The sequence below is a fragment of the Rissa tridactyla genome, chromosome 7, assembly GCF_028500815.1.
Source record: "Rissa tridactyla isolate bRisTri1 chromosome 7, bRisTri1.patW.cur.20221130, whole genome shotgun sequence".
NCBI classification, from domain to species: domain Eukaryota; kingdom Metazoa; phylum Chordata; class Aves; order Charadriiformes; family Laridae; genus Rissa; species Rissa tridactyla.
This window is the reverse complement of record NC_071472.1, coordinates 16,032,259-16,104,347: the sequence shown is the minus strand read 5'-3', so window position 1 is coordinate 16,104,347 and position 72,089 is coordinate 16,032,259. Positions and strand designations below refer to the sequence as shown.

The following is a 72,089-nucleotide window of genomic DNA, read 5'->3' as shown; positions in this document are numbered from 1 at the left end:
TGTTGAGTTTCAAAAACTAGTCTTCAGGAAATTCAGCCTTGGGAAGATGAGATCGAAAAAGTGTTGCCAAGGTTTATTTTCTCCAGTGACGAGCAGCTTGTGTATTCAGGTTTACTTCAGAAGATGAATTAATGACTTGAAGCCTGGAGATACAGATGATATCTGGTATAAATGGGGTCCCCTTTATAACCAGCATTAATTAGGGTATGACATTATGGGAATTATGTCATTTTGTCCTAGATGGATTTAGAACTGTATAGTCCTCTCACTGAGAAGGGGTATGATTCCTGCACAAAAAGAGAAAAAAAGAGATCTGCCAGGGACTGAGCAGCCATATGTTAGTGACTGCTGTATTTTACCTTCACGCCACTTGAAGGTGCCTGGGGAGGTCTGTCCCAGCCCAGAAGGGAGGAGCACAGAAGAGATCTGCGTCACCAACAGCGCCGTGCCATGGAGGAAGCAATGTGGCCACAGGTGCAGAGTAGACCTTCAAAGTCTTCGTTACACCTTTCATCAACATAATTGCAACTAGTAGTGGCTGCTGCCTTGATTAAATCAGAGGAGCCTTTGGGGTCCTTTGACTTGGGGATCAGTGCTGCATAGCATCAAGGCACAGAGCTGCATATCACCCACAGGCACCTGCTCTTTGTGGTGCCACCATAAGCTGTGCCTTTGTATTTCACAATGCTCTCATGAAACAAGAAAAAAAACCCACAAAAATACCCCAAACGAAGCCACCCATCAAGGCAGATGTAAGGTAAAAATGAAAACCTAACAAATTGGTTAAGCGGTGCAATGTGACACAAGTTAAGACTTCTGAATTTTTCTGAAAGAACAGACCTTTTAACATGAACTCTAGAATACAGGAGGACGGGGAAAAAAAACCAACACCCCAAAACATTTATGTGATGTAGAAACTAATAACGTGATGTGACTAAATGAACACTCAGTCACCAGGACTTCAAGGTCAAGAGCATTTTATGGATCTGAACTTTTGTCCTGAGTGAAGACTTGGCCTGGTTAACTTATAAATATGCAGATAGATTGACCGGGTTACTCCCTCTGGAAATAATAAGTGGTGGATATAGTTCTCAGTTTTACTCATTTGGGGTACTCATTTTACTCATTTACTCATTAGTGACCTCTAAACTGTAGAATGTTGCTAAGCACCAGCGAAGACAGTAAACAGAAAATTTAAATAAACTATTGTTTTTGGTGTTTACTCTGGGGTAAATTCGGAAAATTCCCGTACAGGGAATGAATCTGGGAAAAAAAAGGTCTAAAATTGAAGTGTCAGTGGATGAGAAAGTTATGTATACCACAGCTCACTGAAAAAGTCAAGGCATGTGTTGAAAAGGAGGCCTCAGGCCAGGCTGATAAAATATGCTTGGGTTTTCCAGGATGTTCTGGGAAGTTAAAGCAAAGTTACTGGGGTAAAAAAAAAATTAAAAAAAAAAATCAGGGGAAATAATCATATTTGGGTAAAGCATAAAGTCATTGTGAGATAAGGTAGAAAATCTTATAAGTTAATACTTGGTTACTAAAAGTCATCACTTTGCAATGACCACTGTTAAAAATGGTCACAACACATAGTAGAGAGTGAAAGATACCATGGAACTGGAGCTGATCAAGATATTCATGAATGATCTGGAAAAAAGCAGGGAGTAGTGAAGTGACAGGGTTTTCATTAACATGAACTTATTTAGATTTGACAGTCCTGAAGTTGATGGTGCAGATAAATAGTTGCGAATGGATGAAAAGGAGAGACTGAGTAATAAAACGGTAAATGAAATTCAGTGTTGCTACGTGCAAAGTAATGCACAACAGGAAAAATAACTTAATCTATCCTCTTACGCAGTATAGGCTTTAAATTGGTCATTGCAGATTTCCCTGAAAACACTATCCCTATGCTTCTCAGGGGGCAAAAATATCAGTCAAATCAAAGTACAGAAATTCAGTCAAATCAGAGAAACAAAATCATCTCGGAAATTATGAGGAAAGTAATAAGACAAGGGCAGAAAACACCATTAATGCCATCTCAATCTGGGCTGTGCCCATGTCTTTAATACAACGTGAACACAGGGATGAGATGGTTTGGATAGATGGACAAGAATAGGATTAGCCTGTTCAAGTGTTGTGCTGGCATCACGGAGTTCTTAAAGGTCCCTTCCAACCTCAGCGATTCTATGATTCTATGATTCTATGACACAGCTGAAAGATGACCTCAGGAAGGACAGGAAAACGGCATCAGCAAGGGCTGTCCTCTCACGAGACCTGTTTGAGATAGTAGAGGATTGTGAATGTCATGGGATGCTGTTGGCTCTCACCACTTACTGCTGACCCCTAATAGAGGCAGAAGGCTGGGGCACAGACACCTTTGCTCCAATATGGTGGGGAGGTTTGTTTCTTCCCATATTTCTAGCTTTACTTGCGTAGCAGATTTCTGTTATTTAGCTTTGGTAAATTCTTGGCTTTGTGATATTCAGATTATCCAGCCAGCTGCATTATAGACTATTAGGCCAAAGCTACTTCTCACTTGCTGTAGTTCTGCTATAATAAATATTCATAGCTTCATTACAGGCTACGGTTTCCCGACCTGCGTACTAAGGGATTATTTGGGGGTTTTGCTTTAATGATGCACAAAAACTGTAATAGTCCTTTCAGAGCCTTATGCAACAATATGTTTTGCTTCTTCTAAAAGCTAAATAACTCTTGTTTTGAATGATTTAGTAGCAAACTCACTTAGTCGCTGTGCTGTGGTTCAATGGTCTGCAAAATTTTCTTTTTAGAAATACAAACCCATTATGTAAATACTAAAGAGCATCTTCAGGAAAACTAACTTCAATTTGTTTTTGTCCTCTTTTTTTTTTTGGTTTCAAACTTTGCAAGCTTGAGATCACTCACACGGCATTTTTTTCTTCAAAGTATGCAAAATAAAATTGCTTTCTGACTAAAAGCATTGATATAAGTTTTAGCCCAAAAGCAATGTTCCAACCGAGTTTTATACCTCCTGAAAATTGAGTATAGATGAAGAGGGATTTAGAGGGCATATCCCTGAAAAAAGGTGTTTATATGGTTAGGAACTCTGGTTTCAAAACCTCTATTATTTGGTCCCTCCATCTTCTTGCTGCTGAGTTTCCCACTTCTGAATGGCTCCTTTCCAGAACGGACTGGTAGAACTACACCCAAATGCTACCATCCACAGAAGATAGGGGTCTAAACTTCGTATTTGTTCAAAACTGTGGGAATGCATTTCGCTATATGTCCAGTTTCTTCCACTTAGGGATCCTGATTCTCTCTAGGGGGCTTACCTATTTGTGGAATACAGTTCTAGGTACAAAATTTTTAATGCCAGAAAAAAATTACCTCGTCCAGGATCCTCACAGTTTAAATGCTATAAAAGCTGACATTGAATTAATTCTGAGGCTTAACAATTCTTCATTAGGAGGACGCTGCTTGGAGGAAGGTTTTGACCATATAGACATGAACAAGGTAGGTATCTTCTAGCATGTACTAAGTCCAGGACTCCTATTTACAGAAAAGAGAGCCCTAAATGCCAACAAAACATTTTATAAACAGTTGGGGTGAAATTGAGAAACTAACTGAACCTATTAGTCACACAGTGGTGTTTATTGAGCCATTAAGTCTATGTTATGAAAAGGCAGGCCATTAGCAGAGCGGGTGCCATGCTGATAAAAAGAAAATGTGTGAGAGGTGGCAGTGGCTAGGGAGGAAAGTCACATTTTGGTTTATGTTTCCTGTTCTAAACAGCACAAAAATAAAAGTGTTTAATTAATTGTTTGCTCTGCATTTAACAACTTTCCATTAGTTCATTTGCTTAAGCGCAGCAGCAATCAAGAACACATTAGCTAATGTCTCAGCTCAGCAAGGGAGGAGGCTGGAGGCAGGTGCTAGGGTCAGTGTATGCCGAACCAAGGGACCATCAGTCTGCTCCTGCTTTAATTTGTCTGCAGGAGCTTCCCACGGTCACAGGGGCACAGTTGGAGTCAGCAGGCATTTCCAGCTGGAGCTTTGAGGGTTTGTATGAGTAGATACAGCTGGAAAAGGTCTGTAGTCAAAGAAGTGGATACTGATGACTGACACATTGCTCTGCCCTTCTGCAAATCTCTATTAATTCTGTTCTGTGCTTCATTCCCTGCCAAGAAGGACGTTAAAGAAATGATGGCACTGAGCAGGAGCCACAGAGACTTGAATTCAATTACATCTCCTTCCCAAACTCCCTTGAACAAACCACTCATAGCAAGATTTGAAAAGGAACATGGAGTTATGGTTTCAAATTTTCAAAGGAAGGCTTAAAAGAAGTATTTGAATTATTCTAGTTTGGCTTCCGTTGGACCAAGATTCACAGTCTCACACAGTTTTCAGATTAATAATTTGAATCACCAAAACTCAACTCAGGTCTACGAGATACACTGCAAACTAAGCTTACAACAACTCTATGGGAAGGAACCTTGAATAGGGGACCGGGAAACCTTATTTGTCAAGGCATTTTTCTCTGACATTTTCCTTTGATTTATTTTGCTTTTATCAGAATAATGAGGAGCATTTTGGATTTCTTGGACAACACCTATTCCAGACATATCTACCCCAGAGAGGTACCCCAAATCATGATCTATGGTGAAAATCTATCCTGCTGTTTAGGGAAAATAGGACGTAACTGAGTAACAGGGAATTAATATGTTACCACCCACCAGATGAACAGCAGCAACCAGCCACGTATATACTCTTGGTTCCCTGTGAACATAAGGTAAAGTGTCTTGGCTTGAGCCATCTCAGTAGGGTTGTACATCACATTTGCTGTGCGCTGGAAGAAGGCAACTAGTCAGTGTAATAACACTAGGATGAAGTTACCACTCTGTATTTTCATCCAGCTCTCTCTATTGTGGAGCTTTGTCCCAAATACCAATTCATTCTGACATTTATAGCTTTCCATTTCCTGATTAATTTGTCCTTTTGGGGGAAATAAAAGTAACCCAAAGCAGTACCCCTTAAGTCTGAGACAGGGAATCAGAGGGAAGAGACCCAGGAAAAGGGTCCTGGACTAAACTATTGAGACACAGTAGTTGAATGATACAGCTTACTGTGTTTCAATACATAACACAGACCTCGTAGGCAGAAACTTCTTTTTTTTTTTTTTCTCTCCTTCTTCCTCCTGGGGAGTCGTTATATTTCTGTAAAAGCATCTTTAAGCTTGACCAATTAAACTTAACAGATCTTTTCTTCTTCTTCTTCTTCTTTTTTTTTTTTTAAAGAAAAGTGTTTGTTGATGATAACAGCCTTTGCAGCCAAATAAGCTCTTTCTGAATTAAAGCAGGCGTTGGAAGGAATCACTAAGAATGAGTATGAGTTTGATTTTTGATTTTCAGATATTTTAACTGACTTTCTTTTATTCCTTGGTGTCTTTTAAATACATTTGCTAAAGGTATCTGCTTTTTTCACCTGATCAAGCACGAGCAACTCTGCATGAAAAACCAACATGAAACATAGCTGTCTGGTGATGCGGGAGAGAAAAAAGAAAAAGGTTATATGTTATCTTCAAAATATCCCTCTATAAAAGCACAGTGAAAGTCCAGGAACAGTTACTGAGCGCAAACCATGACAAAATCACCTCTTGCTCCTACAGGCTTAGCAGAGCTGGTGGGACATGCTGTGTTTGCAATTATCATCTAGTCCGTTCCCTTACCCCACCTCAGGATTACTGTTCTTGAAAATTTAAAGGCGCTTGCCAGTTTTTGCAAGAGTGCTGTTGGGTTACACTTGTTTATTGCAGGTTGCTGTATACCCAGGAGCTGTAACACCAGCGCTTAGAGGGGTCAAAGCTTTGGAGCACCAGGCTGCTGTCGTCCTCTCTGAGGAAGAGGAAGGAGCACCTGGAGACACATTGGTGGCCAATTCATCACCTCACCAGATGCCACCCTTTGCACCTTCTGACCCCACTCTTTGTCCCCTCATCCCCTTTCCCTTTCTGCAGCAGGAATGGTCTGGCTCTACTCATCTCCTGGGTGACAATACTCAGCTTTGCCTACATTTCGGAGAAGTGGCCTTGCCCGGGCACCACGGCCTAGCAGAAACATGGGCTTCCACCACAGCTCCCTGCTCTTAGCAAACAGACGGATGGAAAAGTCTCATAGTAATAACAACCCCTCTGGGGTGCCTGATTGCCCCAAAGCCTGGTCCAGCTCTCTCACAGCAAAGCAGGCAGGGCATCTGGGCCGCTACCCAGCCGCATACAAATCTACCATTTGAAGAATCTATTTTGTGAGTCAGAACTCAAAATATGAGGCTTCTGACCCATCATTTATTTTTAAAAGGCCTAGTGAAATCTTTTAAAGCATACAAACACCTGCCATTCTCAAATCGGGAGATAAAAAAAAGCACAATCATTTATTAACTATACAACTGCAGAGGTGAGCTTTGCAAAAGCGTGTAGACAGGGCAGTTGTGAAATCCTTTTTTATTTCAAAAGAAGAAAAAGCTATACAGAGCTTCACTGCTTAGCTGTATTGTTGATATGCTCCTGTCTCTGGAAGCTTTCACATTTTTTCTAGTTTGTCACAAAAACCCCTGCATCTGGCTATCATAAATGACTGAGAGAAGCGGGCCAGGGGTGCGATCCTGTCCACAATGGAGACTCAAGACAGCTGCTGCTGCTGGCAAGAAACCACAGCTTTCCTCAAAACGACATTGGTAAAACAGGGTCAATAAATGCCCTGCTCACCAGCCTGGAGGGAATCTCCTGCTCACTGGCCTATAATGCACATTAAAAGCTTTAACAGGTTTTATGTAAAGCTTAGTCCTCAGGTAAAAGGTGTGACTTGGGCTCTGTCTGGTTTATCCGTTCACGTATGAGTTGTTGGCATACAGTGGGTAAATAGCCAAGGAAGAGCTATATCTCTGAAAGGGCTGTACATCCCCATTCCTGATTCAATCCGGTGTTTAAATCACTGTGATCCCAGCTCAGGCATCCTACTGCTGCCTGGGAGCAACCAGGGGTTCATCAGGTCGTCAGAAATTACCTTACTTGTCTCCCGGCTGGCAAGAACCTGTGTTTATGGCAACGCTCAGGATAGCAAACTAACAACAAGGACAGCATTTTTACAGTGAAGTTTAGAGCCTCAGTCAAAAATAATGGACCATAATATGCCGAACTGCCCATTGGTTCAAACAGAGGGTTGGCAGTAAAAATGCTTTCCAGTGTCCTGTGTACATCAGAGCTATACACTAATAACACTGTAAAAAAGAAACATTTAATACTGAACATTCATAATGTAGCTGAATAAAGGCCTTATCCGGCAGCCATGGAAGTCAATGGAAAAACTCCCCTCGACACCAGCAAGCTCTGAATCTTTAGATGTGTGCCGTAATACCACGAGGACAGCACACAGTGCTCGATCCCAGAGACAGATGCAGTTTTCAGTAAGGGTAACAATCATTTTTCTATTGCCTCAAAGGTGCCGGGCCATAAAAATAAACAACTTGCACCAAAGCTGTAACACGGTTTAAAGCAAAAGGATTTCCCTGTTTCAATTATGGTACATGGGTGGGTTACCTACTGCTGGAAGAGGAGGGTGTGAAAAATGAGGACTCCCAGCTTCCTTCCCTAACTGTGCCTCAGTATCTTTTCACAGCTCAGAGGATATCAGTTTTTCTTTTTGCTCGAGGTCACGCAAGGTTTAACGTTATGAGCCAGGCCTGGGACAAATGAAATCAACAAATACCCTGTTTTAATGGTGTCTCAGAAGGGATTCCTCCTGAGAAATCCTGTATCTGATCCCCATGGGCAATTCCTTACCTAGATTTTATTCTGCCAAAGCCCATGATGAAGAACGAAACTCTTTGGCAGTGCTTCCTGCTTGATCTACTTGCTTTGTGTTACAAACTAAATACTGACGGCGAACCTTCCAAAGCTTCAGCATTTGTTCTCATTTTGCGGGGAACTCGGATAACTCTGAGTAACTGCTGTGTCATGACAACAAGCAGCTTTATTCTTAATAAACACATAAATGTCAGTGGCTTTGGCCAAGCACACGCACAGCATAATGCCTGAGATCGGTAGCTCCGATACAGCATATTGCTGCTTTTAGTAGTGAATGAGCTGCTTGATGTAGCACTTTGCAGCAGGTCCCGAGAAGTGCATCAGAAAATCTTTCCAGTGGAGTTGTTGAAGACAGCATTGTGCACCTACAGTTTCTGTCTTCAGCAAGAGCTGAATCTTTCATTTCATCCATCAGCAGAAGAGAGGAGCAAGTCATTTCACAGCACTGCAACTTACTGCTCTCTAATACAAACCTTTGGAAAATTGTGGGGGCAGGGATTGCCTTTACTGCATGTGAGCGGAGTTAGCCTTGACCATCCAGACTTTCCAGTTGAAGGGGGGAAAAAAATACACAGTGGAGACAATTCTTTTCATAATGAAGTTTACAGAAGATGGCAGACAGTCCAGCCCATAATGAGGGGTTATTGTGATGTCCATGAGTATGGCAGCTGGCTCCTGAATGGGCATTCTTATTTCAGAATCACAGAATGTCAGGGGTTGTAAGGTATCTCTAGAGATCATCTAATCCAACCCCTGCTAAAGCAAGTGCACCCAGAGCAGGTTGCACAGGATAATGTCCAGGAGGGTTTTGAATATCTCCAGAGAAGGAGATTCCACAACTTCTCTGGGCAGCCTGTTCCAGTGCTCTGTCACCCTTGAAGTAAAGGAGGTTTTCCTCATGTTCAGATGGACATTGGCTTTCCTCCAGTCCTCAGGCATTTCTCCTGTTCTCCATGAACTTTCAAAGATGATGAAGAGTGGCTTCACAATAACATCTGCCAGCTCCCTTGGCACTCATTGGTGCATTCCACCAGGGCCGATGGATTTTTGGATGTCAAGTTTGCCTAAATGATCCCTAACCCGATCCTCCTCAACCAAGGGAAAGTTTTCCTTTCTCCAGAATTTTTCTCTTACTCCTAGGGTTTGGGATTCCTGGTCCAGTGAAAATGAAAGGACAAGAATTACAGCCACCAAAATTGTTCATCATTAGTTATTGAGTGATGGCCATGAATGTTATCCAGTGTTTGCTGTCATTTTTTTGCACAAGTCAAATCCTCCTCTATGCCTTTCTGGTCTGGAGGGTGTAAACCTCACATGTAGTACAGGCTTCATAATATTTGTGGTGTAATCTGAGGATGAATTGTACAGGCTAAGTGAAACAATATTTTTATTGTTGTAGTGAGAACATTGCTTGGATGACATAATGCTGGTAAAGATGGTTAAATCTGACTCCCTCAATCCTGCAAAAGCTATTTTCTTTTTTCTTCTTCTTTTTTTTTTTTAATTTGGCTTTGAAACACCCATATGAATTTTATTCAGTGTTTCATAGAGAACAGGAGTTCTCTAGGGAGGAAAACCCTAGCACGCTTGGTGTATATTTCAGACACAGATGGCAGCTTTATGGCAGAGAGTTTGTGTGTAAAAATATTGAAGAGACAATCCAAACATCCCATGAACTCAAACACCCTTAAACAAAACCAGATGAAAATCAAAGCAACAACTTCTTGGGAATGTGCAGGATACTAATGAATATTATAGATCAAAGAGCTGAGGGTACAGTTTCCCTGTGTTTGACAGAGTTTGCCTGCCAGACTTACAGGTCCTATTCATGGCAGCTGAGGGAGTGCTCCAAAGAAATTACATCACAATTTTCACAGTTCCCAATACTGACTTGTGGCCATATATTGTAGTTATTGGGGTCTAAGTAATGCCAAATTACTAAACTTTTCAGTTTCAGCCAGATTTATCCAATTCTAACGCAGAGAAAATGATGAAGGCTAAAAGTATCCTGCAAAATTCCTGTGCCTGCAGAGATGTATATCATAGGGGTGACATGCGGTACTACAGTACTGCAGTGTTGGAGATGAAATCAAGCTATGACACCCTGCACTAGATGAGAAGATGGAGCGCGACACAGAAGAACTGTCATACTCCACAAGTACCACAATTTTTTCTGGAAACCATTTTCTAAGGAAAAGGACAACGTTGGCATTTGGGATATTTAGTTTTGTTTAAGTTAAAAAGTCAATTTTATATTTAAGTGAAACCATTATTTTACTTCTGAAAGATTTTTGAATTGAATGCTTTCCCTGAATGAGTCATCCCACATGAAAGAATCAAAATTACTCTCCCCTTTTCTAAGCCTGCACTCTTTGACTTTTACTGAAGCTAAAAGTCTGAAAGCCATAGGGCGATGACCAGCTCAGTGCATGCTCATCCTGGGCCCACCTACAAACAGCTTAGGAAGCTACTTACTTAGAGAACACCAAGAGTTAAGAAATAGTAATTCACATGATAGGCTAGGGTAAGATAGGATAGCAGCATTTCTCTTCTCTGACAGAATAGGAGGGTCTCTTTAGATATGTGGTTTTGGACAGGATGGGGAAAGGCCCTGTCATATGTCTCTGCTAGGTTTCACTTTGTTAGAACTTCACCCTCTCCCAGCATCTCTGTTTTTGTCTCTTTTTCTGGGAAGGATAATTAGCCTTCAAACCCTAACAACCCCATTACAGAAACAGCAAGCCTTCTTAGGGGAGGAAAGAACAGCTCAAGCCCTGCCAGGCAGGGAAGAGCAAATCTCAAGGTTTCTTTCCAGATTTCCCCTCCCACCCTGTGGCATCCTGCTGCTACCTCCAGCTTTATCCTCTCTGCCTTCCCCTCAAGAGGTTCAATTGCTTTCATCTTTGCGTTTACGGATCTTGCAATGACCTGTCACAACATGAGCTCCCAGCAGCAATAGGAAAGATGTTGATTTAGGCTGAGGGCGGCTGAAAGCTCACTCCCTTTATTTTTCATTCCAAATCCTATCGAAAAGAAGGAATAAGATTTTTCAGGGAGAGAGGTAGGACATCCTGGTCCTTCCCAAAATTCAGCTGTTTGTAGGTGCCTACTGCAGAGCAGTTCATGTGTATTTTACCAAGCATCCCATGATCGTAAGTGCTTTATGCATAGTAAATGGAAGCAATGCTCCTGTCCTCAACCAAACTTTATGACCAGGTATCAGAAAATTGTATTTAATTCTCTTGCAATTATGTATGGCTTCAAATGCAGCCATCCCTGAGGCCAGCAAGTCTAAAATCTGATTATGTTGCTATACGTGGCCTATGCTTTTCCTATCACCCTTCAGTCATTTACACTCTGAGTCCAATATTCTTGGTCCAATAAGTACAAAACTTATTTACACTGGGTGGGGAGACTGGCTGCAAAAATCACCCCAGAGTCCGTGTCCTTCTGTTTGCATTCACACTGAACAGAAGCCCCTGCACAGCTACACAGAAGCTACAGAAGAAATCCCTTCTTCTTCACTTATCTATACTGTGGTGTTACCTTGCAAAGAAAATGTGCCTGAGCTTTTGACGTCTACTGCCCATCGGGCTGGGCTTACAGGCTAGCGAACACTAAAAATTCTTGGAGGTCTTTGTGTCCAAGGCATGGTGGATATTTAGAACAGAGTTACCAGTGCTGCAGTGAGCATTTCAGTCAAGAAAAGGGCAGGGATAGATTGCAAAATTCTTCTAAGCATCATTGATCTAGGATGTATAAGAAAGCTTCTTAGCTAAAGCAGTTAAAAATGCAGTAGCCTGCATGGACGCAAGTGAAATAACAGAAGGTGTCAGTGATGAGCTGCTAACACAAAGGGTGAAAACCCAGTTCTCCGAACCCCAGGAAGCTGGGCAGGAGGTGGGGAAGAAGAGATAACCTTGTCATATTTTCAGTGCACAAATCAGGTGAGAGGCGCAAAATCTGGAAATGTATTAATAGAAACAATTAAGGTAATGAATTGGTGTGAGAAAAAAAGCCACTGTGATCATTTGAAAGCATTAGTAGTGAGCTCAGTTTTATTTATTTTACTAAAAAATAATCTGCAAATAGAACTTTGATGGAATGGAAAATATAACTTTTTGTCAGGCACATCAAAATAGATCATTTCAACTTTTTTTTTTTAACTGAAAATGCTTTTCATATAGGAGATTCAATGCTTTTCGTATAGGAGATTCATCTAGATGGACTCATTCCTGCTGAAAGTTTTGTTTCCAAAGAAAGCAGCATTTCTTTTGAAAGGGAAAAACGTTTGGTTAATAGAATTTCCAGCTATCTTTAAAATGCCAAAAAGCTTAAGGAGATGAGCATCACAGCAGTGTTGCTAGAGGTGAGATGCAAGAGTGGAGGTAATGTGCATAAAAGGGTTATCCTCTCTGGTCTGTCGCAACTACTTATGCCGAGTCCTCTGAGAAGTGCTGTGAATTAATCTTTGGAAAAATGTTGAAATGTCAGTAAAACTGCACAGAACATGTTATGTTCTGTGCCCAGAGTTCCTGGGCTTACGCTCCAGCTCTCTAGACTTTGCAGGACACCTTCATTTCCATCAAACCACTCCTGAATTCTTCACATTTGTAACTTGGTGTGAAGAAAAGCCTCTAAAGAACAACACATGCAATATGCCTATTTATTTCCTGCCTACTCCGAAGGCTGCTGAAACTAATGAGAGGTTTTCTGTTGCCTTCTGGAGCTGGCCCACAGAGGGGTGGCATAGTTACAAATGGTGCCGTTATAAAGACTGGCAGAAGACAACCAAATTTGCTAGAGGTATGCAAGATGGGAGGTAACTTCAGTGCGTAACTGAGTTATGAGGCAGCAACAGAGAGGTCTTGCTGATTTATAAATTGTAAAGCTATGTACTTTGCTGTAGGGACCCAGTCTTTTGCTGCCTCTTAACTTACACCGTTCGATTTGCAAATAAGCAGGCAGACATGTAAGTTATTTTGGGCATGCTGCTATCCAATTTGCATAGCAAATAGAGCCTGAGATGCGCATGACAAATTCCCTGGACAACTGTATGCAAGTTTTTTAAAACTTTGTCTCTACCTTGAGACATGCAGGTGGCTGAGTGTCATCTCAAGGAGCAGATGAGATTTACAACATTCATTTTAGAGGTTTTTGCTCAGAAAATAATATCCTAAGGTTGTTTGGAGCTTGCAAATCACTTCCTCACCTTAAAGAATTTATGACATGAAATGTCTGTGAGTTCAGTGCAAATTTGGGGAAGTACTTCATGTCCGACGCTGTAGAAATTTTATTCCTCTCTCCACGGAGGCTGCACAGCCCTCTGCTTGCAAAGATTCACTTACTTAGTGTCCCAGACCACATTCTTCTGGCTCTACAGTTTTTAGATGACCTGCTATGTGAATAAGCACAATCTGGAGGGAAGGACTTCCATGGAGGTGCTGTAGTTTCCATGAGGAAATTTGGAGAGGTTCCCCTTAATTCACTTAATTAGTGACTCCCCACCTCCTTGCCAAGACCCCCATATTACATTCTGTCTAATTCCTTTGCCGTGGTTGCAGTTTGGCAGAAGGTCTCAGATTTCCAGAGTGTGTCCCACATCCTGAGGAAGAGGAACCACCCTTTGATGCACTCTGAGATGGACTATCTTCTCTCCTGCTGTCAATCAACTACTGCCCCTGTGGCAACCTATATGGCTACTCACCTGGAAAAGAAACGCTGGGAAAATATTTATTCATTAGATGTCTTAAAGCAAAATTACCCACCTGAAAACAATCAGAACAAGCCAGTCTTTCACAGTGAAGTATCCTTGGAAGATCATAGACCTTGGTTTGGTAACCTGTGCTAAATATGCTAATGTATGGCAACCTGCCACTGGAAGAACTTCCAGCCTTCAGCCACAGGGAAGCCAAATGCTGTTCCTGGAGCCAGGCTGGCTATGATAAAAACCTGTGTGGTTCCTAGTAAATGGACCTTGCTTGCATATCAGAGAGACAGCACAAGCAAGATGTACTGCAGATGAAAGGACTACAGTGCCAGCAACGGTTACAGAACTTGGAAAAAGATGAAACAAATTTCAGACCCCTGTGTCACCTTCTTTTCCAAATATCTAACTGGGATTATTCTCTTCATTCTTCAGCTGTGACATGAGGCCCGTACTGCCTCCTTTTAGCGATTCTACTACTTAGCACAATATCTCACCGTCAGCAAATTTTCATTAAGACTGCCTAAATTTTCCTTTGCTCAGCTTGGTTTTAATAACCTTCTCTGTCAATTCCCTTTCCAACAGTTAGGTCTGCAATTCCCAGTTTTTCTAATCTTTTCTTACAGATGCTTAGAATAATAACAATACTCCTTTGAACATTTTTTCCCACTTAGGTATATTTACTGCCTGGAAATCTTATTTAGGCAGAATTTCAGGATGTGGGACATTTTTCCAGAATTCCTAGCTGTTCCAGACATATGCGTGTGCACAAATGGTCCAAAACAGACCGTGTTTCACAATTCCCTCCTGATTTTACCTATTTATGGACTGGAAATCTCAGCTTGAAATTTAGGAGTCCCATTCATCAGGCATTATCTCCCATATATAGTCTGCCATTGCATTGAACCTCCTACTTGAGTAAGCAGTCCAGCTCGGATACAGCAGAATTTCTTGGCTGTGGGATGGACCTCAAGGGTAAGTATGGGAGGTCCTTAAGGCAAGGCTCTAGAAGAAGGCATTCTGTTGGTAACAAGGAAACATGACCCTGTGGAGGGAGGAAAAAGGGATGCAAGTTATGAAACTAATTTGGAGGGGGGAACTGTGAAGTACAGGATCTAGGAGAGACAATATTATTCATATCTCTCCTCTAGGAGAGGCAAATATTATTCATATCTGCCTCTACATCTCTGCTTTTGGTGAATTCTCAGCAATAGGTCTATTTACTAATTCATCTCTTTCATCACCCTGTTTGTCATTCCCATTTTCCTTCTCTACTGACTTGATTCAAGCAAACAGCAGCATCTGAAGCGTGTGGGGAGAAATTACAGCATCCGTCTTTAAAGTGACCTGCTTTTCTTTTTAAGCAACTTCTATGCCCTACCCAGGCTTTGGAAGTTCTCTGCTGGATAATGTAAAATGACACTAACTGGGCTATTTATATCACTGCAAAGTGACTACATGACGGGATAATTAGCAGTGCTATATCTGCTGGAGTGAGCGATAACGCTGTAACACATTTTTGTGTTAAGCAACACAAACAACAATGCCCGCAGGTTAAACAGTACCTGAGCAACTGATAGGCCTCCTGCACTGTTATTTCCAGGAGGCAATATCTACTGGCTTCGTTCATGCGTGAGGCACAGTTGTAATGCTGGTTTTATTACGTCTTGCAGTACTTGCCCTCTATGCAGGTAAATGATTTTTGCAAGCAAGCTTGCTTTGGGCAAGTATGGATATTCAAGACATTTTGCGAATGAGTAAGGTTGTGTAGATTTGTAGATCTGCTAACTAAAACATGACCCTTGGATGAAAAAGTCCAAGTGCTTGGCCAATCAGTCTGACACTGTTACACCTGGATGGAGTCCAATAGCTTGCGTTGTGTTTCAGCTTACATACTACTTCAGAAAACACAGCCAGTCTTGACCTGAAGCCGTAGAAGTGTGAGTGTGATGCCTTTAGTTCACATCTAGGTAGAAAGATTCTAGCTTTTCTGATGAGAGCGTTGGCTTCTTTTAAGTTATTAGCACAGCCACAGCCGCAGAGAACAAGAACCTGTTATGCTCTGATTCAGTGTATTTCAATGGTTAATCACACTCATTAAAAATGTTTAATATGAATTTGCTCAATTTCAATTTCCATAAATTGTCTGTTATGCCTTTCTCTGCAAGATTAAAAGACCGTTTTTTATATGCTATTTTCTCCCCGGAAAGGTTACTAATGCACTAATCATGGCCGTCTCGAGTCTTCTTTGAGATAAGATCAAATTTGTTCCCCGTAAATATTTTTCTTCATCCCTTGAGCTATGTTTGTGTCTCCTCCCTGCACACCCTGTAGTTTTTCAACATCCTCTTTAAAATGTCAACACCAGAACTGGACATGCCATTCCAGTATGCAGGAAATGTGCCAGCATCAGGTGAGCAGTGCCAGATGGGGAACTCAAATCATTGCAGGGCTTGCCTGCTGGTGGATCTAAGGAAGGAGTTTGTTCACCCATTATATCACCCTTGTGAAGTATGTTGAGTTGTTTCTTTGTTAGGAACTATAAGTATGACTCATTGGTTACTAGGGTTCGGTTCCTCACTTCTTATCTTTAGAACAGCAATATTGCATTTCACTTAGCTAAAATGCACTTTGTTTGGATGGACTTTCAAAGCAAAATCTGTAACTGCCCTTGTTGACCTTTGTTCATCACGTCACCTCTGTGATGAGGGGCAATTCTGTATTTACCTCCAGCTCACCTACGGGATACCCCATAGGAAAGTGGATTAGGAAAGGCAAAACTCAGGCTCATAATTCCCTGGTTCTAATGCAGAGCTGTTTCACGTTGCACGAAAAGACAAGGGAAGTCCTGTTTAACCTTGGTAAAGAATAGCATTATGATTGTGAAAAGAACCTGGGGAGCGATGTGTAGGTGAAACATTCTGGTAATGTTCCCGTGCTGTCTGCTAGTGTGAAATATGCCACTTCCACGACCAGAATTTATCCTGTATGCAGTCTGCAGCTGCTTTGTGTTAGCAGAGATTCCTGACACCAATTTATCTGGATGCCATAAGCAAGTCCATCCAAGATAAGACAAACTTTGGGCTTAGGTCTGTTAGGTATCCATCAAGACTTTGCCTTGCATATTATCCTAGTTCAGTCCAATGAGTTCTGACACTATAGTTCATTTTCTGGGGAAGAGAACGACTTTCACAAAGTGGAAGACAAACATCTATTTTTTTAATATCAGGGGTGCACAGGAAGACAGTCGTGAAAACCCTCTAGTGGTATATAATAACATGAAGATTAAAATGCTGTCTGTTGCATAGAAGCCATGGATTGCAGTGTTATCTTCTTGAATAAAGCTGCTGCCACAAAGGCAGTGTCTTGCTGACTGTATTATGCAGAGAACGGGTGTCAAGTTTTAAAAGAGTCATTTAACAGAAGTTGACAACAATAAGAAGAACACCTTTCTAGGTAACTTACTCTTACATTATTTGAAAGTGCTGCTGTAGTTTCCCTCATACAGGACAGGTCGTATTACTGTAGCTGTCTTAAGTAGCCATTGAGAAGGTGAACAGGGATTCCAAGTGGCATGAGGATCACTGAGGAAATAACTGGAAATAACTGTTGGTCATCTGTTCTGATGTAAAGACTATCAGGGCTTTGCTGAGAAACCATCAGGGACAGGTTCAGAACAAAGCAGCAGAAGTACTGCTTTATTAAATATGTTGCTAGGCTTCGTAGCTTCTTGCTTCAGCATGTCTGAAACACAACAATTATGTGAGTTTAAAACATTACCCTATAATCCCAAAGTTAATGGAAGAAAAATCCTTACAGTCTGAGAACACAACGACCTTCCTCTGATGTTTGGAGTACATTCTAGAGAAATTGCACCATAAGCTGCCTTTGTTGGTGTATTCTTCCCTTATGTATCTGCAATTGGTAAAGAATTGGAGATGAGATACTTTTTTCCTGACCCAGTAAAGCTCTTTTATGTTTTGCTTACCTTCTTACAGAGCTACACCCATTCCCTACGATGTCGAGTCAGCCTCTAACTGCTTCTGCAGTTTACTGGGTTATCAGTAAGAGGAAGGTGAGGAGAGATTTGTTGCCCTGAATCGAGACAAAATAAGCTGAAAGGCAGGCTTTTCAGGGAACCAGACTTAGTATTCACTGGTGGGAAGCAGCTGCTCTAGTGGCAAATAAGGGCTAGATGCAGTCAAGAGGTTGCTAGCAGGGTGGCAACGGGAGAGCAGGGTAGAGAGGTGCTGCCCAGCAGTGTACTTACTTGTCCCCACAACAGACCAGAGCGTGCGAGCTGTGCTGGGTGTAGCTCGCGCCTCAATGGGCATTGTGCAATGCTGAGATCTGAGAGGAGCCCACACCACACCTGCTGAAGTGTGCAGGGAGAGAGGAGGAAGGTGGAAGAAATTGCACCCCCTTTAAGTATCCTGCTTTTCCAGCAGATGTGTAGAATAGCCATATAGAATTATACAGAAATATGGACCTGCTCTTCTAATTCGGAGTATCCCGTTCTGCAAGACGAGCTATTTTTAGGTGCCCTACACTAAACATCACTGCATTTTCATGCTGCAGTTTTTCCTCCTTCGAACTTTTCTCCATACTTCATCTTTGGCTACAAATGTATTCTGAAACTCAAACGGAATACACTCTATTTTACACCCCTCTAGTCAGATCAAACGACTGACTGAAAAACTTCCTTATAAAACCTTCTCCCCAGCAGTGGCTATTTACTAAATAGGAGAGGATTAGCTTCTTAGTGGAAGCCGGCATGGAAAGTTAACTACATCTAGTTGCTGTGTTAGATTGCAAACCCTAGGTGACCGGTAGGATTCATGATTTTTGGGTAATAGCAGTATTTTTGGGAATGAAATCCAGGTGTGCAGAGATTGAGTCAGTATCAAGAATCAAGGTATGCTGGGAGTTCCAAGTCATTCATAAAATGCTTCTGGTCATTGAAGCCTAAAATAGCTTTGGAAGAATATGGGTTTAGGCTGAAATGAATTTGAGGCACTTAATGGTAAAGTGCTATTGTCAGTCTTAGTAGCAATGCATAAATAAAGTCTTTGCTATTGACCTCACTGGGCAGTAAATATAGGCTTTCGGAGATACCTCGATGGCATAGGTCTGCCTCTCGAAGGCATCTCTTCAATTTTCTGTTAGGTCTAAAGGATCCAACTGTGTATCTCTATTTCTTATGATGAAGCAGTTACTGACAGGAAGGCTGCTTCTGAAGATAGGGTTCAACTCTGACTTAAAAACACTAATCAAACCAGGGGTCTTCAGGCAGATTCTGTTCTCAGTTATCTCTGTGGAAATTGAGGAGCTCTATCACAACCAGCTGATAATATAAGAGCAGTGTGGTGGGCAGCGTATATGCTAGGTAACTTTGCCTTCTAAATAACCTTCCTTGTACTGTCACTAAATCACAATATTCCTTTTCAAAGAGTATCTGAAGTCACTTCCCTGCAGAACCAAAGGACTTGCAAAATTTTGAGCATTTTTCCGTTTTCTATTTTACTCAGTCCTGCACTTAATTAAAAATAGAGGAAAAATAACCAAAATATCAAAAAATAAATGAAATTAACTAACATTGAACCTTCACTCACAGTTCACAGATTGAGGGGGTGGGAGAAGAAAGTTGTTCTTCCTCTTATTTTATGCTTTAAGGGCGATGCCTTTACTTTGCAAAGTGTTTGGGTTATGGATGATAGTAGAACAAATTCTATTTTCTGTTCCTAATCTTCTTGTCTGTGACTAACTCCAAATTTTACCCTCCTTACCTGCCTGCAATAATTTCTGGCTGCCATATGAATAGGATTACCCATTCTAAGCGTTGTAGATCCACCAGCCAATTCCCAGATCTCTGGGAATTCTGAGTCAGTGAACTATACTGTATGTCTCCTTTTGACATTAATAGGCAATTTAAATTTTGCTGGCTTTCTAATATGTATTTTTTTAAAAAAAATCAATTAGTTTCCATGAATTTTGATCCAAAGTAATTACACTCCTGAAATTCATACTTTTTTTCTTGTCTGTTTTAATTTCTTGCCATTACCTTAAACTCTTGCCGTCCACAGAAAATGTGAGCAAAACTGTGTGCCTTCTTAAGAGAGACTCCACAGCTCACACCCAGTGCAAGGTCTTGTGCAAGAGGTGAAAATAAATTAAAGGTTATTTCTTTAGTCCTCTAAGACATTATATGCTTGTGATGTAGAGCTTTCAAACTTTTCCCCTTGATCTGAATATTCCTGTGAGGTAACTAACTTTGGACAGGCCCATAATAGTAAAACTGTCAGTAAGTCTTCCTTTTCAAATGAGCAGAAAAACTTGTTTAAAGCACCTTCCATCTTCGAAAGCATTTTCCCCTTCATAAACCTTGAAGTGCTACAGCAAGGCTGGAGCTGTCTGCGTACAGAAGCCTGCCTGTCACTTATGGAAAACTCAAATTTCATATATCAAGGGCTTGTGTGAAAATTGCTTTGAGTGTTAATTGCCCAAATGATTCAGCTTCATAAGAGCCTCTCTTATGTACTCAAGTATGTCTCATAGCACGCTGAGTGCCAGGCTCCAATAGAGAGACAGCTGTGCTCCACTCCCAGATGTTTGAAGAAGATAATTCTTGCCCATCATTTCAGTCCCCCTCCTAAAATCCTGAGAAATTTGTTTAATGTAGTCATTAATGCACAATAGCGTATTTCTTCTTTTTTCTGTTAAAAAAATACTCTCCCGGGAGTGTATGCAAGTTTGCCTTGGCTTATAATTACAGTAGCACATTGTCAGATTAACTGTGTTGAGGAGATAAAACAAAAGCCATCAGTTCTGCAAAATTAAGACTCTGCCAATATAATTTAGAAAGGATCAGATCCCTCTGCTTTCAAAGATGCTGTTTGTTTGCTGTGTTTGAGGTAATTTTAATTCTCCAATTTACCTATTGCAACATGAATTGCTGTTGGAAACCTCACAAAAAAATATACTCAGTCTTAAGTCTTGGATTGAAGCCTTTTTATAACTATCCTTCATCCAGATCTCAATTTTCAACATGTTCATGTATCAGATCCCTGACCAATTTATATTGCTTAGATTTTTTTTAAGTCAAAGTAGCTACACTGAAGCCAGGGGATCTGCTAATTTATACCAGCTGCCCGTGGGCTGAGCTGAAGCCCTGGATCCAAACAACATGAAAACAGCCTTTCACAAGGAGATCTTTGCCTATCAGCCTGCAGGTGCAGAGAATTTCAAGACGAGGCTTTCTGTGCTATATGGCGATAAAATATTTGTGAGATCCACGGCTTGATCTTCCTAGTGAGTGACTACCATCAATTCCTACTCCTATCTGAGCCAGCTGTCAGAAGAGATTTCTCTCAGACTATGTTGTAACTGAGTCTGAACAACCGCAGATAGGTGCTGGGTTAATTCAGCCTGTCTTTGTGGCCAGGCTGCTCTTGAATCACAAGTATATAGCTGTATTTACAAAGCGCAGGTGTTAGGCAATATAAGTTCACTTTCCACAGTTCCCAAGGTAACATGGTAGAGTGCATCTGCCTTTCACGTTCCATGTGTTTGTGTGTTCACCCCTCAACACAGAATTTTGAACTCACGGGTTGCTCTGGTTTTTCAACATCTGCTCCAGCTGCTGCTGCGAGTTATGGACTCTGCCCAGCATCTGTAGCCTCTTTCAGCCGTTGTTAAAGTTATTGCAAAGTCCGTTTTTCGCTGGTTCAATCAGAGGCGATAGCTGATGGCCCCCCACAAGCTGGCGGCAGATGTTGATGTGGAGGTTATTGAGGCTGCATGCAGACCTGAGAGACGTTGCCAGTTTGAAAAAGCGCTATTTACCATCACCCTCTGGGTGCAACCTGTCAGCCAGTTCCCCACCCACCGCACAGAGCACTTGTCTAGATCATAACGCATCAGTTTCTCTAGGAGGAGGCTGTGGGGAACCGTATGGAAAGCCTTGGAGAAAAACCGGTAGACAATGTCCACTGCTCACCCCATACCAAGCAGATTACTTTGTTGTCAAAAGATTTCTTTACAGACTTCCTCCATTCCAGTGTCCTTAACTGGAAGGACATGGGAAATCACAACAATCCCAATGTGCTTGAAAGTCAGTTGATCTTATGGACCCAAGTGTTTACCAGCTGATACCTTTAGAGAGTTGTTCACCTTGGCAAGGGGCCTTATCTCTTGAGCTCTGCAGTACTGACAATGCATGTCACCTGCTTTTAACTAATAGTGGATTTTTCATATGGGAAATACTTTTAATAGTAGTGCTGTCTCCTTGTTACTCCAGAAAGAGCTAGAAAAATAAGACAACACTTAACTATATCATCGTTAATTTGCTGCAAATGGATATTTAAAATACTCATTCCTTTCTTTATAATTCTCAGGAAATGCATCATTTTTATTCTGATGGGCTTTGCTAAGGAAATAAAATGTAATGGGCAAACATAACTGCTCTTTTGGGGAAGTCGTTTTTCTGCTCCTTAACTCATAGAAGGCTTGTTGTGCCCCTATATGGCCTATGAGATATTGTACAGCTGAAGGGAGCCTCCTAAAAATTATTTCCTAGCTGCAGTGGGACAAAAAAGTCATGGCAATAAGTTGTTGGGGAGAGAGAACTAAAATTTGTGTTTTACTGAAAAGGGATACTCGTTGAGTATGTATCATGATGATTGTGACAGAGACCTGTAGCAAGTCATTTGTATTTTTTATAAGCTATCCCACTGCATGCTTATACCAATACACCTCTTGTGTATTAAGTGTTACTGAAAAACTAAGGATGTGAGAGAGGCATCAGTCTCAGCTGGAAGCTTTGAGTTGCTTACCAAGATCTGAAGAAGCTTCTACTTTTAGCTGTGACGGTCATGGTTTCAGTTCTTTTTATGACCAATGGCTTTTCAGGTACCAGCATACATACTGCAGAAGAAGTCTTCACCTTTGTGGAAGACAACAGAGCACCAAACTTGTTATTGTTAGGAATCATTGAGCTTTACCTGAGATACGGGAGATTTACGCTTTACTTGCAGAATCCAAAGGGCTTTCTGGTTTTCTTCAGAACCGACTTTATTTACGAAAGCCAAAGTCAGCTTTGACGATGCCAACTAAAATGAAATGCACATCCCACAAACTGACTACTATCAACAGAATGTACCGTGACCCAACTGCATCCTTATGCAGCCTTGCACTGGTAGGTGACACTGTATTTTTCCCAGGCTTTCTGGAAGAATATTGGCTGAGAGTTTAAGGAATATTAAGGCTGAGAGTTAAGACTGAAGAAATACAGTCTTAAACTTGGACTCACAACAACAAGGTGGAGAAGATAATGTTGGAAAATGTTGGAAGATTGTTACCAAATAAAATTCAAGGATATGTTCTTGCAGTTAGTCTGGATAGTGACTACAGAGATACATGTTAAATACACAATTTTAAGAAACTGTATAGCATTTTCTCAGGGGTTTAATTTTCCATAATAATACCAATAAAACAAAACAGAGCCCTTGGAAGGTGTGAACTCCTGCCTGGACTCAAAGCTAGGCAATGAATGATTATATATATTTTCCCAGCTCCACCTCAACCCAATACATACATAGAGAGAGGGCAAGACCTGGGAAGACACTGCACAAGAAAAATGATTATTAGATAAAATGACACAAACACATTCCATGAATGTTACTGCAGAGGGAAGATGAAAGAAAAATATTACTTTGCTTTTGTGCAATGTTAACAATTTTTACTATACAGCACAGAACTTCTGGAAAATAAATCGTTTTGGTGAATAATGACCTCTTGTTCATCTGTTTGATTAAAAATGCTTTTTTCTCAGACTGATTATTTATTCTTTATTGCAGAGAGGAGACAATTATGAGGAGCTGAGGTGAATTTTTTTCAATAACAATTCAACTTTGGCCAAGAAATTGGTTTATAGAAAAGGCGTTGTTTGGTCCATGTCAGAACAATATTCTGGTAACGCTTTCTTTTAAACTTCTGATGTCCCCCTGCTTTGGGTAGGGAGGCTGCATTACCTTCCTTACCGAAATGCCTTACCGAATGGGGGTTGACAAAACTGTTTTGTCAAGTTGTAAGTTTTTTGTATCTCCCCCCGCCCCGCTCCCGCCACCCGCAACCGAACCGACGACAATCCTCTCCCTACCCTGAAGACTGGGTCTATGAAAAGGTCAGCCAGAACCTAATATGAAACTTCCTGTGCTACAGCAGGAGAGAACAAAATCTGGACTGGAGGGCTGCTGCAAAATGAAAAAATTGGGACAGGCTTTCAAGGTCTAGGTAACTTATACCTCCAAGTGGAACAGCGAGTAAGCTGACTTGGTAGGTCAGATAAGGTTTAAAGTAATCTGATCCTGAACTATTTGCTCTTCTCCTTGGGCCTGTAATTCATTTTTCATTGCAGTCAGTGAAGCTGCAGAGGTAAGAGATCTGGTTAAACTTAAACACAGATGCCAGATGTTTCTTTGGGGGGAAGAAGGGGAGAGAGGTATTGAATGCAAAGACTAAAAAAATAATTCTTTGGGGGCTGGGCACAAGTTTCTATGACTAATTCCTGTGGCTCAACTACTGGCAAGTGTTCAGCACATTGCTGTTCAGAGGAATAAGCTTGTTCCTGATTCTGCACTGTGCCTTTCATTTTTCATTCTGCTTTCTTACGTCCCGGTGTCAGAAGCATCACTCATGTCATACAAGAAGAAAGGCTGAGAGAGTCCAGAGCTCCCTTCATGGAACGATGGTCTTTATCCCTTTACCAGAAAACTGAGAGATGTAATAATGTCTCTGATTTTTCAACTTCTGTTCTGGTAGGTAAGTTGTGCTGCTGCTGAACAGAAGGGAATGGAGATATTTCAGCTCTGCAGTCAGATTTCTGAGCACAAGGCTGTATTTATGCATAACATTGCAGGAATATTAGAAAAGATATGGAGAGCCCTGAGGGTCACACATGCATTTGTGAAACAAAAATTTATGAATGGAGAGGCAAGCAGAAATTGACAGTAAAGAATGGCAGAAAGTGTAATTTAATCGAAATACAATATAAAATCTTATTTGAGTTAAATATGACTTACAGCGGGCTTTATTAAAATACTATTGATCACTCCATTAGGTGTTAGAATGAATAAGGATGATTGTTCCCAGTAACCAAGAACGTGGTGTTGAGTTGCATTTTATCAGCGTATGAGAAGGGCTTTCAAGTGAATCTGCTAGCAATCCCTCAGGGAGATTAAATACTTTTTTTCCAAGATACTGGAAACTGAGTGACCACTCAGGTCTTCCTGGTCATTAACCAAACATCAGAAATGAGGAAAACTCTCTACGTGTAGCCCTAGCAAGACTGGCTGCAAAAGGTGTAAGTCTTACACATTTCTTTTTTTTTAAGCCGAAATAGAAATGTTAATTAAAATCTTTGCTGGGAAGCAGGTTCATTACTGGAAGGTCTGGATGCTTTTGTTTCTCAGCGTAGTCAAAATATCCTGTACTGAGGCTTTAGGTTCAGCATCAATGATAGAAGTGTGAAGCAAATCACATGTATGTGTAAGATGTTTCTATGTGATGGCACATACTTCTGAAAACTCTTATTTTCATGTACTTCCCTTTATTTGGTATTTTTTTTGCTTTACTCAGATCTTTGTTTCTGCTATAAGCTTGCCAACTACTGGTCATCCATAAAGGATGAATTTGGTCCCAACTTTTCATGCAGTGCCACTGGTAACAGCAAAAGCCATCACATATTTGAGCTGCTGAAGCACCTCCAATAACACTGAATCCCATTGTCAGATGGTCAAATTTCCATAATGTGCTGGCCAATAATGGAGGATCCAGTACGTAGCCTTCAGCAGTCTCACGTCTCTGCTTGTCATCCCAGCAAGAACATTGCTAATGAACCATTTGGCTATTGCTGGCCTCCAAACAGTCCTATGGCACATGAATGGCCCATTGGAAGAGCTGTTCTTACCACAACTTCTCCACTTAGCGACATTAAAACTGAGATAATCTACTGTCCCCCTGGTACCCTCCAGGTTTTCACCATTTTGAGGCATCATTTTTACCCAATAACATATCACTTAAAGACCTACGGTTTTATGGTTTGGTTTTGTTTTGTTTGGTGGGTTTTTTTCCCACTTACAGCAATGATGTTTGAAAAAGGGGTGGCAGTGGCAAGATTACAATACATATTATACCAGGCATAGCCTCTGAATATTCCTTAACTAGGAACATATTAAGATAAAAGAGAAATTGTATGCAAAGCGAGAAGAAAAAAGAAGACATTTGGTAGCAGTTGGGTGGAAGGCAGGCCATCCCTCAGTAAATACCCACTAGATGTTTATAAGCCTGCCTAGAATTTTTAAGAATAGCGTGCCTTAGATAATAAACCAGTGTACGGGTCCACACTGGCATCCACAGGGTAATGTTCCTTCAGAAAGAATTATTGTTTGATTTCTTATTTGAAGTTTGACTCCTCCTTAGATCTATCAAAAGCTTCTCTTGCTTTTTTAATGCAAACACCAGCAGTATATCTTTTAGAGTTTCATGTTCTACTAAAAAAAAATTCTAGCTTACTATTTCTTTTTGATCAACATTCTTAGGAAAACATCATAATTGGCAATTCTAAAAGTTCATGGTATTTTAAAGGAGAACAAAAATGAGATCAGTCTTTTAAATGCTGAAAATTACAACTTTAATTATAAAGTTATTTGTTTCGTCATATTTTAGTTGTTTGTTGTTTTGATTCCCCACCCCCCCCCCAGTTCAAAATATAGTAGATTTACACCAGAAGTGCATTAATAGCTTTGGTAAATACAAACATTATAGTCAGCTTTAACATACAATCGGCAGTAAGCTTTGAATGCTCTGTATTCTCTATTCTTGTCATAGCAATGCTGCAATTAAAATAGACTTCAATACAATGTATCAGATACTTTCCATCATATATACAGTTTGAAACAACAGAAAAACGGTGTGAAGGCAAAAGGTTATGCTGAAAGATCAGCACTTACAAAGGCTTCTACTTTAATTGAGTGTGTTTCTTTCTGACATGGGTGGGAATACAATTTTTTTGCAGGAAGGATAAATATTGTCAGTGAAAGTCTTGTCCCACTGAATTCAGTGGGATTTTATCCCAACCATAAAGGCAACAGTAATGTAGAGTAAGGATTCCTTATTTCTAGTCACTGATAATATTACCATCTTGAACTAGAGAAGGACCTCTACTGCTACAAACATTTCATTTCTTTGTAATATGGTTGGAATTTTTACTCACCATGTATGTTTATCTTTTATATCTTTAGCTTCCTTTACTAACTACCTGAATTTCCAGACATCCGATGTGTGTTCACTGCTTCTTCTTTAGTTTTCTGTCTTATATGAACTGCTGCTGTGAAGCTCCTGCATTTTCTAAACACACAGAGCTTTCTTATGTGAAGAACTGAGAGATTTTAGAAAACGCAATAAACAGCCCTTAATATATTTAACGTGAGTACTCTTTTGATATGTATTTACCAGCATTTTTTGATTGGACTGGCACATGCAAGGAATTCAAACACCTCATATAATTCAAAGAAATTTGTTGTCAGCAGTTACCTTCAGCAAATACACTTTGATTTCTTCAAACAGCAATATCTATTTTGTTTGATGAAAAACTGCTCTCCATCTCTATTGGCATCTAATTACCTTCTCCCCCTCTGTATCTTTTTACTGATTTACATTTTGACTCAGGGTTTCCTGTACTCTGTGAGGAATCCTCGCAGGCTGTACTAGTGGTGCTATCCTACTTATTCCGCAGGTGTAAACGTTTCAGCACCTTGTCTGCATTCCTTGCTGAAAGGGATTTATATTTTTTTTGTTGTCCTGGTGTTCCCCCAATGATCCCTAGATTTTGCTTAAGAGAAAAATCGATGTTCTAAGGGATCCTACGGTACTATTTTTAATAGTCCCCCAAAGTTATTTGGTCCAGTTGTTCTAAACAGAAAAAAAAGGAAAAGTAGTTATCTGGACTAGTGGCTGATTAAATACTCCTTGGGACTGCATTAATCCCATTGTACCTCAGGAAAACCTGGAATGATAGAGGCCAAGCCCCAGAAAAAAAGGTCTACCAGGTCCAGTAATAGGTAGCCAGATACGCATTTGGGACTGACTGCTTTTGGGCAGAATTACTCTGCTGAGCTGTAATGCTGCTACAGGGGCTGACCCTGGCAAGCCGACATTTTTGTGCAGGGGAGGACTATACAGGTATCCTCCAAAAATTAGAAGAAACTGCATTCCAGATGTTAAGGCAGAATGGTAGAATATTGAATCTGCAAAGCCTGTTTTCAAAGCCTGACAAGAAGAGATGGTTTAAAGGGAGATTCGTTTCCTTTTGCAAAAATGATATTATTTTTTTCAGGGAGAGAATTTGAAAGCTCCATCGACCCACTCTTAAAGCTCATCAATGTAATCAGAAATATTATGTTTAACTCTTGTCATTTCCATATATCCTTAAAAAAAGTCTTGTGTTCCTACAAGATCATGCTTATTGTCTCTCTTCCAACTCCAGAAAATATCGGTCATTTTAAGGTACAGCTTTCCTGTACATCATTGAAAGTGACTTATGCTTCTAAGCATGGGCCAGTGGCTTTCTGTGCAAAGTGGGATTCAACAAGCTTTCACAGGGCTTTAAGGTATCAAGACAAAACTGAGTTGCTTGAGGGATAGTCATTCTGCTCCCTTGTTCAGTGAGCAGTAGAGATTTATAGCAATAAATTTAACTAACTAGAGAGCTTGCATTACTACTTTTAGACTTGTTTTCTGTGAAAACGTGACATATGTGATCACTCTGTGAATCAGTCTCAGGTCAGCTTGGTCAGGTTTGATCAAATTTGACGCAGGACTGGAAGTCCAAAGCTAAAACCTTTGTGAAAATTGGTCCTTGGCTGGCAGAGAGTATCTTCACTGATAGAAATAAATGAATAAGTGCATAAATAAATAGCCAATCCTTTGCCATAGGGCAGTGGGGATCCAGCTGGGAGCCTGGGGGACTGCAGACGAGAATGGCAGTCACAGCTGGGGAGATGTGGCACCACAGAGCTGCAGAACAACAGGTCACAGCAGTGGAGGGACCTGGGATAAAAATATGGGGGGGCGGGAAATAAACTGTTTCCTTAATTCTCTATTCAGGAAGCAAATTGTAAAAATAATTTCATCATTGGTGATGAAAAGCTATGGCTGTCAACCAAGACATCTCGGCATCGTGCATATTGTTTGCTTTAGCACAGCATGTTGCTTGCAGAAGGATGTTTTGCTAATTAGGCCTAAAAGTTATAGGAAGTTTGTAATGCACTCTTTTTGCAACTAAATTGAATGACTCAAGACAGTAGAGTTATTGTGTAAGTGAAAAATAGCAGGATCAGGCCATTAGAGTCTGCCAGTCATCATATGTCATGAGCTTTCTTCACTACAAAGCAAAATTTGTCCTGAAAAAACCAAATAAACAGAAACTCTCCACAAACCATCTCTCCTCTCTGTTCAGTGTGCTTGAGTCATTTCTAAATACACAAAGCCCTGGAACCCAAAAGGACACTGTAAAAAAATAAACTAACTGAAACCATAGCTCTTGCCAGAGTCACTGCTCTGCAGATATTCAAAGTGGCTCATTACCAATAGGGAAGCTGTTGCTGTACGCTTGGACTGTTTGTCAGCCTAGATGAATAAGGAGAATGGGATAAAGAGATTTAATTAAGCTATTAAGAAGGAATATAGTCAAAGACCAGTAGTTGCATGAAGTTCAGAGTTAGGGGAAGCAATGACGCGAAGTCTGGTGTTGACTGAACTGGTAAGAATTGGCTGAGCTCCATCGAACTCATGTTGTACCACCAGAAGATCTGAATCTGGCCTCTGTAGTTCCAATGTGGACAGTTAGTCTGTCTCAGTCCACCTCATACTTAAAAGACTCACACACACCCCAAAAGAGATACTAATTCAGATTCTCTTGTGTATCAGGTATGAGACAGTTGTCTAATTGTAATCAGCAGGCTCAAGTTGCAAAAACCAGAATTTTATGACTGGGGAGGGAGGCAGGAATTTATTCCCCGTGTCCCCCACAACTTCCTCTGAAGCCAATTTTCTTTAACAGCCAAACTTGCATTACATGGTTCTAAGTATATGAAGGGGGACAAAAGGCGGGTCGTCCTCTAAAGGTCCTGCTAGCACTCGAGGAAAGTTTTTTTGTGTTCACACGCTCTGTGTGGGAGATGCAGCAGAGCTCAAGTCACCCCATTTACCCTCTCCTCAGACAAAATATTTACGTTTTTATTGAACCGGAGGGTCAGGGGTCTTCAGTTTTACAAACAGTCCTACAGCTAAGATTAGTGAATTTTTCCAATACTTGTCCTAGAAGAATAAAACCAGTTTCCTTTTTCAAAAGTAGTAAAAAGATTAAAATAGTAAGGTATCTTAGAAGGAAACAGTGAGGTGTATAGTATCAAAACACTTGAGCTCTGCTAGTGCTGGGGTTTGTGCATTTTATACTGCAATAGCAAAAGAATACAATGTTGTTGTGCAATGGTATGTTACAAAAAATATCTTAAGCATTTAGTAAATTTGGTGTGATTTTGATATTCTTTGGTTAAAAGGCAAACAGGCAGGGACTGAGGATTCTAAATCAAAGCTATTGGGATTTTAAGAACAATTCAGAGTCCATCTCCTTCAGATACTGAAGGAAGACTGAGATTGTGATTGAAAAGACAAAATATCCCATTTCTACACTTGGGTCCTCAGAGTCTTTTCTTTTTCAGATCTGTCTTCTCTTACTGCACTTTAGGCCAATGTTGATAATGAATACCGGAGTCCAGGAGCTTTCCAAGCTTTGGTGCCAAAAAGCAAGCACAAGTGACCAGCAGCAGTGCCTTGAAAGCACAGTTGTAGATGACTTAATATGTATGTATACACATATATAGATCAAAAACACAGGAAAAACATATGGAGTTGAGCAGAGCTCATCAGTGTCTTATTTGTTATCGTGTATTTCTCCCCCTCTATTTTCAGTAGTCCAGGGCACCATCGCAGCTGGGGATGAGCAGGTGCAGAGAACAATTATCCTATTTCCGGAGCTAATTGTGGGTTTCAATTAGGAAGCCAACTTACTGGGGTAAAGAAACTCATCACCGTCGATTCTTAGGCGAGGAATAAGATCTTTTCATGTGACCCACCATGACTAATCTATTTATTTATTTATAATGAAGCATTGATGGTTGGTGTAATTCTCTTACCTAGCACAATGCAAATGCTACACAGAGGCCATACAGAAGGTGACATCAATGAAAGCCAGTGGGATGCAGATGAGCAAGCTTCTTCGTAGCGGCAGTCTTACGGTTGCATTTGTAATATGCATTTATCAGTATCTGCACCTGAACTGATTTCCTCTCCCTGAAAAAATCCAAAATCCTGCTGGCGGGCGTTCAAGAGAATTTTCCAATGCAAAATAAATAAATAAATACTCGGGCAAAAATATCCTACTTGAAAAAAAATCTAGCTGAGCTCCATTGTTTAAAAAGGCCTGTTTAAACCAAGATGCTTTACCTTTTAATATATATCTATTTATGCATGCATGCAGGGAACCTACCAGCTAATTGGAATCATATTTGTAAGTCTACTGACTATTATATACTACACTGTAAATTCCAACAATTTGCAGTTCTCAAGCTGCCGTGCAGAGCAAGTTAGAAATAAATCCTTCGTTCCTACATCTTCCATGTTTTGCAACAGTTTTATTTCTTTGAAGTGTCTTTGACTTTTATATATATATATAAAATGCAAAAAATTAAAAAAAAATCCCAGTCTAAATCCCCAAACAAACAAAGCAAACTCCCCTGTGCCAATAAAATAGCACATTTAAGGGGAAGGGGTAGATATCTGGGCTACAAAGCCTTTTTTTGTTACAGCTACATCAGCTTTAGCTAGTTTAATGTTTTTTCTGTGACAATTTGAAATTAAATTTCAGGTAATTCTTTATCATATCAGCATAGGATGCATCATTAACTCTAAGAGGATGCTTTCCATTGGCAGCTGCTATTTTCACCAAATGTCAAGGCTTGACATTTGCTATCTTTATCTGGTTTTGGTGTGTCACTCATACTGAGATTTTGTTTCATCTTATCTGATATTGATTTCAACTGTGACCAGCTGTGTTGCTCATAAAATCGACAGGCAAGCATCTGCCATTTAGTTCTTCACCAGTAGAGGAAAAGAAACAACCCAGTGACAGCAAAAGTAAAGAAATACTTTTCAATTAGGATGCTTGCCTGTATCCTCATATTATCCATCTCTTAGCACTTCTGTTGATGTAGCTTTTCTGACTGATTCCCTTGGGGAAGTCTCCATGGAAATCGTTGCCTTTCAGATGAAATATTCCTTTTTGCTCTCATCCACTGCTTCCTGGAGAGCAGGGTCATTTTTCAAAGCGGCGTCTGCACTTTCGGCAAACTCAGTTCCTTTTGCCTCGTTGGTGTGGTAGGTGCCCTTATGCCTGTACATGTATCGGACCATCACCACCAGCAGGCAAATGAGGACAAATACCACTGCAGCAATCACACCTAGAGGAAAGAGACCAGCCAAATGTATTGTCAGTAACAAAATGCGAGCAGCATCTCACAGCCAGACATCACAATTTGAATTACTTGATAGGAAGAAGTCCACATATCATAAGATGTTCGCATGTTGCAGTGGTCAAAATCAGAACAGAGTCTGACACTGCAAAAAAAAAAAAAAAAAAAAAAAAGATGGGGTATAGATACCGCAGGAATGCAGGTCAAAGTCTCACTAGCTTTCTTTCAAATCGATGGCTTCATTTGGTTGAACTCATTGGAGCTAAAAGTTCATTACAAAATGAGAAGAAATAAGAGAACATAAAGGAAAACCAAGAGGTTTCTTTCATCCTTCTGGTAACACATACCCAGGGGAGTTTGGAGGCAACCCGACCCTGCCTCTGTGAGCGTACTCAGGAGTATTTCAGGAGTTCAGGGGACTGAGTATTTCTTAGGACACATTCAACAAATAGCAGGATCAATGCAACCGCAGTACTGCTCTGTATTTGCAAGCTGCCATTTCATGCTGTGTTCTAATTAAGAAAGTCTGGTTGTAATGAATGTGGAAGTGACTCCTGGGAGGAGGAAGGGATTCTGGGCAGGTCCTTCCTGTCTCCTGGACTACGGCTAATTACTAGCATTTTGTTGACTGGACAAAAATTTCTGTAGGTAACCCAAATATGCATAGGACTAAATGGTGAATGGAAGCATTCCTAGTGAAGGAAAGTAAATCCAAGTTTCGGGGGTGGTTGTGCAGAGAACATTGTGCTTCCTGGCTTCCCAGAGCCCCTTCCTTTTTTTCTTTTTCTACCTTGAAAGGTAGAATTCCATAAAAGAGGAATCCCTGAGAAGTCCATTCTTAAAAAACTACAAGCTGTATCCCCTTCCCTCCAGATGGAATTGTTCACTTAAGAATCCTGAAAAAAAATGAAATATTTTGAAGTTTATTCAACCGGTGCGATTTTTTTTTTTAAACACTTTTTTGGGATACAACTAGCATGTGCTTATAAACTCTTTAGCTGTGATTCTGTACAAGTACATGATACTGAGCTGATTCTATATTCACATGACTCCAGGAGTATACCAAACATTAAAGAAGCAACCAATAAAAAGCACCAGAACAGGACATTCCTAGGAAAATTCCATATGTGGAGTGTGAAGCTGCTGTGAGAATGCACTAAGTAGGAATTGATTTGACTCACTGTAGGCATCTATAGTTCAGGAGGCTTCACCTGTGTTACCCCCACTGGGTTTTCCCCAACATCAGACACTTCTAAGATTCAGCTGGAGAGGGTGCTGGGCCATCTTGTCTAGACTGTGCTTTTGCCAAGAAAGGTTGGGCCAGATGATCCTTGAGTCCCCTTCCAACCTGGTATTCATGATTCTATGATTCCTCTACCATCAGTGGACTGTGTGTGTGTGCATGCATGTGATTCCTCTTCTAGAACTGAATTCCTACATTTGGTCAGATGAATCACGCCCCGGATATTCTGCAGAGACAATGAGGGGTATGCAGACAGTATCTCTCTTCTGTCCCCTGTGTTCAAGATCTGTGGCAGGAGCGGGTATCTCCAAAGCTTTAGATTTATCAGCATCAGGAAACTGAGTGGGGATACCCTATTGGTATGAAAACAGGGGAATAGACAGAACATTAGCAGGGTAAATAAAAATGATAACTCTGTCTTAAAAAATACGCCTGCTATGTTATCTCACAGATTTTATGGTGCCTGGTTCTGGAAAGTGAAGTTATTGCTAGCAGAAACGAAATTGCTTATACAAAGAACCTTAGGTTTACAATAATATCATAGTTGCAGTGGGGGCTTCATCAATTTTTAGGACCTCACTGGTATATCCCTTGACACAAGAGGCTTTAATAGGCGTTGGATGTAGCACAATATTAATAAGCCTAAGGGACTAAGTACAAATCAATTTACCTGCTACTTGTTCATAGAAAGCTGAAATTAAAGTTACAGGAGATGGGACCTGAGGGAAATATAGCAGAACCTCACCAATTTGCACTAATGATTGGTATACCCCCTTGTGAATGACTGAAATTAGTGTGTTAGCATGGAAATGAACAAACACAATAAAAATAAGAAGGCAGGTTCTCTCCGTGAACATAGCTTTGCTCATTTATTCTGACAACTGTATTTAGTTTAAATGCATGAGGAAGCTTTAATGGAACACGAGGAAATGCACCGTGGTATATTCTGTAAAAATAAAGGGTGAGCTGGTATGAGCTAGCATGATGCCACACGAGTTTTATATTAAATGACAACCTTGGCCCAGTGAATAATGAAGAATCAGAGGTTGACTTTGCTGCTGGACTCTTAGGTATTTTGTCTAAAAATGAGGAAATGAATGGGGGGGGGGCGGTACTGCTCACTATATGGCTTATACTCATTATCTCATCTCGTTATCTTGCCAATAGCCCCTCTGGGAGCAGGTTTCCCACTGGTGTAATTAACTCTAATTGTACCGCTCCTGTTGTCTTGTCAGCAAAGTAAGGGTTTTGCAAAATGCAAGATATCAACCAGCTCACTATTTTAATTCTAACGGAGCTACTTAATATGGTCTTCTGCTTACCTCCAATAACAGCCACATCTGCTCCAGCTGTGGGGCTCTCAATGTCTCCATCTATAAATAGATTGGAACATACGAAAGTTAATTAAAGAAAAAGGAATTGGATCATATGTAACAGCAGTGACTGTACTGGTGGTGTTGTATTATTTTAACCTCTGAAACTCAGAACTTAAACAAGATCTCTCGTTAGCAAAAGACATTTATGAAACATCTCATTAGAATTAGCTGTACTGTAGTGGTTTTCTGTCACCATAACACTGGAAAATAAATAGCTAGCACATTATGCAAACTATCATGGCCCTCAGGGAAACACCTACTGTTTATTACGAGCACTTACCTGTAACATCCTCCAGTGAATGATTAAATTAAGAGCGTTCTGGTACTGTGATTACTCTCAGAAAGCCAGTTTTGGTGAAAAAATGTTGGTGCCTATTCATTTTCCCATTTATGGCTCTTCAGAGTATGGTCTGGATCTTGATTTGATGCAAATTAATCTGGCTCTATTGATTTCAATTAGTATTTATTTTTCTGCAATATCCTGTTTTTAATCTCAGCATTTGTTTTCTTTTAAACCTGCATTTGGAATCAAGGCAAGCTTGTTATGTGTGTGGTACAAAACACAGTTGTCACTTAGAGTATGCCTGAATTAGGTGCTGATAAATCAAATTATGTTCTTTACTGGATTATAATTTATTAAAAAAGATAACTTTGCAATTTAAATACAAAAGAGAAGTACCTGACCATGTCCTTTTAAGAAGAAAGAAATAGGTCTGAAAACTTGTAAGCTGCTGAAATAGCAGTTAGAATTTGAATTACATTTCGATCTTAATTATAGCACTTACTAAAAATATCTAAACCAACTAATGAATAGCCAAAGTGTTTTAAAGGGGAGAGGAAAAAAAAGTCCTGAAAACCAGTAAGGGTTTTTCTCTCCTTATCTGATATAAACCTTAAATGAAAGTAAATTAATATAGACAAGCATTTCTTCACTAGCTTCTCTGTAGTTGATCAGGGTACAATTTTTACCTTGTTTTCTGCTCCTTATTTCATGTCATTGGTATCAGCCCACTTAGTCCTGAATTATGTGGAAATCTGAGAAGGTGATGAACTCCTGAAGTTTTTCCAGGCTAGGTTTACGACGGGACACTCCTTTCTTTGTTTACTATTGTACTATTTATACAATTCTAAATGATACTGGTTTCCAAATAAGGCAAATATCTTTATGTGAGGTCTTTTTTTATTTCCCTTTGGTAAATAGAGTGGATAGAAAAGTTCTCTGGAAAAGGCAAAAATAGTAATTCCAAATCCTTCTATAAATTCAACAGTGGCAGTACAGCTGATATGTGGCTCTCCTTTTGCTAAATCTGTGATAGATGATGGAAGGATAAGACCCTGTCAGCAGCTTTCTCCTTAGTCATGTCCAGTCTCTTATATCAAATTGTAATAAACAGAGGAGAGCTGAGATTTAAAAGATCCTTCTCTTCCCAGACACGGGAGATGCTTTCTCGGGAAAGTAGGAGTCCTCTTCTCTTGCACAGAGATCCTTCATGCATTTTCTACCAGCTACACGCTGATGGAAAGATTGAGCACGCCTTGTGTAATTTAAAAAACTCTAATTATGTCTATGTCCATTCAAAACCCATGTGCCTCAGAAGAGATTAATTGCTTCAAGGTCAAACTGTTCTGTATTTCTTTATACACCAACTATATGCTGCATGCCAAAAAAGCAGGCTCCTCTACAGCAATCAAATACTTGAAGGTGTGAATTCTAAAGCGCTTCCCTAGCCACACAGCTTGCTTCCAAACATTAATTCCAGATCAAATCATTATCCCTTTAATTATAAAAAGGTATGCGAAGAAGCTCTGCTTCTTTCCTGTTGTTCCCAGGTGCCTCTCAGATTCAGATAACAAGCAGGTGCCTTATCTCTAGCACTTGCCACCAAAGTGCTTTCTGATAATGGATTACAGTATCATCACTTTGCAGAAAAGTTTTCATTTTCATACTGTACTTTCTAAGCTTTCAGAAGAATGCTGGACTCATCTGGAGTTACCGTCTAGTTGGCATTGATCTGTGAAGCTGATGTTGCCCTGCCATTCAGCAACCTGCTAACACCGTGATGTGGCTTCACTCACCACGGTTCCCATTTTACTGCAAGCACAAGAGTCTGACTTCTCCTTTGTGTGTCGACTTTTTACTACAAAAAGTGCTTCCTGTCCTCCCATCTGGCCTTTTGCTGCACCATCTGGAGCGCCAGCACACTGCAGCTACCGCCAATGGCCAGAATTTTCCAGGGTCTGCTCCCCAGATCATTTTTAGAGCAAGGACAATGGAGGGGGTCACTTCCAACCCCTACCATTCTCTGTGATTCTGAAAGGCTGAGGGATTTGGGCCTTTTCAGTCTGGAAAAAAAACGACTGAGGGGGAGTCTTATCAATGCTTATAAATACTTGAAGGGCGGGTGTCAGGAGGATGGGGCCGGGCTCTTTTCAGTGGACAAGAGGTAACGGACACAAATTTGAGCATAGGAAGTTCTACCTAAACATGAGGAGGAACTTCTTTACCCTGAGGGTGGCAGAGCACTGGAACAGGCTGCCCAGAGAGGTGGTGGAGTCTCCGTCTCTGGAGACATTCAAAACCCTGCACCTGGACGCGTTCCTGTACAACCTGCTCTAGGTGACCCTGACCTGGCAGGGGGGTTGGACTAGATGATCTCCAGAGGTCCCTTCCAACCCCTACCATTCTGAGTGATTCTGTGTGAGGGGAGAGAGGGACCCTCAGTGCCTGTCTCAGAGCCCCTGAAATTTCATTTTGTCCAAAAATAGCTATGTGATTCATGGCGATATCAGAACATTGCTAGGCAGGGAGGACGGTATCAGTGTCATTCAAGAATCAAGCAGTATCACCCTTCACAAAATTTGACTGAGGCGAATGTGAGGCACGTGCTCATGAAATGAAGCCGTCTTCCCAGAGCAGGGGTGAGACAACAGCCACATGGGACAACATCCAGATGGGAATTCACGCTTGGGCAGGAACCTCAGCATTTTCTCTTGAACTTCATCTCAGTCTATGTGAGAAATAAACTGCAGTACTGTAGGACTGAATCTTCCTTTCTGAGGTAGAAAAAATATCCGACATACTGGAGGAATTTTCAGCTGAGCAACGGCTGTAGGCTTTGGCCTTATTGTACCTTCTTTACTCCGCTCTTCTTCGCACGCAGAGCACTCAGAGGTCTGTGTTTCAGTAACTGCTGTTGCACCTGTTTTGTTTATTTTCCTTTGTTTCAAGGACATCTTTTGTGTTATCTGCTGCTAAATTGTCCTTGCAAAACTTCCTCTTACTGTTACACTGGCCCTTGTCCAGAGCTACAATCTGGTCCCGAAAGTGTTTAGACAGTGTTGTTATTTAGTGCCATTGGTTACCATGACATGCAGAAATCAAAAGATTGTGGGAAAACTTGTTTTTCATAAAATCTCTGGCCATCAAAATGAGTTGGCTAAATCACGAACAGAACATACAAATCAAATTGCCTGTTGTTGAAAAGTATCTTTCTAAAAGCCAGAATGAAGGGAAAGAAATGCCTTTGTGCCATGACCTGAAATTCATCAAATTCCCGTTCTCCCCATAAACTTACTGATAAGAAATTTTGCAATAGAACAACAATTGCTACCTGTCTCATTCTCATCAATCAAATCATGCTGAGAGGGCAGCAGCCTCTGAAAGTCCTACGAATATTCCTGACGGAAATACTGCAAGCGCTTCAAAGGTGCACAGCCAGTACAACTAGCTTCTATGTTAATGTAGCCAGGGGTGAGATTTCCTGCTAAATTTGTTGGTAAATCTGTTAAACCATCTCACCCAGGTGTGATTTTCCAATAAAACTTGACTTTTATTAATTTTGATAGGGTTTTTTTCTAGTTTAGACTGATCCCATTCCATTTTGGCTGAGGAGCACTTGTTTGAAGGATGCAGGTCCAGCACGAAAATGTTTGTTTGAGGTTCGGCACTCTCTTTGTTTTGCTATGCACTTCTGGCAGTTGAAATGGCTTCTTTAAATTACAAATCTGAGCCACTAAAAGCTATAACTCACTTCCTGCTCAAAAATTACAACACTGGCTTTAAAATAATTTAAAGCTTCTTTTATTTGTCCTTGCATTCATACCTGAGCTTCACTCAAGTCTTACTTTCCAGCCCTTCTTTACAACACCAAAGACCAAATGTGCTTTGTAGATGAAAACTGAGGTTTTGGCATGATTTTGTGCCACCAGGAAACAGGTCTTTAAGGAAAACACAAAGTATTATGAGAATTCTGATAAAGATGGAAGATTTATCAATGATCTACTTTAGAAATGTAACCATCTTAAGACATCCAAACTGACAAGCTATTCAACTTACACAATAATGGGAAGGAGCATATTTGTTCCCAAAATATTTTCTCCTATCCAGCATAGGAAGCACAGATTTTAGATCCTGGTACTTGTAGAAAACAATACCTTAATGCGCTTCTGCGGCTCGTGTCAGTGACGCATGGGATAAACTTGCAGAGAGATTCAAGCTTCCTAATTTTTCAGGTATCATTTTTGCCTGCTAAAGGTGTTTCCAGAAAAAAAAAATCCAGTACTTGCACCCTTAGTGCTTTTGCAGTCAGCACTGTAGATAGCAATATAAATACCTACATGTTCTTTTGTTATGGATTTACCTGCGGAAAAGACATGAAAGGAAAACTGTATCTGCAAAGGGATCCCCATTTGGCACATTGAAATGAATGCATGGGAATCATCCTACAGGATAGATCTAATCTACTGCTGCCACCTACCAAATCTCTGCTGTGTAACCCACAAGGGCAGTTTGATGGGATAACGTAGACCTTACGCCAGACTCCTCAGTGTCTCTCTCATTTCCTAAGATAAAGCTCCAGGCTAAAGCTGGACAAGTGCTTACTGCTAAGTAGTGCTGAATATAGAAAGAAAGCCCTGAGATTACGGCTCATGTTTTCACGATTTCCTTGCAGCTGTGGGTGATACTGCTGTTTTGGAGTGAGTGAGTCAAGTTGAGTGACTATACAGATATCTGTGTGTGATAAGCAGCTTTTACAACACAGTTTTCAAACCCACTCAACACCAGTCAGGCAGCACTGCTCCTGCTCCTGCCTTTCCGGATTTTCCTACCCACAAGCTTGTGTTTTCAATTCTTAGCAACCTAAGCCACCCCTTATCATGATGCTCCAATGCTGCCTGCTTGTGGTTACAATCTCAGACGAAGCCTTGGCTGCTAAATTACACTCAAGTAGGTCTCTAAGTGCTTTCTTGGGCATGTCTCTTGATGTGCCTGTTCGTTGCATAAGAAGTACTTGAAATTCATTCAATCGCTGTGAATGATGAGCTGAGCTCCTTAGGGCAGTCAATTCCTTCTTAGGGTTTCCTAGGTGTGCAGACTAGGAAACGCATTGTAAGATTTCACCCTTAATCAGCTCACCTAACCACCTTATCAAAAACACCGCTCTAGCGGGGCTTTTCCAGGTGAGGAAATGGAGGTATAGCCATGGACGTCCTTTGAAGGACCACCCTAAATATTGATCATGCTGTTGCAGTCTGTAGGCTGAATTAGAATTCAACTATTAAACGTTTAATGGTTTTGTCTTAAATAGTAGTACTATCTATCTGTGCACTTCCAGTAAACACGGGAGATGTTCAAACTGAGTAACATCCAGCTCATGATTCACGACAGATATAAATGTAATGCAGAGAAGGATTTTGCTTCTGTATTTACTGTTCTTTCATACATTCATATATTTGAAAAAGACCTTTAAGTATAACGGGAGACTAACAAAACACAATTTACTCCGTAATACTGTCTATTGTAATATTGTCTGTTTTTTCGTTTTATCAATTGACCTAACACAAAATACCATACTGATTTTGCCTTATTTAAAAAAAAAAAGTTGTAATTTTAAGGGAAGATTGCCTTTTTATCTAATGAATTTAAGTGGGGTTTCAAAAACAGTCATCACTGACCTAACTGCTTCCACTGAAGACAACAGTAAGGTATTTGATTTGGTTCGGTAAAACATTATAAACTTCTGAAAGTATTGAGAAATCTACAAAGTACACCAGGAAGCTTTTGCAATTGTTAAAGTCCTTTGCTACAATTTTTGCAGTTTTTAATTTTTTTAGTATTATACATATAAAATTTATTTATTGTAACTATTCCTTTTCCAGGAGCTTTTTTTGTTCTTTGCATGCTCTTCTGCAGTCATCACTCCTCTTGGCCGTAAAAGCAGGTCTTAACGTGCCCCTGTTGTCATCACCGATGCAAGACTTTTCTTACCATACATTTAGTATGGAAGAACTAATGAAGTCTTAACATCTCCATTGTTTATGCAACTGTGGTATGTCCTCCTTGCCCTTTGGTTTATGTTTGTGCCTTGCTAACACATTGCATTCATGAGAAAATCACTAATCTATTAACCTTAGCATACCGATTTAATTTACAAGCTATAGTTAGAACTGGTTCACTGCAGCTGCGTGTGTAAAAATGAGTTGAACCGACTTCCGAAAACTTCATGTTAAAAATATGTTAATTGCTCAAGCTGCTCTCTGGCCTGTGTTACGGTATCAGATGCATCGCACTGAGGCCTTTCTGGATTAAAAAAAAAATAATCATTACCTATTTTAATATTTGCCAGTAAGTGTGTAGTGCCCTGCCAGAGCTGGCATCTCTTATCCCAAAGGGTCATCAGTGTGAACCCATCATTTTGACACATCCTGCTGAAAAAGCCATCACCATCTCCCATTAGATAATGAAACACATCAAGGCTGTTCTTTCAAAATTAAGGAACAGTTTCTCATCTGTCAGTCTGGACAAGAGACAGAATAATTTGGCTTCCATTTATATACTAAATTATTATAAGGACAATAATGGTGTCGTACAACAACCACATGATCTTTTGGGTAAGTAAACGGACTGTGCTCCAAATGTAAGGTAAATCATGCAGATTAAAAATATCTACAAAATTAAAATGCACCGGGCCCAATTCTCTTGCTACCCTCGCTAGCAAGTACTTTGTCATTAATTCTGAGAAGACAAAATCCAGTCTCATTCAGTTAAAATAAAGGTCTGTTCAAGACTTTTCACACTTTGTAATACAGTGAGGATAAAAGGGCATTATCAAATTAGTTTAATTAGATTAGGATTGCTGCATAATTTTAGCAGGTCACATTTTATTCTGCTATACAGTGTCAGCAAAATATTTTTGTACCATTATAGAATGTTATAAAGTAAATAAAAGAAAATATGTTTTCCAATGTTTGAGGGCCTAGCAGTTTCACTCACACAGTTTCTCCTTCTTTTGGGAAGCTGAATTGCACTTGGGTCCTAGGGAAGATCAGAGATAGACAGGCACACTAAAAGTCAGCTTGTCAAAAAATAATCATATGATACCCCTTAATGATAAGAGGGAGAAGGAGAAAATATTTATGAAATTTGGGAAGCTATTTTAGGTGAAAAATAATAACCATCTTTTAAAATTGAACATATTCTGTGTTTTGAAATAAAAACTTTACCTAACAAATTTAAAAAAAAGAGAAGAAAACTGTGTTTTAAAGGAATACATATTCTAAACAAAAGACAGATTTTTTAGTTAAATAAAACTTTTCTGTTAATCCCCAAAAAGAATTGGAAAAAAACTAAACTCCCCGTTCAGTTCAAATCACATACTCTTTTTTTTTAATTTTTTTTGCACTTACTAGGCATACATTAAAGTACTTTAGCTCTTTAGCTGAGGTTGCCTTGATACCAGCCACCGATTCTAACGGCAATTAAGCAAAGTGCATGCTGTAAGAGCATTAAAATGGCAATCCCCCCTCAGAAGTACTATAAAAGTTGCAAACTTAAAGTTCCCATGCAGCACAGCACTTCAGAGAGAGCTTATGGTAGGCCCATGTCCCCTCTGGTAACAGATATTTAATGTGTCCTGTGTATTCACACTGATGTACACATACAGTAAAAAACCGACAGAGAAATTCAGATGGATCTGCCTACTCCTTATAGCATCATGAAGGACAAGAAGGTTTCAGGGTTGGTAGAAGAAACCCAGAGCAGAGTAGAAGTTAGAGAAAAGAGCTGTCTCCACTAGCACTGGAGCTCCGTAGCAAGTGGGCAATGAAGCTTACAAGAGGGTGCTGTAGAAACCTTGTCTTGAGAGATGGGATGTGGGAAGCCGCCAAGGTCCACCCGGTGGTGGTCTTGCTGCTCATTTACAGTGGCCAGGTTTTGCTGTGCTCCTATGGAGCTGCCTGATGTCTGAAGAGGAAACACTGCCTTCTTATCGTAGAAAGGGTGTGTGAAGTGTGTGGACCTGGAAGAAGGTCTAACCTTTTTCAAAACGTGCTGCATGTGGCAATTTGCAAGTTGTGCCTTGTTTATAGTCATATGACTGCAAAAGTTCCTCACTTTTCCATGGAGATATGTTAATGTGACCAGGCCATCATTTACATTTTTCCTCCACAACCACCACAGTCGGCTCATGCTCCAAATGTACAACATCTTGCCGGGGAACATAAATTGACCTGCTATTGCTTCATTAAAGAAGGGGTGACAAATGGGTTATGAATCAATCCGTAAGTCCATGACCAGGAAGTTTTCCTGCATGTGTCCCTCCTCCTCCCCCCTCTTCATCAGAATAGTGCACTCTTTTGGAGGACTTTTTAATTGGGAAGGTTTTGAAAGAAATACTAAATATCCACTGAATCTGTCAAATAATTCCTCCCTGTCCTCCAAAGTCAACAATTTCAAGCTCTAGCCATTTTTGCTGAATCAAAATGGGAACAAACCAGCCATTTGCTCATTCACTGAGATCAAAGCTGAATGGAAAGGAGTCGCTGGCTTAATTGATTAACCATTGCAAATGCTGTAAATGATCATAGGTAATCAAAGGAGCTGACTATGGATACAGTAAAAGCCCATCCGACAACCTGCAAAAGATACTTAATTCTTGAGAAACAGTGCATGAAAGAAGCACACCTCGCTGACCTAAACACTGCATGTTAGAAAGATAAGTATAAAGATTTGAGCCAGAATGTTTCAGTGGAAAGTCAGAGGCCAAGAGGTCTTGGAGGACATGAGAATTCCTTCGCAATCCCTTGCGTAAGTGGTTATATGATGTAGTAAGACAATTTAACTGCAAATCTGCTTGTAATAATTTACCAAGACACGCTTTTAATTTGTACCTAACAGATCTACCAGCCTCAGTCCTGACTCTCAGGCATTTTGACCATGTCATCAGAGGATAAGGTGATCTCTGTGTTTCTTAACATTGCTGTGCTTGATTTCATGACCTTAATAACTTCTTAAGATTAGGTTTTAGTTTACATTTGAAACATACCCTTTTTATGGATGTGGCACTATTCAATACAAACATCAGTTAAAATTAGTCCCCGACTAAGACAGACTGAACTGTTTGCTGGTATTTGAAATATTTCCATCGAATAAATTCACCAGCATTTTTGCGCTGATTTTCCCTGTTCCTGCTGTGTGCCTGTCCGTGTAACCTTCACAAGTTTTGACTTTCATTATTCAACCTTGACTGTTTTTAAAGGAAGAGCAGGCAAAGATAAGCACTTTGCCTCAACTTTCATGAAAAATCTAGGCTGGAGACAAAAGGAAGACTAAAGTAGTCCAGCAGTGAAGGAAAGGCGGTGAGGACTCAGCAACTTTAAGTTCTGTTTAGCATCAGCTGGTTCTTTGGTCACCACGTGCTTTCCAGTCATCCAGGTTCAGAGGAGCTACAGCAAGTGCTTCTCCTCCCCATGGGGAGCTGCTGCAGGAGGCAGCCAGTGTATGCTGGGGTGGGATTTAGAGGGCAGAGACATACATCGAAAAGCAAGAATGTTGCTGGCAGAAAACTTGTTTTAATGAACACTGCCATGTAAGGAGAGAAACATGGCCATTATTCTATTAAAGCTGATAAATGTCTATTCCTTGGTTTGAGATGAAAAACCTTGACCTTGTGCTTAAATTACAAGTGATATGATCAAATTACAGGTGATGTCATCTAGAAATCATCTGGAACCTGGCCAAAGCCTGCAGTTATGCACAAAGATATTATTCCCACAATTCAAAGAATGTAGTGCCAAGCTACTACCCTTAGAAAAGTATAATCATTTTACCAACATGGGCAGGTCTCTTCCTTTATGTCTCATTCCCACCATCAATATTTTGTAGCAAAGCAGTTCGACAGGTGACAATTCTTGGAAACAGGAGCTCTCTGTGCTCTGTCCCCTAGCTTATTTGATATGAATTGTATTCAGCTCCATCCAGCTCATATACCGGTGCTTGCCTAAGGCACTGACTACTAAGCATTGCAAGTGGAAATGTCAGGATGTTTAGCATATGCTCTTTAGGGACACAGAGATCTTTCCTGGAGCACCGACGAGGTTAATATTATTAATGGAGGTATCTGTAGTGGAAACTATCTTCCAAATGCTTTAAATATTGAGCACATTAAACAAAGAAAATAAAACATACTGAAACACCTTAGAAACTTGCAAGGCAAATAGTAGCTCAGGGCAACAACATTTCTCATTTCCCAAGGATTCTGCAATGAATATGCAGATTTCTTTTGCATATCTGCTCCATTTAAAAAGACAAAGCCCATTTTATTATCCAAAAGGCCTTTACGTATCAGCCCAAGCTGTCTGAACTGAGTTGAGCAATTTTAGCAAAACTTCTTTACCATCTATCATTCATCTGAGCAATTCTAGACAGATTGTGCAATAATTGTTAAAAAGATAAAAAAAACAAGGAAAAACTCTCGCTTGTCTATTATTTTTGGACAGTTGCCTGCCATTATTTGACAAATAGCATACTGAATGCATTAACGGAGCTGAGCATGAAAAAGTCTTCACTGAAGCCGTATACTGAATGTTTTTCAGCATGAGACTTACGTTGTTGTGAGATTCATTAATGACTCATTACTAATGTTCCTCTCTCCTAATAAAACGAGAACGGTAAGTACCATGGAGGTGAAGAGCTAATAACCACACTGGCGAGACGTTTGGCTCCTGGAAAGGAGTCCATGTGACCTAAACTGTCTCCACAGGAGCTGCAGAGGACGCTAGTTGGCAGTTGGACTAGATGATTGTGATAGGTCCTTTCCAACTGGAACTATTCTATTCTGTTCTATTCTATTCTATTCTATTCTATTCTATTCTATTCTATTCTATTCTATTATGACAAGCCTTGTTGCAAGGAGATCCATTCAACTCGAACAGAGGTGTGATGAGTTCTGGGCGATAGGGGGGAATTTCTCTCCCCATCAATCAAGCAGCAAACCTAGAAGACTATTAGACAATTAGAAGCCTACCTTTCTGGGGTCTATAATTAGGGAAAATAAATCCCAACCATTACTGTTAGCATTGCTTAACCATCCCTCTCCAAAGCCTGTGCTGAGGGCTTAGCCTTTCTATAAGGTAGTCAGAGCCTTTTCACAGAGCTTTCAACATGTACTGGTCAGAAGGGCTAGATTTCTCCTATAGGTGTTTAAATAGTGTCTTACACCGCTTTTGCCTGTTAAGTTGCAGTCATGTTTATGCAAGCAATCTTTCCATGCCAAAATTTGATGTTATTACATTCCTAACTAGAAAAGAACTCCATTTAGTTCAGTCTCTGAATAAGGAGCCCTTTTTGTGTTACTGCTGACTTGAATGGCTCTCTGTAGACAAATGTTGACTTTCATACAACTTGGAGAATGACAATCATTTCTGAGGCTTCTGCTTCTCTTTCAAATCTGGTTGAAACTGGCCAGTGGATCCAGAAGTTCTTGATGGGAAGTGACAGATGGATGAGCAGATGATTAAGCAGACAGATAGACAGCAGGAACACATAAGACTCATTTCATTAGGAAACTGGACTGAAAACAGAAGTGGCAGTGAATACTTGGATAATATTCACATTTTGGTCACAAATTTAAAAAATGCCATCTTTTTGCAACCATTTCAAAGCTTGTAGACCATGTCCTTAGTGGTTTAAACAGCACAGGAAAAAACAAAGGGGCATTACTGAGATTTTTTCAGCTCCTTTTTTGGTTGGAATGCTACATTTTTATACTTTGCACTATATTTTAAACCTTTAAAGCCAGATTCAGCTTGGACAGCCCTGGCAACTTCAATAGAGGATTAATGTGTGTCATTAAGCAAAGAAATATGGTCTAGCACTTTTCAATAGCAACAAATGCTTGCTATGGCACTTCTCTGATCAACGTATTTTTGGCTTACTGTAAAGCCTTTGGGCGGCTCCTTTCCCAAATGTATGAAATATACATGCAGGAAAGCTGAAAGTGAATTGTTGTGATTTGAGCTGGCTGCTACACTCCAGCAGAAAAGGGCATTCTTGTTCCTAACCCTTTTCCTTTCAAGCAGATCCAGCAGAAAACCAGCCCACAAAAAGGCAAGAGGTGGGGGGTATTTACTTATTGGCAAACTGATCCAAGTCACCATGTGGTCTGACTGTGGGTCGATCTCTTAACAGGGAGGGGTTTGCTAGGAGCAGGCACAGAAGGCAAAAAGCAGGAGTGCTCTTTTGGGTGGGCAAAATAAATTATAAATCTGCACTCAGAAAAAACAGGTCCTGCAAAAGAGAAGCTTAAGGAGAAAAATAGCTGGATAAAGCTGGAGATTTCCTTGCTAGATTGGTCTGAACAGAACAGAAAACTCCAGATTTTCACAGCCAAATGACTCCTTTGACATAGAGTGGCCCTAGAAGACCATGGAAAAAGCTGGACTTGGTATTCCCTGTGTAAAAATGTACTGGAACGCATTAAGAAGTAAGGGCCCTCTCTCAGCTGTCAAAATAGAGACCTTAGGAAAAAGCTGTTGCTCTGTACCTCCCTCCCTGCCTGGAGGGATGCTGCTCTTCCATAGCTAAATCTGCAGCAATCACGCTCTGCAGTCAAGCAGCAGCAGTCACTGCTGTCCCATTTACACTTGTATCAAAGCAGGGCTCTGTTCCAATGCATGAAGTGAAATAGCAAGCGGTATGCATACAAGGTGGGATTTGCAAAAGCTCTCTCTGTTAAACTGCTTCTGCTCCCTTTGATGTTGGTGGCAAATCTCCCATGCATTCCAACTGCTCAGTTGGGCCAATGGTGAAAGCTTTTAAAAACTTTATTTTATGAATATTAGTAACGTGATAGAACCAAGGATTCATTGTCAAGATCATCATATATAGCCTCTGTCCATTCTCTCTGTTTTCCAACTTCCCACTTTAATTCACCAGTTGATGCTGCCTAACAGGCCGCAAAAATCTGCCTTCTCAAGTAGTCATGAGAGAGCCTGCAAATTTCTCAAAGCCCTTTCATAACATACCCAAAATATTTACCATCGCCTCCAGAGAAGTCTGCTTTGGAACAGTATCATAAGGTCAAGTTATCCCACTGAAACACCTATTAGTATAAAGAGAAGGGGGGGTGGGGGGGAAGAAAAATGAACAAACCAATAACACTAGCACAGCCCTGGAAAATATGAAGTCATAAGTAGAGTTCAGCCAGAGCAGACTCCCATTAAACTTTGTTTAAGAGCCAAGTTCCAGCCTGAGATATGTGTGAGCCGCAGTTTATTTCAGGGGGAGCTGTGCTGTACTTCATGTCAGGGCAAGGCCTGGACACAAGTATGTATCTGTTACAAGTCAGAGTGGAGTAAAGCCTACATCCCTTTTTCATTTTTTGGGTTCCGTCTGCATAGGTGGAATAGAAAACCGAAAGAAGGGGATAAAACAGTCCACGTTTCTACAGGGCCTGTCTGTCAAATTGAATGAATTCCTTCTTCCACAAGACGTGGATGCCTGTGTTTCTAAATCCACTAAGCTTCTTTCGTGAGACGTGGTGGCCTTTCCTTGTGCCCCTGCCACCCCCGCAAGAGTTAAACACACAGACAGAAGCTGTAAGGCTTGTCTTTCTAGCTTTGTTCTTGGGAGTCCCTCTAGGAGCCAGTCAGCACCAAGTGTTCCCTAGGATATGCTAAAGCCTTCCACTGAACATTTTTGCCTGACACGTAGGTGCTCCACTGAATGAGGAGGGACGAGGAGTGGCAGAGACTTTCCCCAGCCTGCCTGCATTCCCAGGCAGGGGCTAGGCGCCCTCGTGCTGTGCTGAGTTACACGGATAGCTTCAGGCAACAGCCTTTATCGTTGCTGTGGCCGGCTTCTGCTGCAGAGCTGGCTGTTAGAAGGGACAAAAGGATAAAGTCATGGCCACATGCATTTCTGCGTGGCTCCTGGAGACGCTGTGGTTACCTGGGGGAACAAGGCAGAGGAGTGCCTTGCTCCCTGCTGTGAGCTCTACCTTCAGTAAGGCTGAGTTCCCAAGCTTGAATTCCTTCAACTACAAGTTAAAAGAGCTCATTCAAGAAGAGGGAAGTGGGGGAGGTAAGGCTTAGTCCTGCCAAGCGCTGAGTCTGGATGTGAGCAGGAGGTTAAAGTATTTCATATGAGAAACTCTGGAAAATGCAAAAGCTTTTATACCCCAAGGCAACACTTTAAACACTGAAATACTGACTGGCTTAAGAGTTTCCCGTGACTCAGATCCCTAGATGGTTGCCCTTTGCTTTAACTCTCCATTAGGCATCTGCTACTGGCTCTAACGGGGAAGATGGACCATCAGCTCCACGCTCACTGCAGCACTTTCATGGGCAGAGATGAAAAAGCATTTAAGTCCTGGTTAGGCAAGAACATCCAGCACTATCAGGATCATACCTATGTTGGCAATCACTTGTCATGGATACTGTAGCAGATGGGAAGAGGTGGCAGCCTCCCTGGAAAGAAAAATCTCTTTTTCTTAATACTGGTGTAACCTAACAGCCAGCTGGTGAGGGCCAAGGGAAACATACAGGCACCTCTGGAAATGCCACAACAGGGCTTCACTGTGCAATGCCAGTGAAACAAAGGATGGGAAAAATTGGTACCAAATCCCATTAGGTAGAAAATGGGTTGAAAATATCCTAGCAAGGATGGGAACGGGAAAGACAGGTATGTGTGCCCTGGGAGTCTGGAGAGACGATGCAGCCCTCAGCCACAGCTGGCATGCCATGGCTTTGCGCCTGTCGAGGGACTGATTTTGCATTTCTTGCTACATCTCCCCTCACCCAGGATTATGTTCAGCGTGGGGGAGAAGTATCCTCTTAGGGATATGGATGCTCAAGCCCACAGACAGCAAGCTGTTACCTTAATGTGCCAAATAGCAGCAAACAAAATCGATTGCTAAACAGCACACCCACATTTATCGGCATCTCCCTGGCAGACTTCCCTCAGCCACCCACAAGTCCTGGACCTTGCTGTGTGCTGCAGGCAGCAGGGCATAACCGGGGAGGGTTGACCCCTTCGGGTTTGAGAACCTCTTCCCAGGTGTGAGCTGTGAAGGAAATCACTTAGGTAGAAAACGCCACATGCTAGGTGTTCCAGTTTCCAAGCCTATTTTCCTCTTTCAATGAGAAAAATACACCCCTCTCTTCTGGAATGAATCACAGATGCAATCTTTAATTACAGGACACGTGCTCCTCCCCCTCCCCAGCGACTGCTGCAATTTCATATCTGACAAAAATAGGCACCCGCACCTCCAAAGGGAGCAGCCTGTATTTTCCCCTCTGGCCACCTCCAGCAGCTGCCAGACTCTGCGAGGTCCTGGGGCTGGGCTGCACCATGCTTGAAAGGGAGGGAGATTTACCCAGCGATTTGGTCCTTGGGTCACTTAAAAACAGCACAGTGGAAGCCACAATGTGGAAGTCATGCTCCCATCTGCTCCGCTACCGGCCTCTGGAGAAAACAGGACACAGGATACGTTTCCTGCCTGGGGAAGGCTTGTAGCAGTCCGGGAAAGAAGGCATGACCTTTTCCTTAAAGGAAACACAACTTGTGAAGAGGAGTAGGGGCTGCATTTTCTCTTAAAAACAGCATCATGCAGTCGTACCGCCTCTTGCTTTCTCCCCTTGTGTTTAAAGCAGATCCTTACTTATTTAGCAATGACGCTTTTTACACAGCTTCATCTGTCTCTGCCACCCCATTGTTGCTCCGGTCAGTCATGAACCTTCTGACATGAGTCAGATGCTGCTGAAATGAAAGGTTTCATTCATCGTGAGCAAACGAAATCAGCCGAGGTAAGCCAGAGGAGAAGGGCTCGTGCTCTGTTTCCAGCTCACAAATGGTTACGTCCCCAGGATGCAGAGATTAAGCATCTCACACAGAATGTGGGAGGAGGAAGAAGAGTCTTTGTCTGAGATTCGCAGATTTTAATGGATTCCAGAAGGGGAAATCTTTTTACCGAGGAGCAACAGCAAAGTTCAGAGAAGTGCAAAAGCATTTATCTCCCCAGTTTCATTCCTGCCTGCCAAAAGTGGGAGGGGTGATTTACTCCTCCTTGGTACAAGGAGTCCCTTATGGGTCATTAATCCACAGGGAGAATGAGCTCAGGAGCCATAGACAACTTTTTTTAATGTGCAAGAACTTGAATCAGGAGGAAGTTTCCTTCTTTGGGAGCATACAGGATCAGTTTATCTTTATTTGCTCCCCACCAGCCCCTGCCTTCAGTGGTGGTTCCTGCTAGAGCTCAAGTTACCCCTGATATATCACTTTGCCTTCATTAAAATCTGTGATGACAGTACATGAGGCTGCTGTGAGCTAAATCAGGGCATTTGAAGCAGAGTAATATTAAAAAGTGAAGATCTGAAATCAGCAAATTCTGATCCAACGTCCAGTGGAATCAATACAAGCAATATCAAAATCTGGGGTACAAGTATCTCAACCCCACTGACTTCATCGATGCAATGATAACTTGCAGTGATTAAGGCATTTCCTGAGAAGCTCTGCAGAAACGTGAAGGAGACAGAAATGGACAACTATTTGTTTATATGCCAGGAGCTCCGGTGATGAAGCTGTATGGTTGTAGCTAGAGCTGATCAGAAAACACATACCAAAAGTTAGGAGGAAAGGGGGCAGATCTGGTGGACACCTCTTGTTACTATGTTCTCATTCCTTTAGGGGTAATAAAAATAGTCTAATTTTGTCTTGCTTAGACTCTCTGAAACCACCTGAAAATATTTCCACAATGCTTCGGTTGCTAAGTGAGGAACATTAAAGACCGGTTATCTCTATTCACAATACGCAGACATTTACAAAATGCCACTAGTCTGTAATGGATGGCATTTTATATTCTTTACCTTAGCGAAAAAATGTGCAGCAGAGAACTACATTTCCGTATCCAAATCTCCCAAGAAGCACTCACTCCACGCACAGATTTGCCAGGTACCACATAAGTCTGGTAAATCCACATCGTTATTGCTGTAAATGACTTACAGGATCTGAAATGGGGCTGAAAGGGAAAATCCAAAGCTGGCCAGTGTCCTTGGGTTTTATGCTGTCCCGCGTGTATGTGTATGCACACAGCATCCCTTATTTTTGCTCTTTGTCAAGCATGTCACAGAGCTAGGCTTTGACAAGTTTAAAAGTATGAAGATTAGAACAATCATGTTTACATGTATTACCACCTGCTACTTCATTTCCTCCATGGTGCTTAAATGTTCGGGCTTTGAAACATGCTACCTTTAAAGCACTTAAAAACTCTGCTGGATTTCCAGTTTGCTTTGAACTCCACAGCATAGAGACTATCTCAGGGAATACAAATGAATATATTTAGGGGAAAAATATTTTCAAGGAGAAAACCCTAAATCCTTCCAACTTGATATGCTTTTCCAGTTGATGTAATACCTAAGGTTTTTTTGGGTTTTGTGTTTTGTTTTTTTTTTTCCATTTTATCTTTATGCTCCAGGAGGCCTAGATCTCTGCCCAGAATGAGCAACTTGATGAGGTAAGTTTGGAAGATGGATGTGGTCAGTGACCCTTATCATGAGCACTGAAGTGGCAAATAATTGTTTGGTGATTTTTGTTTAGAAAGGAGATGGACGGAGAGACGACTTCTGTCCTGAGGAATTTACAGACAAAACAAAGCAAAACATAAAGGATACGTTTATGCAACAGAGAAGACTGTATTTTGTTAAGAAGGAACAGGAAGGATGCAAGAGGAAAGATGGTAAGAGCTTGCTGTTAATCATAAGTAGGAAAAAGACATTGATTGGAGAGCTGGAAACAGAGGAAAGACTTGGCTAACCCAGACTATGAGCAAACCAGCTTCTTTCTGGGGTGGTACAAGACCATCTTTTTCATCTCTCACCACACAAAGTCACCGTGCATCACAACCTTTGTGGTAATGGCTTGGACTTGAAGTAATCTCAAATTGTCCCCTGTACAGCTAATTAAAGTAGAAATTAGCTGATTAATTAACTAATTAACTAATTAGCTGAGAAATTAACTAATTTAAGTAGAAATGACAGCTGAGTTCTTTGGTCAGGGTATAGGATGGTTAACTTGAGAAGGAGGACACATAAACTGGGGAGATATGGTGAGGTGGGTGGCCAAGCGAGCAAGGAGCATTGGAGAGGTGTTTGGAGGGGCCAGATCCATCCAGCTCTACCAAAGGTGAGATAGAAGGTGATTTTTCATTTTTTTTTGAAGAATAATCAAGGGTCTTGACACTAACTGTTGCTTGTAGGTATGCAGGACACCTCTCAGGGGGAGCTGAGAAAGTACAATCAACAGGAATTGGTCACTTTCCATTAGGTGGACACAGCCTGCACAATAAGGACCTACAAAGCACCCTTCTCCTCCCTGACCTGGTACTATTCTTCTTGGCTATGCTGATGTTAGCAGAAGCCATTCACTCTTTTTCATGACTGGAGCAGGGATAGGAAGAGCAATAGGAAAACCGACTGGGTGTGCAGAGCACACTGAGTGGTTTTGAAAAAGAGCAAGAAAACCATGACTTCCCCTTTTCCCAAAGCAAAGGGGAAGCTGGAACGGAAGCATGACTCTCAACGGCAGTTTTGTTTCCTGGTCTGCTCTGCTCAACATCTTATGCAGAGTTTTCTGTAGAGATGCAGCCTAATTCTGTGTATATCCCCCTGTTTCCACCAAAGGCTTAATTGCCATTAATAACTGGTAGTACAGGCTTTTTTATAATAATAAAATATCCCACTGAGTTCAGTGAAAAGAAAACTGGATTTGCATGTAACAGACTCAAAAATCAAAGTCCACTGACATAATTATGGAAATTCAAGGGAGACAGACAATAATAAACTCCCCCAGTCGTGGGATCCAGGATGTAAAAAATGTGTCCCAGGTTGTACTAAAAATTCCTGTGTGATGACAGGAAAGATCTGGAGGGGGCAGGTGTTGTTTCATAGCAAGATGTGAAGATGAGAAAGTAAAGAGAAACCAATGGAGAAGAGAAGAGGGAGGGAGATGGAAGAGGGGGCGACTCCTAAAGGAAACAAGGCCTTAACCCAGAGGATGACAACAGAAGATTAATATCTTCCTTGCCTGTGTTTGTCTTTCTTCCCACTGCCAGGGCTGTGGAAAGCCCTTGAAAGAAGGGAGGAAATGGCATTTGACAACTGGGACCTGCGTGTCTCTCCTGTGTTGTGATATGAGCACTTACACATGGGCCGAGAAAGGGACAGGCAGGAAGGATTAGGAGGTGCAGAGGATATCTGAACTAGACAACCAGAGAGGTCAGGTGTGAGAGAGAGGTAATGACAGAGACTGGCTGTTCTCTGAGAGCATCCTTGCATCGCAGGTACATCAAGAATTTAATTTTCTGCTCCCCGTATTGGATAGGACAGAGACTGTGCTCATGACATTTGTATGAACCATCAATAGTTAGAACAACCTCTGACAGCTTGTGAGTGCTGGATATTAAAGCCGCATGAAACAACAGATGCTACTGAAAATATACCAAAATTTTCATAATAAATTGGTAAATTTCTTACCCTAATATGTGCTAAGAAAACCTTGAAAACAGAATTCAACAACATACCCATATAGATTCCAGAAGACAGAAATAAAATACAAAAATCAAGAGTGTCATTTTAAACATACTTCAGACTTCTGAAAATGTACTCAAGTTTTCTTCCAAGGGTTGACAACATAACTCTTCACAATCCATTATAAATATTTTTTCTCTCTACTCATTCATACACGTGAGTCTTTAATCACCTGTGTTTAAGTGATTTGCGGGCTATTTGTTTTACCTAAGGATTATTTGGTTTAGCAAAAGTTGGTCATCAGGAGCTGCTTTTTCATCCCTTGTTAAGTGACTGAAATTTTTGAAATAAACAGTTAGCAGATGAGAAGCATCTTGCTTTTGTCTTACTAAGAATGCCTTTTCAAAGAAAACAAGCTTATTTTTCCTGCGTAGAGAAACAAAATTTGCCTACACAAAAGGATCAAGTTAACCTTGACTAACAATTCTGTGATAGCTATTCCAGTATAAATTCATTTTCCCATCACTGTTTGAGGTGGACACAGAATTACATAAGATGAGTTGATTCCTGAGTAAGTATTCTGTTTCCAAAGGAGGGTAGTTACTCTTTAAAGAATAAGTTTTATTTCAACATGAATATGGTAAAATGTTCAGTTTTTCCAGAAAACTGCCCTGAAGATGCAACTACCAAATTGTCCCAGCACAGACAAGCTACTAGAGGAACCCAATCTTGACCAAATCTCCTGCCTGCTTGAGGTTTAAACTTGCACCATTCACTGCATCAAGAAGAGCGCAAACTTGGCCTGTCCTAATCTGGATTCTCCTCCTTTAAATAACTTGATCCATATGGAACATCTGCTTCCTCCTCATTTCTGAAGTCATGATCATTGCTTTTCTCTGGATCTTTGCTTAGGCGGACTGGGCCCTGTAATAGTCTCCAAGAGGGATTCAAAACATGGGGTGATTTGGTGTCTACACCATTGTGAGCCGCTAGGCTCTGACTGTATATACAATCAGCAGGGAGGCCCCTGAATCTGGCATCTGCAATGGATAGTTTGCATAAGGCCTTACATATAGCCAAACCTTCTTCTCGCTTTATTTCTTCTCACTGAGTTTAGTCCTTTGTGAAGCCTTCAAAAATCTTGTAATCTTTTCCTGCTACTTTTGAAGACGTCTGTCATATTAAGAGGTAAGCGTGAGCTTGTGGGTATCGGCCTGTGAACAGAGATGTGGTCAGGGAAATTTAACTTTCCATATACAGAAATCTGACTAGTGAAAAGCCATATAGGTAGTGAAAAGGGTGGTGTGTGTGTATATATATGTCTGTGTATATGTATGCATATAGATGTACAGTATATCATATATGCATGTACTGTGTGTGTATCTATGTACGCATATAAAGAATTCAAATTGATCTAGGTGTCTCTGTTTGCAAATAGTCTCTGCAAATCTGAACACCTACACACGTGTAAAGACTTGATGTCCCATTCTGCATTGCTGTGACCTTGTCATGCATCCTCTTTGTAATGTGGACTGTCTCATAAAACTAGACATTTTAAACATGCAGTCCCCAGCAAAATAGGCATTTATCACTCATGATAACATGGAGCTGTCTCAGGGTGTGTTCAAAAGCCCCCCTGCAACTTACTGATAAAAAGCTTAACTCCATTTCAGGCCTTATCTGAAGAAGAAAGAGGTAGACCCTCATGAAATAACTGAATTTATTTTTTTTTTTTTCTAAGATGAAAAAGAGAGGGAAGGAAAAAAAAAATCACTTTAAAACTTCAATGCAGCAGAACAAGTTTAACCCTTTGAGATTTTAAGTGAAGTTTTCTACTTCATCAGGAAGAACCCTGTGGTGAAACATATGTCAGAAGAGAAGATATGAGAAACTGGCCTCCTTTGCAGATGAGAAGATTAATTAAGAGGAAAATCACTTAGCCAGATGTCTCATTGGTGAAACTACACGTGCAAGGTACATCTGCAATAAAGGAGCAGCATAGCACAGCCAGTGCATTTCATTTCCACGCTAACACTGGAGAGATAGGAATCTGGTGTGAATTAGATCATTCGGACTCTTGAAGAAAGGGAGTACAGCTCTTGTTTCAGGTACCAATTATGAGCTGCATCCTTCTTGTTACAACGTTGCAGTATCGTTACTTGATGCAGTTGAGTTATGGGTTACAAATAAATTATCCAGGGAAGGCAGGTCTTTTCTCCATTCGTATTCATAAATGGTTGGCAAACCAAACCTGATTCCTCCCAAGTGCCACTCTTCTTCATTCACCAAGTAGTTTTTCAGAATCCTTAGCAGCTGGTAAATTTTTTGTCAACTCATTACTGGGGTAATGCTGTCAAATTCATTTGACTTAGGAACTTAAGTCTTTCAGAAGTAAGCAAAACACAGTCTGTCTGCTCTCCGGATACTTGCCCAGCTAAGGTGTTCATGTATTCTTGTCATTGCAGCATCTGGGTGACCCCCAATTTTTCATGCATTTCCTATCACAAGTTGGATGTGAAGTAAAAAAAAAAAAAAGTAAACAAAGATCCTACTAGTGTCAAACGCAGTGTTTAAAAGTTTTCTGATCTTTCTGTGGGAAACAACTAGGCCAGTCGCAACTGTTTTCTGAGCTATGTTTTTTCCTAAGTGTGTATTACAAAATTAGACAGTGGGAAGCAAAGAGCTGTTGCTCCAATGGATCTACTGGAATCAATACTAATTCCTATCTCCTGGCTGCTATAAATGCTTTCCCATAGCCAAAAGCTGCCTCTCCAGCAGTGCTCCTGGAAAGCAGTCGTTTCTCTCCTACCTGTAATCTGTCCTCTCTACGTAGTCTCCCAGCCTTTTGAAGAAAGGTTGCCTGTGCAGCACCTAGCACGATCAGATCCCTCTGCCAGCTTGAATTTCCCTATGCTATAGGAATACTAATCCCTCCCCAACAATAGAGACAGGCACTCCACAGAGCAGACACACAAACAGACTTTCATTAGAGAATGCAGTCCCGAAAGCCTGTTTTACAAAAGGCTTTGCTGATTGGACTCAGTCATTTGAACAGTGATGGATACAGGGCATATTCCACAAGAGCCTAGAAAGAAAGGTGAAGCAGTATCAGCAATGAGATGCAGACACCGCACAATTCTGAAATACTAACAGGCTTAAGCAAATAACCAGCCATAACCTGAATCTTTAACATCTACTGTGTAAATCATTGGCTTTCTTTTTCTTTCCTTTTTTTTTTTTTTTTTGTGAAAAGCAGTGCCCAGAAATGCAGAGAACCGTATATTTTAAAAAAGCAGACTGCCATTTGGACATCCCCCCCCCATTCCCTCCAGCTTAGCAGTTTGCCAACATTTCTGCTGTTAATTACTGAAATTTCAGGTGCATTCTGAGCCTTGCCGTTTGCAGACTTTCACATCAACATCTCAGGCAATGAAGGTGTCGGGGAGAGCCCTGGGGTATAAAGCCGAATTTTCCAATTCGTATGCACAGTGGTGGGAGGGAAACGAATACACAAGCAGAGGCATTCAATTTACATAAATGCTTGTGGGACACGTTTTGAGACTTCTGTGCTAAAAATGAGAGATTACTATAATCTATAGGTTTCCTTGCTTATAAATGCTCACATGTTTACCAGTGAAGACCAAAATTTTCATAATCAATAGCTTCCATTTTTGTTTATTTGTTACTGTCACAGACAAGCGCTTCTGTTGATTAAGGGCAATGAAATCAAATCTATTGCCAAGGCAGTGATAACATGATTAAAAGCCTATGGGAATCATTTGCATCTTTTCACAGGCCCTGCGTGAAAGGTAGTGGTATTGCTCCAGGAACATTTAAGGGACCAGTTTGCAGCCCCAAAATGTATCTCATAGTGAGTTAAAGATAAGGGCAAGGCTGTTCTCAGAACCAGACTTGCCATAGAATAATAGAATTGCCCAGGTTGGAAGGGACCTTTCAGATCATCTAGTCCAACCATCAACCCAACTCTGACAAAAACCATCGCTAAACCATATCTCTAAGCACTACGTCTACCTGTCTTCTAAATACCTCCAGGGATGGTGATTCAACCACTTCCCTGGGCAGCCTGTTCCAATGCTTGATAACCCTTTCAGTGTAAAAATTTTTCCTAATATCCAGTCTAAACTATCCATCCCCTGGCACAACTTGAGACCATTTCCTCTTGTCCTATTGCCATTCACAGCTATAAATCATTTTGCCTTTATCAGGGGCCACATTTGCCAAGCTCTCAACCTCCCTGGAGGGGACAGCCCACACGTACTTGACTCTTTTGCCAGAAGCCCTAGTGGTCATTGCAGCAGGTGGAGAAGCTGGGCACGGTGGAGCCGAGACCTCCTGCTCCCCAGACAGAAGCAGCACCAGGGGTCTGCTCCTGCCGAGCAGGACAGGGGAGGGCTTGCACCTGGGCTACTGCTGAGCTACAGCTGGCAATGCAGATGGAAACCATACCACGTCAGCTATTCCTGACCCTCTTCTCTCTCTGCAGGTGGGACATGGCCTGAGGTCCAATCTTCCCTCCAGCTTTCCTTTTGGGCCAATTCCTCTACATATCACAGACCGCACTGCTTCCCTACCCACCCAGAAGGAAGACCTTATCTACTGGTAGGTGATGAAGAAGAGCAGCCTCTACAAACTGCTCTCCTTCACCACCGATTCCTCTGACAGCTGGCATTTCGAGTATAAGAGGCCCCAGATAAAACATTCCCAGCACGTCAAGCACAGATTAAATCCTGTGAGGTGCAGAGCACCTTCTCCAAGGGGATGAACACCTTTGAGCCCCAAAGATGGCTTTGCATAGATCACTGCCTCCTCAGACTGAACTTTTGACCCGGTGACGTTTATTTGCGTGAGTCCTTCACCTCATTTGAGCTGTCCCATTGCCTTGGAACCGGGTCACTGCAGTCTAAAAGGACGAGGGCAAAAGCTGCAGTCTGAAAGAGATTGCCAAACCTGTGGAATTCCTCAGATTTTGTAGTAAATCAGGCAGCTACTGCCTGGACATCTGAGCAGAAGTGAGAGGAAGCAAATAAATTTTGAAGTGATGCATTTAAAACTCAGGAAGTTTACATTCCTGCTGTCAGGCGTACGCCCTTTAATATCAGAAGAAGAAGATGGAAAAAAAAGAAACTGGTGTTATATTCACAGCACAATATTGTATTGTATCCCAGCCAATGAAATTATTGAAGCCCAACTCCATTTTTGGCTGTGGTAACAGACTTCTTTACTTAGGTATTCCATTTTATTCCAGCCACACACAAATGTGCATTAAGAGTGAAGGATGGAGTAAATATACACACACTGCCTAACATCAGCAGGCTGAATTATCGGCTCCCTTGCCTCTCTGTTGAGTGTACGAGACCACTCGGAGCGATGGGATATCTAAGACGGCGATGGGAAGAGCTCAAGGTTAGCTGGTGTGGCATCCCCGCATAGAGGCAGAATGCACTTGAAGGGTTCACAGAGTTGAATATTTTAACTCTGACACAGTAGTCTGCTCCCACCTGGATTGCCAGGATCATACTGTATTTATAGAATGAATAAAAATTCCTTATCAGCAATGAGCGAATACAAGGAGATAAGCAAAGAACATGAGCAATTAGGTAACCTAACACTGTTCAGTTTACATCAGTAGGCAGCTGCTCTGTGGTCTCACCTGCAGGTACTCAGCAAAGAACTAATATGTTCAGCACAGTCAAAGGGCTTTTTGCCGATTCTTTATGCATTTTCACACCCATTTCAAAGACTTTCACTATGGTTATGAAGCAAATTTGTTTCCCCAATTACTCTGCCTCTCTGCCAAACATCTGCTGTCCATGCTGTGCAGTGCCTGTCAATACACTGATCTTTCAATACCTTGTTTCTTGCAAATACTGCTGGAATTTTACTAAGGAATAAGACCCTTTTCCCCAAGACCTACCTCCAAAACCTCAACCATTATAAAAACAATGCACCGAACTTGCACTATACAGTACTATCAGACTTCCCTCTAATTTAATTTTGTTCTTAATCTGTAAATTTGATCCATGTAATTTAAAAAAAAAACAAACCAAAAAAACCAACAAAGAGAGACAGACTGAAAAAAAAATACACGAACATCCTGTCTGTATCAGTAAGGGAAATTATGAGAGCAAATAGATAGTCACTATTTTTCAGTCAGAACACTACTTCTAGCCAGATTGCAAATCATTTATTTTCATTGGCAATCATATGATCTTAAAATGATTCAAGCTGAGAATTCCTGCCTAGATTTTGGAAAAAACAAGAGAACCTGATGCATCAGCCTTTTTTCATTAAGAGCAGACAAAAGGCCCCACGGGGCACTAACTCCTCATCCAGATCCACCCTAGGGCTTTCTGTGGGGTCCCCTGACAACGTGGGTCTGTCAGAGAAGCGATCTGTAACGTATTCAGGACTGTAGAGCTGGTCCAGGACTTGTCACCTGGCCGAGCCTGTCACCAAAGATACAAGACTGGGTCTGGACCCATGTTGATACTGCACAATGAGCAAAATGCACCTCAGTGAGTCACTACCGTCGTCCTGCACGTGCTTAGAGAGCACCAATAGCAGTAATTTAATCAAGCTTTTCCAAACCCAAACTCTCAGAATCTGGAATTAGCCTGCATGTTTATTTCCTATTGAAAATAGAAAACAAGCTGTAATAGAAACAATAGAAAACAAGCTATAATATTCTAAACTGCTGAATAAAATAGAATAAAATATAATGTAAAGCTAGCATCTAATCTTTTTGTTGGTTAGAACTTCCAGAAAGGACTAAAGGGTAAATAGAAATTGCTGGTCAGGATTCCAGAGATGCTGCTTACTGTGCCTTTTCTGCTGGATCAGCCTGCCTCATTCAGAGCTTGGGAAACATCGTCAGTGTCAACATCCATACAGACCAAATATCCTTACAGCAAGCTCTGGATCAAACCCTGAATCGCAGGCAGCTCCCAGCAATGCCGTCTGTACTTTCTGCATTCACTACTGATACCACAGTACGATAAACAATTCTGCTATCAGCAGTCTGTTTATTAAAAGTAACACAAAACTACCCTGTTGAATTAAAACAGGAAAGATTATACTAATGCTATAAAAGAGATACGGAGCTGCTGTTGCAGTGGCAAAACCTCAGAGTTGTCCCATTGACTTTTCTCAGTTTATCAAATCAGAATTCACCCCCTTCCCCTCCGCTTTTCTTTTTAATAGTCTCCCAAAATGAACGCTACCATGCTGCAGCTAAGCCTCAGTGCTCGCTTGACTGTTCGGGCCAAATTCTCTCTTTTAAAATTTACTGAAATATGCAGAGTTACACCAGCAGAGGACTTACCCTCCTGTACCCTCTCTTGCTGTGAAAGTAATTTGCTTGTCCTTAAGCCCCCGTTTCTAAATTTCCAGGAGCAGAACTGCGTTGTGGCTTTAAATAGAGACTGTCAGTTTGTGGCTCGCGTCTCATATTACACACACACAGCTTGAGACTCTAAACACAAGTTGGGCAGCACCATTAATATCTTAGAAAAGCGTCAGTGTGCTTTCGAAATGCTCTATATTTTCATTCCTGAAGGTGGGGGGAGGGAAAAACATTCAAATGAAACTTTTCTAAGCCAGGGTTTAGGCGGAAACGTTACTAACTTTGCTCAGGAGCTGGAGTTTGCAGAGCCCGTTTCGGTTCTGCACACACGCGCGCACACACAAACACAAAGAATAAAAAAGGAAAACAGTTTCATCACAACTTTTTTTCTTCAGGATTACTCTGAGGCATTCTTTTTCCTTTTTTTTCTGCATATGAAATGCATTACACAAGCTTTTCCTTAAGCGGCAGACTGGTAAACCCACTCTTATTGTAAGGAGGGGGGGGGATAAGTGTACTCACGTGGTTGAGATGTTGCATTGTTTTGGTAACTCATAATTTACGCCTTTGAAAAATGCCTTATTTGTGTTGACAGTCTCTCTTCCCTGCTCAGAACCGACGGCGGGATTGAAGAGAACAGCTGGAAGAGCCCAGGAAAATGCTCCTCTTGTTCGGGCTCTCCTTGCCTGGCTCCTGACCCCTTTACAACTGGAAAAGGAAACAGCACATGTGTCATTCTCTTTTGCCTGTGTAGCTCACATGAGCGGGGAGGGGCACCCATTTGCAGATAGCAGTAACTGTATGCAAGTTTTGCAAGTTGGATGTATTCCACCCCTTTGCTTTTACTAGCCAGCAACCAGTCGAAAGAAAATGCTCTTTTCATTCTTAGCCAAATCTAGACGCGCCTCTTAGATTTGCTTCCCAAACCCCTGCCCACCACTGTTGATATTATTTCTTTTAAGCGCAACACTTGCTGCTGACTCCCTTCCCAAAATGCCTATCATCGGTGAGTGAGATCGAAAGTAGGGCTTTCAATTTTCATTGCCCAGCAGCATCCTTAACACTCACAGTCTAACTGATTCTGTCCTTTTAACGGGTGAAAACTGAGAATGGCATTTACTGGATCAGAGTAGTTACGTCAGTGTGTAGCATAAATCTACGCTGTGCTCAGAAGAAGGAGCACAGGCTGAGGCACAGGTAACTCCGGTCCTGGCTCTGACACAGGCTTCTTATGGCACCTTGGGCAAAGCGTTTAATCTCTGCCTCTGTCGTCTGTAGAATAAAGATGATACAACTGACTTCCTCCCAGTCTTGGTATTTTTATTTTAATCTGCATGCAGGTGCTGTTTATAAATAGGGTATATTTATTGGTCTTCATGGGTTAATTTACTCAAACTCCCCAGCAAGTTTTTCAGCCTGGACGAGGCTACGAGCTCCCTTGTTTATACTGCTACCATTTAAAGCTATCTGTTTGGCTATCTGCATGCTATATTGCAATCAGCGGTATGTAGTGGTTGTAAGCGTGCATACACAGTCAGTCTGCAGTCAACATGGGCCAGGATGTCTAGGTCATACCAAAATACAAGTAACTTATAACACATATGTCTTAGACACTAAGAAGAGTGAACAAAGTTTTCATTTTCCTGGTCTCTGTGCGTCAGGATGAATTAACCGCCTGCCTGTGACAGCAAAAACACAGTAACCATTGGAATGGAAGTGGAAAAAAACAGTCATGAAATTCAGGCTCAGACTCATCCTGTTTTGCAAAACTGTCGCAGGATATTTCTGTAAAATCATCTCAGTGACCTCCTACAAGAAATCCACGCTGTGAACTTGGTTCACAGTATTTATTTAACAGTTACAGGTTGGAAAGAACAGTGACTTATTTACATGCCAACGACAAATAACAGCTTGTTTGTGAGCACAGATACAGTAAATGACTTTGGTCAGCGTTTTCCACACTCTGGGTTTGTGGTAGAGAGCCCTGGAACATTTAGTGACGGACAGAGCAAAGCAAGGCATAAAACAAAGAAGGAAAAATAATAGCAAAAACTCTGACGTTGCTCCACTGGCTTCAACTCTATAGCCCAACATTGATTTACACTAGAAAGCTTCTCTATGAAAATACTGATGGTCATGTTATCTATTGCTTCTTCTTCTATATTTGAAACGCAATGTGCACAGCTAAAATTGGGGCTTTCTGTCCTGGGGCACGAGAATTGTTGTCATGCGAAGTTATTACATTTAAATCTTTCATCATCCTGATCCCTGAGAAATTTCAGAACTGCTGTTTGAGAAAAGATTTCTCAGCCACTGCAGCTAAACTGAAGGACGGAAGATATTGATGCCTTCATGGTGTTAGTGCTAGTGGTCTAGACCCTTCCCAGGAGTTTTGTGGCGGACTACTCAAAATGGCATACACGCACGCAAGCGGGCTGCCCTACACTGAGCCTGCTTAGCTCCCAGTGCTTCACCCCTTTGCATCTCTGCAATGCTTCCTGCATCTCTCTTTTTTGCTCTCATTAAGGCTACTCTCCTACCATCAAAATCACGGAGAGAGTTATACGCAAGTTTATACAAGAGGATTCCGGCAGAACCAAGCGCACATGGGAAAGTCCCCTTTAACACCTGGATATCGTCACTCTTCTTAAGACTTCTTTATTTGCTTATTGAATAGACCAGGATTCCCAGGAAATCAGAGGGCCGTTTCCCAAGGCTGTTGCTTCCCCTCAATCAAGCCGTTAAAGAGACCCTCCCTGACCTTTCCCACTCACCATTAATGGAAAATACGTGAGGTTGAAAAGGGAAGCGAGCATGACAGATCCATGCAGCCCAGCACGCTTCCGGAGGAGCCTGAGACTGGGTCGCAAAACAAAGAGCAGCCCAGTGCTCTCTGCCTGCCCTGACCCTCAGCCGACTGCCCCTGGGGGATGGGAGGCACCAAAGGAACCCAGAGTAAAAGATAAGAGTGGAGTGGCAGTGGGGAAAATATGTGATTAATTGTTAATTTCCAGCTTGTCTGAACGCTCCCCTAAACTTTAAACACAGCGGTTGCTTCTGTCAAAAAAGCCCCCCCAAAAGGCGAAAGAGTGAAGATAACAGGGTAGCTGAAAGCATTTTTTTATCTAAGGGCTGTGGCATTCATACAGGATCCACTGGATCTGTGGGATAACGGAGGTATGCTGGGAAGCGTGTGTGTCAGCTGTGTGGCTTTCATCAGCCAATTACTTGATCTTCTGGGGCCACCATGTTCCCATTAACCTACAGAAGTATCGGTTTCCTGCCCTGGTGAATAGTTCTGTATCTATCTCCATCATTTGAAAGCTCAGAGTGTTTTTCTGAGCAAAGAAAACCAAAATTCCCTTTTTGTCTCAGTAGCGCTTTGAGATGTGACAGTCCTTTCAGGTCCAAGAGTTAGCTCAGAAGTGGGACCTCTTTTGCCTCTGATACTGCAACTTATCCTACTCCTCCTAAGCACAGCTATGTAATGGATTCATAGTCAGGCCCACGCGGTTGCTCTCTTTGATACTATCTTGCTCCAAGATAAATGATATTTCACAGTCCTTCAGGCTTGGCAAGCCGATGCCGCGTGCTGCAGCTGTTGCTCCCAACAGGAAGGGAGGGTTTAGGCTGCACTTGAAGGAAAATAAATAAATAATAAGCTAAAGCAAAAAGTCTCTCTTCAGGAAGTTATGCCTGACAACAATAGGACATCAGACTAGAAATCCCTGTCTTCACTGGATTTTCATGACAAAACATAATGCAAAATTTGTAATCTCAGCCTGTAAAAACTGTGGCAAGATTGAAAGAGGCTGAGTGAAAAAGTCTCAGTAATAGCCTTTGTTGTCCACCCTCTGCAACCTCCCAGCCTCAGAGAAGGTGTTTGGATCTACCACCTGGACCTTTGAGGAGAGCATGTAGCAGTGGCTGAAGCGGTTCTTACCTGGTTGTGATTTCAAGATGGGCCTCATGCCCGTACTGATGGCCACATTTCCTTGCGCCAGCAGTGTGTCCCGCAGGCCGTGTACCGTGGTCACCTGGCCAGCTGGCGTGAGAGATGGTGTTGGCTTTCTCCTCTCCTCCGCTGGCTACACACTTGAGACTGTCTTAAACATGCCAGGCTGCTAAGCTATGTGTGGTTGGGATAGATCCCGAACTTTGAAGACTTTCTGCAGGCCAAGGAGACGTGCAGCAGAAGCTAGGCTGAATCCTGAAGGAGGGATACTTCATATGAGAGATGCTTCAGGAAAGTATTTGGCTCTGGACCCCCTGTGAAATACTGATTATTTTCCTCTCTATCTCTGGAAGGAATAATAGTCTATTTATTTGTTACCTGGTGCGGTAGGGTTTCCCCCTGACTTCAGTTCTCGTTTCCTACCTGTTTGCCGTTTATTTTTCTGCTAAGAAGGTGGGGATTACTGGCCATAGACTACCCATCCATTGTGTGGGCCAACTCAGGTCTGGTTCATGTAATGAAGAATGAAACCTTTGTGACCATACAAAAAGGATAGACCCAGGATGGACTATGATGCTAGTATAACCCATGTTTTATGTGGTGCCTATATGGCCAGTGACTGTAAGTGCAACTAGCTTCTGAAATCCTTGAGGCACAGAGCAGGAATCTTCTGTCTGCAGTCATAACAGTAATTGTTACTGAACAAGTTCTTGACCTTCACATAAGGCCAAAAGAGAATGATTTACTCTGGAGATAAGAGAACAACTCTCCTTCCTACTTTGTATCTCAGGCACACGTCTTTATTTTTACCACCCCTCTGACTTCTACTTGAACCTTTGGGATATATTCCTACCCCTGGAACACGGCGTACCCCCTGCTTTGCCTTATCTCAGAACTATTTGCAGTTAAAGGATGTAGCGTGCCTGTTTGTGTTTAAGGCATCCCTACTTAGGCTGTTAGTTTATTTGGGGCAACTTCTTTCCCAATTGCGTCTGTAAAGTATCTGTGTTCTCAGGGGAACCTCCAGTGTCACTACACTGCAAATCCTTCTGAAAACATGACATCACTCTGTGAAATGGAAATATAAAAAGACTCTACATCTTCTCTACAGCTTGGCTTTCCATGAATTATATTTCATTTAATGACACCATGGAAGGAAAATGATCAAGAACTCAGTGGACAAAGTGTTGCAGATTCTCTGTGAATATCTATAATGTCGTCATGTCCAAAGGTCAGACAGGATACCTTAGAGCCACTGATTCCTGCCTCCTCTCCAATCTAATACTCAACATTACTGAAAAGCACATCATTTGCTTGTACTCTAGACTAGTCAACAGGATGTTGACATGCTGTTTGATAGTGCATGTTTGGGACAGTGGTAACATAAGCTGGGTGGACATGGAGGGGGTGAATCATACTATCAGTTCTTTCTGAGTTCAAGAAATCTGAGAGGAGGCTTTGGTACATAGATTTCTCATAACAAAAGAACTAAAAGGTAAATAAAATAAAGTTAATCATGCTGAACTTTAAAACAAAAGGGAAGACTTGCTCATACAAAACAGAATTAAACACCAGAACTCATTGCTCCTGGAGGAACTGTTGTAGTTAGACCTTCAGTTTACATAGTTGGAACCATATTATCTGTAGCATAATTTCAATTGTTTGGTTTTTTTCTAGGTCACTGTGTAACTCCAAAGTGTTTGGAAAATTGAAAGTCAAGAGTCCAGATGCCTGTGGAACATTTTGTTACCCAAGTATTAAATTATGCTTTCACTGCTAGTTGAGGGCAGGTCAAAATCCTCTCAAAGGTTGCTTGTCCATCACCTGGATTGTCCTTGTGTAACAAGAACTATGGCTTTATATCAGCCTGAGCTCTCTGGGAGGTTGGATCCTAACCTGTCTTGTACTTTAGCAAGAGCTTCAGCCTCTTCTCTACCCTTTCTAGTCTGAATGGATCAGGCATGGATGGGATACATGCAAAGTTGAGTCCTTTCTAATCACAGTGTGAATGCTTTGACCAAAGCAGTAGCTGGGGTGTGTTCAACAAAGGTGTTGGATAAGTGCGTGTCCTTTAAATCCATTCCTGAGTCTGCTTCCCATGTTGCAGCAACATGGAGCCAGACAGACACAGTCAGATTGGCAGATGTTATTTCCTGAAATATAATAACACTGAGGTATTTGCTCTCATTTTTAGCTTGCATGTATATGTTCTCTGGAGAAAAAGGCATCAGATTAAGACTACTTTCTTCTGTAAATGCAAGAGCAAAAGGCCCTTCCTTCTCTTCTGTACCTCTGGTCAAGCCACAACTGCCAGTCTGTATGCATGATTGAAGGCTAAATTTACTCAAAGGTACTTACCCAATCAAATTAATGCTGTCCTGGTAATCTTTACAAGCACACTTCATAATAACTGTGCTAGATACCTTCCTCATCGTGTTGATGTTGTAACAGTCTTCACTTTGGTTATCAGGCTGCTTTCAATAGCCTTGGATCAATTATAAAATCAGAGATACTTCAGTGCAGTTTGGTGTTTCAACCCACTATCTGAGCACAAAGCTGGCATATGATAAAGGCATAGTTACGCTGAATGAAACTAGGGCACCATGAGGACGTGTGTGATGACCCCGAGACCCTGTCGCTTAGCACTGGTCCTATCACTGCTTTAAAAATAGCTCCACAAAATTCCTAGCCCAAGGGAGGTTTGAACTTCATTTTTCTCATGAGTTATGTGATTTTAGTTGTTTTTATTTTGAAACAACCTTAAACTCGCGTAGTTTTTTTCTTTCATTCTGTAACTTGTCTGAGCAATCATAAAGATGTTTGTGTTTGCTGACTTAGTCAAGTTATTTCCTTTGTTAAGTGATTAATTAAATAACTTGGAAGATGTAGCTAGCAGTCCTAATGGAGTTCATTAGAATCACACCAATAACTCAGCACTGCAGTGGGAAGAAAGGGCTTACAGGCCGTTCGCACAGATCTGGCTCCTCCCAAGCTCATTCAGGGTATGTTTTCCTCTGATCCTTGGCTCTAGTGTTTGCAAATCCTTAGGCTCTTGGAGACCATTCCCAAAGTGGCAAGTGGTTACCATATCCTGCCTGCAGGGCATCCCTTAGGACCATAAAGGTGAAGTTTTGGAGCTCCCAAAGCAATGAATGCTTTTCTGCTGGTAGTGTTGGGTTTTGGGGTTTTATTTTGGTTGGTGGTTTGTTTTTGTTTGTTTTGTTTTGTTTTGTTTAATTTTAAATCTTATTCTAAACAATTCCTAAATCAATAGGCGTAGGATCCAGAGAGCCCTGGTTAAAATCCTGGTGTAAACTTACATCTAAATAGAAATAATTTTTCCTTATCTGCTCACTGGTGGTGTACTCTAAGGAAACCAATATATTTTTTGACCCCTGCCACAGGAACATGTGTGTCTCCCCAGTGTAGTCATGTGACTGGATTTACTGACATCCTGCTGTTCCTCCTGTTACTTTCAAAAGACTATTCACAGGAATTAAGCAGATGAGAAAGCGACTGTAAAACCAGAGCTCCAGGGAGGACTCTCAAAGCCAAAACCAAGCATTAGACATGTGATTCCCCGCTGTCTTTTAGTGAGACACAAGTGGGTGCCTTATTTTTCCTTTTAATTTTAAAGGAAATTCACCCACCCCTGCTTAATGGGTAGTTTGTAGTTCTCTCAAATAGTAAAATACTCATCTCACTGAAGTGAGGTTCCTAAGCCACTGATAATAAATTTGTTTTACAAGCTTTTTACAGGGAGTGGGGGAGAAAGAGTTCCCCAAGTGCAACTAAATTCACTGGATGTGGCTATCCTTGAGGTCCACTCCCTGGTGAGTCCAGTTAAAAAAAGATATGGTCTTAAAACCAGCTAATCTGCCACTCCTTTTATTTGTGCGAAGTAAGTTTTTACACAAAAATGGATATAGCTGTCTGCTGTGATGGGAGTAAAAATTTAAAATGGTCTATTCTAATAATAAATTGCACGCTGACCATTTTTTTTTACTGCAGCAAAGGCAATTCAGCTGTATCTGATTGGCACTACTTCAAGATTTTTGACGTTCAGCAGGAGAAGAATATGCAGCTGCAAAAACCAAAACAAAGCAAAAAACTCTCAAACTGCACATGCTGGAATGGCAACAAGCCCAACTGCAACAGCTCACCAGACCCACTCACAACTAATCAGGCACTGGGACACACAATGAATGCTTTTGCTGACTAAACTATACAATGAGTTTTGTTTTCTTTTAATGCAGAATCCAAATGTTTCACTCTGGATACAATGTCACAGACTTCCCTGAAACTTATTTAAATGACACGGACGAATGTGGTTGAAAATTTCAGCTGTCGATTCTGCAATGTTTTTGCAGATCTGCTTTTTATGGTCCCTGTGTTCCTGTTGGACGTGGTAGGCATTAAACTGCAAGGAAAAGGCAAGATGCTGAAAGAGAGCATGTAGAGATTACTCCTTTCTTGTAGTGATCTCAAAGCAATGCCTACTGATATATACATACTTCACTGTGAAATCTGCAACGCTTTATTTAGAAATACTTTTCTTCCTTATTAATTCAAAGAGCTGCCCGGGAAGTTGTAAGTCAGGACAATAAACATAACTACAGGAAAAATGTATGAATAATCTAAACATATCTTTTCTCTACCAAGTATATTAATATGAATTTTGGCTTGTGAAGTCAGGCTGAAAGGAGATCTAGATTTGACAGGGAGAGTTCAGGAATAGAACTGATTTAGATCAATTTCCCAACTTCGATAGAAGTTTTGGGAAAGATATAAGCTCAGAAATCTCTCGGATCACTGGATCTTGTCAATTTTTTTCAAACATTGAAATGGAGAAATTCTGTGTAGCACTGGCGCTACACTGCTGCTTTGTCTCTGGGAGCTCAAACCCATATTAAGAAAGCACTGAAGAATGTCCTATGGCTACCTTGATTTAAGAAAACACAAAGCATGCTCTTAATTTTAAGCACATCCTTAGGTCTCTTTCCAAGTTTAAAGCATGCTTAAAGATTTTTCTGATTACTGAAGGCTTCCTATAAATATTCATATATGGACACTTCCTCTACCACATCACCTAAATTAAATTTCCTAATTATGCTCAGACTCTATGATGAGGCAGTCTATTGAAGAAGCTTTTTAAAGATGAGGAGTTAGTGTCATTTTATGTAACTTCAGTGATTGAGATATTAGTCACATAATCTACTCTAGTCTTCTTCATTCCCTCTGGAGTCAAAGGAGGAGACAGAGGTTTCCAGAAGGTGATTCATTCTATAGCTAAAATTAGGTGCGATGAACTACATCATGTCCAATAATTTTGTCTCTCCTCTAAGGAAAAAAACAACACCCTTCTTTGCTGAGATCCAGACATAAAGGATATTGCAGCATTTCTAGGAATATTTAAATTTGCTATTTGTATTCCGGTACCATTTCATGCTCCTCACAGAGGCCATCCCTCTTGTACTTAGCAAATACAAATGGACAGAGTCCTTGCCTTTACCATGTAAAAGTGCTGGTATGCTTTGGAATAGTGGGCAATCAAATCCTCATTTAGTAAGTGTAACTGATTATATGAACCATGTAGCAAGAATAAACACTCTGTTTTAATTAACACTCTGTATCAATGTGCCATCATTTAAAATTTCATCTGCCATCATCTTCTGTTGTTTTCTCTTTTAACGTCAAAAACCAATTGTCAGACATCCTCTGAAATGTCCTGCTTATAGTTTAAATAAATTTAAATAAAGTGGTGTTATTGCATATTATACATAATGCCATAAAAGCTTTAATTGCATGAAAAGTACAGTAATTACAGCCAAATAAATTTTGACTTATTTTGTTTCTTTTCCTGTTGGTTATTTTTTTTACATTAGTTCAAATCCTGACCTTTCTCTGAAAACATCTACAGTTTTCTAGTCATTGTAGTCCTTGCTAATATTTGCATCAGTGAAAATGGTTGCTCTTGGCTTTAATGCATTCAGAAATTTACTCAGCAATATTGTGTTGGTACTGTGTTAGTAGATATTTAGAACACAACTTTGGATATGCTTTTTGATAGTGAGATGAAGGTATACAAGTCCTAATAAAAGAGTAGAACTTTTTCAAATGAAGAAGGTAACTTCTACTAAAGAAGAGTAATTGCAAATACTTAATAAGTTATCCCTTTGTTTATTATATATCAAATATAAGAACATCTTCTTTCAAGTTTA

The 72,089-nt window shown here is 41.0% G+C and overlaps 1 protein-coding gene across 1 annotated transcript; it reads right to left on the bottom strand.

Moving 5' to 3' along the window:
• Positions 1-26,208: 26,208 nt before the first annotated feature.
• GYPC (glycophorin C (Gerbich blood group)) lies at positions 26,209-62,635 on the bottom strand. The gene is made up of 3 exons (XM_054209488.1): positions 62,436-62,635; positions 34,697-34,747; positions 26,209-32,119 (listed from the first exon to the last, which is right to left on the bottom strand). Exons 1-3 carry the CDS (start codon positions 62,467-62,469, stop codon positions 31,923-31,925), a joined length of 282 nt encoding a protein of 93 aa, XP_054065463.1. The 5' UTR covers positions 62,470-62,635; the 3' UTR covers positions 26,209-31,922.
• Between the last annotated feature and the right edge of the window lie 9,454 nt (positions 62,636-72,089).

Excerpts from the sequence above, each read along its gene's own strand:
- GYPC (XM_054209488.1), bottom strand. The coding sequence starts at position 62,469 with ATGAGTTACCAAAACAATGCAACATCTCAACCAC. Across the intron at positions 34,748-62,435 it reads CAATGCAACATCTCAACCAC|ATGGAGACATTGAGAGCCCC; the intron begins GTGAGTACACTT and ends ATCTATTTATAG. Across the intron at positions 32,120-34,696 it reads AGATGTGGCTGTTATTGGAG|GTGTGATTGCTGCAGTGGTA; the intron begins GTAAGCAGAAGA and ends TCTTTCCTCTAG.